This window comes from Limanda limanda, chromosome 5 (assembly GCF_963576545.1).
Source record: "Limanda limanda chromosome 5, fLimLim1.1, whole genome shotgun sequence".
NCBI classification, from domain to species: domain Eukaryota; kingdom Metazoa; phylum Chordata; class Actinopteri; order Pleuronectiformes; family Pleuronectidae; genus Limanda; species Limanda limanda.
In genome coordinates, this window is record NC_083640.1 from 17798594 (window position 1) to 17869526 (window position 70933).

The window sequence follows — 70933 nt, forward strand, 5'->3', positions numbered from 1 at the left end:
GCATCTTTACTCAAAGCTTCACTGGGAATGTGATACACAAACACATGAAACCGGAGACGTTTTTGAAAGCATTCCTATGATCCTGGCCAGAAACTACTGAGAATCATATGCTGCAGGTTCTTGAAATGAATTCTGATTGACTGACTGTGTAGCGTGCTAGATGTGCCTAAAACACAATTTTTACCTGCTCTGAGTGTATGTTCTTACTTTGTCTATGAGACTAGTATTTACAGAGAAGGCTGAACAACAACAATTTAGCCGTTTTATTAATATGCACTTCACATGTTACGTATAAGATTCCAAAGTGTAGAAACGTGAAAGAACGTGGTTTTAAGAAGTTCAGCGAGAATTGGAGAACACCATCAACCGTTTGGTACTGAACATATAGACTGAAACAAAGTTCGCATAACTGAAGTATTGTGAACAAAGCCTTGTCATATACATTTAGATAACTGTACTGTATGCTGGTTAGGACACTGAGAAGCCTGATGAAATATTCAGACGTGTTTTATGGTAATGATTCTTTCACAATAGGTGGTGCTCAGAGAATTGCACCTGACAGTGTTGCATCCTTGTCATTCCAGACAGTGATTTTAAAACATACTAGTTACCATCCCAATGATTTTCATTCTATTCAAAACTATTTTGGCACTTGTGGTTGCGTCGCAATTTCAGCCAAGTATCTGGAAAATTAACTCCTGTCTTCGTTAGTTTAATGTGTTGAGTTTCATCTTTCAAGCCCGGTTCTTTTCCTGTTCGAGACATGTCAAATGAATTAAGAGAATGTTTTACGTTAAGTATGGTGCTTGAATCAGTTTCTTTGAGTTTGAGCCAAGCAACAAAGAAGATGATTTGAGGAATCAGCTGCTGCATTCATGTACTGTACAAGTGGCTAATGTGTTGTAAGTGTACAAGTGTTACTGTAAATGCTTTTACTAAGTCGTTTGTATGATTTCTAGATACCTGTTTAAACTTAATAATAAATATTGGAATAAATATGTGTGTGGTTATGCGTATTGGGATTCAGCAAGAGGACCAATAGTTACCTGGATGAATTATAATGTAAGAAGTGCAGATCCAGTGTGCAGGATTTAACAAATCCTTTTTACCGCTGACACGCGCTCGACCAATCACGCACGAGTCAGTCTCAGCTGTCAATAATGAGGTTTCACCCTGTTTTTAAAGCAAAGACTAATTAAATCCAAACTAACCCGAAAATTAACAATTAAAAAATACATCAATGTGATATGAACTACCTACGGTGACAGAACAAAATTAACATTGAGGAGTTGGGCTGTTGCCAGCCACCAGGGGGATATGGAGACACTTTGCCTCACTTTCTAGAGCCATCATGTTCTCAAGCCTTATAAACGTTTATAGGATGTATTAGCACCTAGTGGTGAAGTTGCACATTGCATCAAACTGAATACATCCTCCTCTCCCAGGCATGTACGAGAACCTATGGTAGCCTTTTAATGCGAAAGGCCTTCTCTGAAGCCAGTGTGTGGTTTGTCTGTTCTAAGCTACTGTAGAATCCATGAAACAGGACCAATTGTCGATGTTGACAAAGTGCTCATTCTAGGTTGACAAAAACTTGTGTTTGAGCGTGTCAGTGCAGCAAAAGACAAGTAAAGGTAACAGGCAAAGTATGTAGCCGTGTCTTGAATCGACATGTCTTTATTTGGTTATGTACGATGGATGTAGAAGGACATTGACTTTGGTTGATTAATACAGAAACATTACAAGACATTGTTTACATAGAAGACACCTGGTTTCTGGTTTAATTCATGTTTACTACAAGATTATAATATGACATTTTTATGTTTATAGTTTACATGCAATTATAAAATGCCAAATATATTACACTTAAACATCATCTATCTATATGTATATCTACATCCATGTTGAAACATTGTCACCTAACAACCTGCTCCCCCTAGCATCGGGGGAGTAGCTTCCACACCTGAAGCCTGTCAAGTGAGCATCTCATCTGACGGTGAACTCATAGTAGAGAGCTCCTTCACTGAGCTCTCTGATCACTTCCCAAGATCCCTTCTCAAGATACACATAACCTCTCCCAATCAGGTCATCATAGCGCACATCCGCGTCCCAGACTTCCACAATCAACAAATCATCGCAGTCAACGTAATCAAAATAAAATACCTCATTCCACACTGGGTAATTTCTTTCATTTATCGTGGAAGTTCTCCGGTACTTGCCATTGTATTTGATTTTAACGTAGGCGTCTGTTTTTGAGAAGGGGTCCGAATTCAGGCCTGCAGCATGTTTGATCTTCACTCTGAGGGTTCCTATCACAGCCCTTTTTGGACGACCGTTGCGAACCAGGTTAGGAGTCAGGGATCTGCTCTTAGAATCAGGATGTCCCTCCTGCAGCTGGTTCTCTTTAATGTAGTCAGTGACAATGCTTTTCAGATTGGCACTGATCTGCGAGTCCTCCACCAAACGGTGCAGAGGGAGGATGGCGTAGGAAACCACATCAGGGTTGTCGTGGAGGCTGTTCATCCATCTGCGGTACGCTTCAGATGGTTCTTGCTGGTGGAGGATGTTCCCCCCTCCCCCCCCGATAACCTCGGTCTGGTGAGTCATGAAGGCTTGGTAGGAGCCCATGCTCATATTGCCCTTCAGGATGTTTTTACACTTGTTGGAGAAGGAAGCATTAACAGGGAGGAAACCTAGAGCCATTCGGAGTTCGTAGTTCAGGCAGTTATCGATCTCAGACTCTGAGTAACCCTTCATTGTGGCCGCACAGGTCCTGAAGGCAGTGATTCGCTTCACCTTTCCGCCAAGTTGGACCTAGGAAACAAAAATACTTACTTTTGGCTTTTCAGTAACTATTGTCATCCACCTCTGTGTCATTATCTCAGTAAATCACTATGAAAAAATGCATTTATTAAAAGGCGCAGAGAGAAGAGTGTTTGTGTTTTTTCTGACCTGGCGTATATAGTGTGTTCCATAGATGTCTATCAGACGTCTGTACTTGACCATGTCCTGGCTTGTGTTTAAACTTGGTGGGAGTCGGTTTAGATGCTTTGTGAATTCTGTACTCAGCTGGGGATGATCAGCCAGCCTGTAGCTGAAGAAACAAAGGACATGCGGAGTGCCATGAGGCAATTAAAAAATAATCTTGACCTTTTTGTAACAAACACAATAAACATTCAAGTTCACTGTGCGGCCTTAAACCGTAGCAACCATGCAGATATATTTTTCTTTTGTGTGTACCATTAGTTCCCCTTTACCTGTAGAAGGTGCAACTGATTTCATGGATGGCAAAAGTGGCCTTTTCCCCGCAGTGCTGTTGACCAGCAAACACTGCCAGTTCTGATCTGCTTCCTCCCAGCACTCCTGTGCCAACATTGTCGAGGCCCAATTCCACCTTCCAGTTGTTGTTAACAAGGGAGTTGGAGCTGCGCAGCAGGGAGTCCACCGAGTGGTGCATGGCACTAGAAAGCTGCTGATTGCAGCCGCTGAGGGGATGCCAGTCCACCACCGCCGCTGGAAGCCTCTGAATCTGAGGAGGATTAAGAATGACCGGATGTACATGGGGATGCAGGTGTATAGGAAGAAAGCAGTTAAAGGAAGTGGACTACAACAGAGCAGGAGGTGCTCTGAGAGGCCTGAGCACTCTGGTAGTTTGACTCTACCTGTCTGCTTTGGAACCGGTTGGGACACAGTGTGCAGGTGCGGTTTTCAGCCAGGTGAGCTGTGACGTTGATGACATACGCGCCCGTTCGACGCATCCGCACCACATCGAAGCCCTCTCCTGCCAGGTTGTGGCCTGGGACAAAAGGAGCTTCTTCACACTCTGATCCAGAGCCAGTCCGACAGCCATGGACCCTGCAGACCTCCAACATGACTGACAAAACCATTATCAACAGAATGAAGTTGCTCCGTTGATGTTTTCCTTCTGGCATGGTGACCTAAATGTAGCAGAGGACACAAAGGTTGAGGATGTTGCCGGTAAAGTCTGGATTTTAATGATGAGCTTGTGTCGTGTTCTTTTATCCCAAATATGAGAAGAGCCAGTCTTGTTTTGGTTCAACAAGTATTTATTTAGAAGCAATAAAAAGGTATGAAAAGTACAGCAAAGCAATGGTCACCAAACGCACTGCCCTGATCCTCTAGCAGCACCGGGGCAGTCAAGAGTCGCACCGAATCAGTGTTGCCAACTCCTCAGTAAGGAAAGTGCTATTGGCTGTTGTTAAAGTCGCTAAATGACGTCATCGACTTATTTTCATAATTGTAATGGTCGCTGTGGGACATAAAAAAAAAGTGAGAAGAAAACACTCTAAATATGTTTAGCTTGAGCTTTATTCTACGGGAGCATATTGCAATCACTTGAGCAACAAATTTTGTTTTTTTGAGATAATTGTCTCCGAAATTCCGAGATAAGTTCTCAATGAAATAAAAAAAAAAAAAAATGTATTCTTCTGTTGATTCTTGTTTTTTTTATTTTTTTTATTTTTTATTTTGCAATTGAAATAGGCCATCACTACTCAAATTAACTTCATGACTATACTGCTGTGCCTATACCCACACACATTAATCAATTTTGTCCTGTATTGTTAAATGTTAGAATATCAAATTGAATCAAAAGGCTGTTAAGTGGGGTGGAACTGCTAGCTCTACGTCCAACCCTCCTCCTTTATCCGGGCTTGGGACCGGCAAAGTGATCCAAAAGAGACAAGGCAGAGCAAGTTTTTAATTTTTTTCTTAAGTTTGGTTCAGTTTTCAGGGCCCTGAAAGGATTCAGTTTCACCACGTTCCACACTACAGGTGTGGACACGTCTTGATTCTTAGATGCATCACGATGTGGACTCTGCATCGATGAAGAGACTGAACTCAATGATTCATGTTTTCCAGTGACAATGAAGATACATTGACACTGACATCCCGCTCTGTAAACCAGGGCAGGATCAGCGGCGGCTTTGCGCATGCGCGATTCATTTTTACTCTGGAGGACGCGGAGCGTGGCTCTCCTCCCTGCTCTGCCTGCAGCTGGGTCTGCTGCGCAAGGCTACTGGGAGACTGAGGCTACTGGGAGACTGAGGCTACTGGGAGACTGAAGCTACTGGGAGACTCAGGCTACTGGGAGACTGAGGCTACTGGGAGACTGAGGCTACTGGGAGACTGAAGCTACCTGGAGACTGAGGCTACTGGGAGACTGAAGCTACTGGGAGACTGAGGCTACTGGGAGACTGAGGCTACTGGGAGACTGACAGCCTGTGAGTGCTCTGTGACGGCGGAGGGGCTCACGGCAGCACCCGCTGCTCGTTGAGGACAGGAACTGCAGAACGATACGTGCTTCCACGTCAGTCTCCAAAACACCAGAAAAAGTCGCTAGATTTGTCGCTAGTAGCTTTTGACAAAAAAAAGTCGCCATGAGGATTTGGAAAGTTGCCAGATTTAGCAACAAAGTCGTCAACACTTCACCCAATGGACGGCGGTGGTAATATTTATAACAGTTGGTAGAAAAAGGATTTGTCAATAACGAGGCGGGGTTGCCGTGGTCCAGACTTGGTTCTATCTTGATGGTGCGCAGGCGTACTAGGCTACCAGCCTCTTGGCACTGGAATCAGTAAATGACAGGAGCCGCTCCCAGTTTAGCCCCTCCTTCGACTGCTGCTGGGTAAATATTGATATCATGACAGTGCGATTTTGTGTTTCATAAACAAGCCTTGAATCGGCTCACGCCTTTTGAGTCTTCAGTAAGCATGCGCAGTCTCCAGACAAAACTACGCCACTCTTATGTACCCTTCAGAAGCTGGGGGCTGCTTGAATTCTTTCTAAGGTGTATGTCACAGTTTTCTTCTAAGCACAGTGCATTCATGTATCTGATGTTGATTAAAGCTAAGGAGTTATGCTTTAATATGAAAAGTTAGGTATGAGAACAAGTTAAAGTATGTATCTTATGCCACAGATTCACAGTCTCCACAACAGGCATTATCAGACAGGTGCGAGACTGAACTATGATGTGACGCACACACACACACACATTCTATTAACTTCAAGATTAACACCAGCCAGCAACGGCTATTAAAAATCATTGTGTGAAGGCCACATATTCTCCACATATTCAGCCCAAACTGCTCCTGCCCCCACCCCCGTCTAACGTCCTGCATTTGTTTAGAGTTCTGTTTCATTGCCATCTTCACACACACACACACACACACACACAGATAAACAGATTTAAAATCTTAACAAACATAGATTTAAAATCTCAACACTTGTGAGAGAACATTTTGCCACTTAATGTTCCCAACATGTCTCACAGGAATCTCAATGCAAGTAGCAAGTATTTTCCAAAGTTCCTTCAAATTAAAACACATTTTGCCAGGTTTTCTTTGGGCAGATGCACTAATTCTGTTAATGCAGATGAGCTCTTAATCCTCTCTGCTTTACAGAAAGCAGTATTCCTGCAGCAGATGTTGTGTCAACAATAAAAACGTGACATGCACTAAAAACGGCAAACTATGCAGAAAGACTAAATGTGACTCTATCAACATCTATTGCACTTCTGTCCGTCCTGGGAGAGGGATCCCTCACATGTGGCTCTCTCTGAGGTTTGTAAGTATTTTTACCCTGTTAAAAGGGTTTTTAGTAGTTTTTCCTTACTCTTGTTGAGGGTTAAAGGATGTCACACTATGTTAAAGCCCTATGAGACAAATTTTGATTTGTGAATATGAGCTATACAAAAAATTTTTTATTGATTGATGATTGATCTTACCTTGGACTGTATTTGTTTTAATGTCCTTCAGTCTGCCTCGTCATCTACTTTTAGGAGGAGTAACGGCTGTAACGTTTCTGCTGGAATTGAAATAACGGCCGAGGGAGCTTTTGCTGTGCTGAAATACCTATGAGAGAGTTCCCCTGCTTCACAGCTATTTATCTGTCTCCCTCTCCCTCCCTTTAATTTTTTCTCTCCACCAAAACCATACCAATTTCCTCATTGGTACAAAACTCATGACTGGTTTTGTTTTCAAGTTGAGACCCGTATGAATACCTCACAGCTGTGTGGTTGGTGTGCGCGTGCACATGTACAGCCGTGGCCAAAAGTTTTGAGAATTGCACAACATTTCGATGTTTTGTTCCCCGAGCCACTTGGTTATCACCTTTGCCTTATGGCAAGGTGCTCCATCATGCTGGAAAAGGCATTGTTCGTCACCAAACTGTTCTTGGGTGGTTGGGAGAAGTTGCTCTCAGAGGATGTTTTGGTACCATTCTTTATTCATCGCTGTGTTTTTAGGCAAAATTGTTAGTGAGCCCACTCCCTTGGCTGAGAAGCAACCCCACAGATGAATGGTCTCAGGATGCTTTAGTGTTGGCATGACACAGGACTGATGGTAACGCTCACCTTTTCTTCTCCGGGTAAGCTTTTTTCCAGATGTCCTAAACAATCGGTAAGGAGATTCATCAGAGAAAATGACTTTACCCCAGTCCTCAGCAGTCCAATCCCTGTACCTTTGGCAGAATATCAGGCTGTCCCTGATGTTTTTCCTGGAGAGAAGTGGCATCTTTGTTACCCTTCTTGACACCAGGCCATCCTCCAATAGTCTTTGTGTCGCTGTGCGTGCAGATGCACTCACACCTGACTGCTGCCATTCCTGAGCAAGCTCTGCACTAGTGGTGCCTAGATCCCGCATCTGAATCAACTTTATGAGACGGTCCTGTCACTTGCAGGACTTTCTTGGGCGCCATGAAGCCTTCTAACAATTGCACCTCTCTCCTTGAAGTTCTTGATGATCAGATAAATGGTAAATTTAGGTGCAATTTTACTAGCAGCAATATCCTGGCCTTTGAAGCCCTTTTTGTGCAAAACTATGATGACAGCACGTGTTTCCTTGCAGGTAACCATGGTTAACAGAGGAAGAACAATGATTTCAAGCACCCCCCTCCTTGTAAAGCTTCCAGTCTGCTATTTTGTCTCAATCAGGATGACAGAGTGATCTCCAGCCTTGTCCTTGACGACACTCTCACCATTGTTAACAAGAGAAGCACTGACATGATGTCAGCTGGTCCTTCTTTGGCAGGCCTGAAATGCAGTGGAAATGGTTTTTGGGGATTAAGTTCATTTTCGTGGCAAAGAGGGACTTTGCAATTAATTGCAATTTATCTGATCACCCTTCTTAACATTCTGGAGTATATGCAAATTGCCATCATAAAAAATGAGGCAGCAGACTTTGTGTAAATGAATATTTGTGCCGTAATTGTTCTCAAAACTTTTGGCCACGGCTGTACATGTGTGGGGGGAGGGTGTTTTTTATATCGTCACGAGAGAGGAGATGCACATTGGTCTGAGCACTCACATACAGACATAGATGTCTGTATGTGTGTATGCACATGCGTGCGAGTGTGCACAGTACATGTCTGTTGTGAGTGAATGTGCGATCATGTCTATTTATGTCTGGTCCTGCCTGTAGTGTGCTGATAACCTTACTAAAACCATGAGGTCAGCTTTGCCATTGTCTAAGGGTGTGGGTGGAATGCTGTGGTTTTCTCAGTAAGGTAAAGGAACATTAAAGTGTCACTCTTTCATACAAAGAGAAACTGAGAAAAATAAAATAAAAGGTTTTCAAGGCTTGGTTTGCGTTTATATTTAGAGAACCAATATATAATTTGGTGCCATATGTACAGACTAGTGAGAGGTCCATTACACTGTTTCTGCGTTTTGAACTAAAGTTTACATGATCTATTAAAAACATACAGTGCCTTGCATAAGTATTCACCCCCCTTGGACTTTTTCCCATTTTGTACTGTTACAAGCTGGATTTCAAATAGACTGAAACTGACTTTTTCCCATTTGATCAACACAATATGAATAGTACTTTGAAGCTGCAAAATACCTTTTATTGTGAAACAAACAATAATAAGAACAAAAAAGTTGACGTCTGTTGAGTGCATAAGTATTCACCCCCCTGAGTCAATACTTGGTAGAACCTCTTTTCACTGCAATTACAGCTGTAAGTCTTTTGGGGTAGGTCTCTACAAGCTTTACACATCTAGAGATGGAAATGTTTGTCCATTCTTCTTGGCAAAAAAGCTGAAGCTCAGACAGATTGGATGGACACCGTCTGTGAACAGCAATTTTCAAGTCTTGCCATAGTTTCTCAATTGGATTTATGTCTGGGCTTTGACTGGGCCATTTCAAGACATTAACATGCTTTGATATAAACCATTCCATTGTAGCTCTGGCTGTATTTTTATGTTCATTGTCCTGCTGGAAGATGAATCTCCACCCCAGTCTCAAGTCTTTTGCAGACTGCATCAGATTTTCCTCACGGATTGCCCTGTATTTAGCTCCATGCATCTTTCCCTCAGTTCTGACCAGTTTCCCTGTACCTGCTGAAGAGAAGCATCCCCACAGCATGACCTGTTTGGTGAGCTCCCTGGTCTTCATGATGCTGTTTGTTCAGTAATGGTCTATAACAAACTCTGAGGCCTTCACAGAACAGGTGTATTTATACTGAGATTAAATTACAGACATGTGGACCGTATTTACTAATTTTGTGACTTGCAAATGTGACTTGTGAAGGCAATTGGTCGCACCAGATCTTTGTTAGGGGTTTCACAGTAAAGGAGGTGAATACATATGCACTCAACACTTTTCAGGTTTTTATTTGTAAATCATTTTGAAATCCATGTTATATTTCCCCCCACTTCCAAATGATGGACTATTTTACGGTGCTCCATTATATAAAATCACAATGAGATACATTTTTATCTGCGGTTATACCATGAAAAAATGTAGAAAAGTCCAAGGGGGGTGAATACTTATGCAAGGCACTGTATACACAGCATGCAGACATGTTAGAAGGCCATTAATTATGTCCTTGACCAACTACCAAGACATTATTTGGACATTTATGAAATTTTCCTTGACCAGAGAGATAGAAAACATAAAGACATAGAGCCATGAGATTTTTTAAATACCTTTAATAGTTAATCCATTGCTGTGTATTGCAGAAAAGCTGAGTAGTAACATACACAATTTATACAAGTATAGTTCTTAATTGCAAGTACAGTTCCAAACTGATTCATATACAAATTACAAAGGGTCCACTAGTTATCTGTGAAAAACATTTGTACACGCATTTCTTTTTGATTGTACTTTTCAGTGCTGAGGTTCTTAAATGTGGGGTAAAAATGTAATGACATTGTGCATCTAGTCCTCATGGGGGCAGTATTTGTTCACTACAGCCTTTGGAAATCACGTCTGCTTCCAGTGAATCATTTCGTAATTTTAAAAGCAGATTTAGCTGAAATCGAGTATCTTGGATGTTATTAAATGTAAAAAGTGCAAAAGTCAAGGTATTTTCTTTAATAAATAGCCGAATTGATTCAAACCAGGAATTCTTAAAGAACTGCAACAATATCTCCCTCTCCAGAAAAACTCATTTTCATGACTCAAAGATTTCTGAGGTGACAATCAGCTTCAAATCTATATTATCATGTGAAATGTTTATGTTTATCATTCAAATGCAATTATAAAATGCCAAATATATTACACTTAAACATCATCTATCTATGTATCGAAATCCATGCAGAAACATTGTCACCTAACAACCTACTCAGCAATGGGGGAGTAGCTTCCACACCTAAAGCCTGTCAAGTGAGCATCACATGTGACGGTGAAGGTCTAGTAGAGAACTCCTTCACTGAGCTGACAGTCCCGGTAGTGAGTTCCTTTCTCAGGATACAGAAAACATGTCCCAACCTTGTCATCATAGTACACATCCTTGTCCCAGACTTCTAACGTCATCGCCGTACCCCAATCAACGTAACCCAAATCATATGGTGCATACCACACTGGGTTATTGTTGTCTAATACCATCCATTTTCACGTAGGCGTCTGTTTCTGAGATGGGGTCCGAATTCAGGCCTGTAGCTCTTTGGATCACCAGTCTGAGAATTCCTCTGCCAGCCCTTAATGGACAACAGTGGCTATTCAGGTTAGGAGTCGGGGAACATCTCTTGGAACCGAGATGCAGCTGGTTCTCTTTAATGTAGTCAGTGACGATGCTTTTCCGATTGTCACTGATCTGCGAGTCCTCCACCAAACGGTGCAGAGGGAGGATGGCGTAGGAAACCACATCAGGTTTGTCGTGGAGGCTGTTCATCCAGCTGCGCCACGCTTCAGATGGGTCTTGCTGGTGGAAGATGTCGGAGGTGTTTGACCACCCCCTGATAACCTCAGTCTTTTGGGTCATGAAGGCTTGGTAGGAGCCCATGCTCATACTCGCACTGCCCTTCAGGATGTTTTCACTTTTGTTGGACAAGGATGCTTTAGCACGGTTGAAACCTAGAGCCATTTTGAGTTTGAAGTTCAGGCATTTATTGATCTTGGACCCTGAGTAACCTTTCAGTGTGGCCAGACAGGTCCTGAAGGCAGTGATTCGCTTCACCTTTCCGCCAAGTTGGACCTAGGAAACAAAAATAATTACTTTTGGCTTTTCAGTAACTATTGTCATCCACCTCTGTGTCATTATCTCAGTAAATCACTATGAAAAGATGCATTTATTAAAAGGCGCAGAGAGAAGAGTGTGTGTGTTTCTCTTACCTGGCGTATATAGTGTGTTCCATAGATGTCTATCAGATGTCTGTACTCGACTGTCCTGGCTTGTGTTTAATCTCGATGGGAGTCGGTTCAGATGCTTTTGAAATTCTGTACTCAGCTGGGGATGATCAGCCAGCTTGTAGCTGAAGAAACAAAGGACATGCGGAGTGCCATGAGGCAATTAGAATAATCTTGACTTTTTGTAACAAACACAATAAACATTCAAGTTCACTGTGTGGCCTTAAACCATAGTAACCATGCCAATATATTGTTTTTCTTTTGTGTACCATTATTTCCCCTTTACCTGTAGAAGGTGCAACTGATTTCAGAGGTGGCAAAAGTGGCCTTCTCCCCGCTGTGCTGTGAACGAGCAAAATCTGCCAGTTCTGACTTGCTTCCTCCCAGGACTGCTGGGCCAATGTTGACGAAGCCCAATTTCACCTTCCTGTTGTTGTTAACCAAGGAGTTGGAGCTGCGCAGCAGGGAGTCCACCGAGTGGTGCAGGGCACTACAAAGCTGCTTACTGCAGCTGCTGAAGGGACGTCAGTCGAGCACCGCCGCTGGACGCTTCTGAATCTGAGGAGGGTTAAGAATGACCGGATGTACATGGGGATGCAGGTGTATAGGAAGAAAGCAGTTAAAGGAAGTGGAATACAACAGAGCAGGACGTGCTCTGAGAAGCCTGAGCAGTCTGGTAGTTTGACTCTACCTGTCTGTTTTGGAACCGGTTGGGACACAGTGTGCAGGTGCGGTTTTCAGCCAGGTGAGCTGTGACGTTGATGACATACGCGCCCGTTCGAAGCATCCGCACCACATCGAAGCCCTCTCCTGCCAGGTTGTGGCCTGGGACAAAAGGAGCTTCTTCACACTCTGAACCAGAGCCAGTCCAAGAGCCATGGACACTGCAGACCTCCAACATGACTGACAAAGCCATTTTTAACAGAATGAAGTTGCTCCGTTAATTTTTTCCTGCTGGCATGGTGACCTAAATGTAGCAGAGGACACAAAGGTTGAGGATGTTGCCGGTAAAGTCTGGATTTTAATGATGAGCTTGTGTCGTGTTCTTTTATCCCAAATATGAGAAGAGCCGGTCTCGTTTTGATTCAACAAGTATTTATTTAGAAGCAATAAAAAGGTATGAAAAGTACAGCAAAGCAATGGTCACCAAACGCACAGCCCTTGCCCTCCAGCAGCACCGGGGCAGTCAAGAGTCGCACCGAATCAGTGTTGCCAACTCCTCAGTAAGGAAAGTAGCTATTGGCTGTCCTAAAAGTCGCTAAATGACATCATTGACTAATTTTCATAATTGTGATGGTCGCTGTAGGACAAAAAAGTGAGAAAAAAACACCCTAAATATGTTTAGAACTACAAATGAGCTTTATTCTACGGAAGCGTATTGCAATCACTTGAAAAACAAATTCTGTTTTTTAAGATAATTATCTAAGAAATTCCGAGATAAGTTCTCAATGAAATAAAAAACTTTTTTTTTTAATCTCCTGTTGATTCTTGTTTTTTTATTTTTTATCTTGCCATTGAAATAGGCCATCACTACTCAAATTGACTTCATGACTTTAATGCTGTGCCGAGACCCACACACATAAATCCATTTTTTCCTGTATTGTTAAATGTTAGAATATCAAATTCCAGTGACAGTGAAGATTCATTGACACTGACATCCCGCTCTGTAAGCCAGGGCACGATCAGCGGCGGCTTTGCGCATGCGCGATTCATTCTTACTCTGGAGGACGCGGAGCGTGGCTCTCCTCTCTGCTCTGCCTGCAGCTGGGACCTGCGCAAGGCTACTGGGAGACTGAGACTACTGGGAGACTGAGGCTACTAGGAGACTGACAGCCTGTTAGTGCTCTGGGACGACGGAGGGGCTCACGGCAGCACCCACTGCTCGTTGAGGACCGGAACTGCAGAACGATACGTGCTTCCACGTCAGTCTCCAAAACACCAGAAAAAGTCGCTAGATTTGTCGCTAGTTGCTTTTGACAAAAAAAAGTCGCCATGAGGATTTGGAAAGTTGCCAGATTTAGCAACAAAGTCGTCAACACTTCACCCAATGGACGGCGGTGGTAATATTTATAACAGTTGGTAGAAAAAGGATTGGTCAATAACGAGGCGGGGTTGCCGTGGTCCAGACTTGGTTCTATCTTGATGGTGCGCAGGCGTACTAGGCTACCAGCCTCTTGGCACTGGAATCAGTAAATGACAGGAGCCGCTCCCAGTTTAGCCCCTCATTCGACTGCTGCTGGGTAAATATTGATATCATGACAGTGCGATTTTGTGTTTCATAAAGACGCCTTGAATTGGCTAACGCCTTTTGAGTCTTCAATAAGCATGCGCAGTCTCCAGACAAAACTACGCCACTCTTATGTACCCTTCAGAAGCTGGTTGCTTGAATTCTTTATAAGGTGTATGTCACAGTTTTCTTCTAAGCACACTGCATTCATGTATGTGATGTTGATTAAAGCTAAGGAGTTATGCTTTAATATGAAAAGTTAGGTATGAGAACAAGTTAAAGTATGTATCTTATGCCACAGATTCACAGTCTCCACAACAGGCATTATCAGACAGGTGCGAGACTGAACTATGATGTGACGGACACACACACATACATTCTATTAACTTCAAGATTAACACCAGCCAGCAACGGCTATTAAAAATCATTGTGTGAAGGCCACATATTCTCCACATATTCAGCCCAAACGGCTCCTGCCCCCACCCCGGTCTAACGTCCTGCATTTGTTTAGAGTTCAGTTTCATTGCCATCATCACACACACACACAGACACAGATAAACAGATTTAAAATCTTAACAAACATAGATTTAAAATCTCAACACTTGTGAGAGAACATTTTACCACTTAATGTTCCCAACATGTCTCACGGGAATCTCAATGCAAGTAGCAAGTATTTTCAAAAGTTCCTTCAAATTAAAACACATTTTGCCAGGTTTTCTTTGGGCAGATTTTTAATAGCAGATGCACTTATTCTGTTACACAGTAAATGCAGATGAGCTTTTAATCCTCTCTGCTTTACATAAAGCAGTATTCCTGCAGCAGATGTTGTGTCAACAATAAAAACGTGACATGCACTAAAAACGGCAAACTATGCAGAAAGAATAAATGTGACTCTATCAACATCTATTGCACTTCTGTCCGTCCTGGGAGAGGGATCCCTCACGTGTGCTCTCTCTGAGGTTTCTACATATTTTTACCCTGTTAAAAGGGTTTTTAGTAGTTTTTCCTTACTCTTGTTGAGGGTTAAAGGATGTCACACTATGTTAAAGCCCTATGAGACAAATTTTGATTTGTGAATATGAGCTATACAAATAGAATTTGATTTATTGATGATTGATCTTACCTTGGACTGTATTTGTTTTAATGTCCTTCAGTCCGTCTCGTCATCTCCTTTTAGGAGTTGTCAGGCTGTAACGTTTCTGCTGGAATTGAAATAACGGCCGAGGGAGCTTTTGCTGTGCTGAAATACCTATGAGAGAGTTCCCCTGCTTCACATCTATGTATCTGTCTCTCTCTCCCTCCCTTTAATTTTTTCTCTCCACCAAAACCATACCAATTTCCTCATTGGTACAAAACTCATGACTGGTTTTGTTTTCAAGTTGAGACCCGTATGAATACCTCACAGCTGTGTGGTTGGTGTGCGCGTGCACATGTACAGCCGTGGCCTTTGCCTTATGGCAAGGTGCTCCATCATGCTGGAAAAGGCATTGTTCGTCACCAAACTGTTCTTGGGTGGCTGGGAGAAGTTGCTCTCAGAGGATGTTTTGGTACCATTCTTTATTCATGGCTGTGTTCTTAGGCAAAATTGTTAGTGAGCCCTATCCCTTGGCTGAGAAGCAACCCCACAGACGAATGGTCTCAGGATGCTTTAGTGTTGGCATGACACAGGACTGATGGTAACGCTCACCTTTTCTTCTCCGGGTAAGCTTTTTTCCAGATGTCCTAAACAATCGGTAAGGAGATTCATCAGAGAAAATTATTTTCCCCAGTCCTCAGCAGTCCAATCCCTGTACCTTTGGCAGAATATCAGGCTGTCCCTGATGTTTTTCCTGGAGAGAAGTGGCGTCTTTCCTGCCCTTCTTGACACCAGGCCATCCTCCAATAGTCTTTGTGTCGCTGTGCGTGCAGATGCACTCACACCTGCCTGCTGCCGTTCCTGAGCAAGCTCTGCACTAGTGGTGCCTAGATCCCGCATCTGAATCAACTTTATGAGACGGTCCTGTCGCTTGCCAGACTTTCTTGGGCGCCCTGAAGCCTTCTTCTAACAATTGCACCTCTCTCCTTGAAGTTCTTGATCAGATAAATGGTAAATTTAGGTGCAATTTTACTAGCAGCAATATCCTGGCCTCTGAAGCCCTTTTTGTGCAAAACAATGATGACAGCACGTGTTTCCTTGCAGGTAACCATGGTTAACAGAGGAAGAACAATGATTTCAAGCACCCCCCTTCTTGTAAAGCTTCCAGTCTGCTATTTTGTCTCAATCAGGATGACAGAGTGATCTCCAGCCTTGTCCTCTTCGACACTCTCACCCGTGTTAACAAGAGATGCACTGACATGATGTCAGCTGGTCCTTCTTTGGCAGGCCGGAAATGCAGTGGAAATGTTTTTTGGACATTAAGTTCATTTTCGTGGCAAAGAGGGACTTTGCAATTAATTGCAATTGATCTGATCACTCTTCATAACATTCTGGAGTATATGCAAATTGCCATCATAAAAACTGAGGCAGCAGACTTTGTGAAAATTAGTATTTGTGCCATTCTCAAAACTTTTGGCCACGGCTGTACATGTGTGGGGGGAGGGTGATTTTTATATTGTCACGAGAGAGGAGATGCACATTGGTCTGAGCACTCTTTACGGGAAATAAATGTGTGTATGCACATGCATGTGAGTGTGCACAGTACATGTCTGTTGTGAGTGAATGTGCGATCATGTCTATTTAATGTCTGGGCCTGCCTGTCTGTGTGCTGATAACCTTACCAAAACCACAAGGTCAGCTTTGCCATTGTCTATTTAAGGGTGTGGGTGGAATGCTGTGGTTTTCTCAGTAAGATCCAGGAACATAAAGTGTCGCTATTTCATTCAAAGAGAAACTGAGAAATATAAAATAAAAGGTTTTCCTACCCTGGTTTGCTGTTATGTTTAGAGAACCAACATATAAATTGATGCCATATGTACAGACTAGTGAGAGGTCCAGTGATCTGTTTCTGCTTTTTGAACTAAACTTTACATGATCTATTAAAAACATATACACAGCATGCAGACATGTTAGAAGGCCATTAATTATGTCCTTGACCAACTACCAAGACATTATTTCGAAATTTAAGACATTGTCCTTGACCAGAAAGATAGCAAACATAAAGACATACAGCCATGAGATTAAAAAAATACCACTAATAGTTAATTCATAGTTGTGTATTGCAGAACAGTTTAGTAATAACAAACACAATTTATACACATATAGCTTTTAATTGCAAGTACAGTACCAAAATGATTAATGTAGAAATTACAAAGGGTCCACTAGTTATCTGTGAAAAACATTTGTAAATGCATTTCTTTTTGATTGTACTTTTCAGTGCTGAGGTTCTTAAATGTGGGGGTAAAAATGAAATAACATTGTGCATCTCACCCTCATGGGGGCAGCATTGGTTCACTACAGCCTTTGGAAATCACGTCTGCTTCCAGTGAATAATTTCGTAATTTTAAAAGCAGCGGCCTGGGCATCAACCTCACGTCAGCTAATGTCGTGATTCTACATGACATCGACTGCAACCCCTACAATGACAAACAGGCAGAGGACAGGTGTCACCGTGTGGGACAGACCAGGTAAGATGTAATCTGTTACTAATACTCCTGTCAAAGAATTTACTTATTTTTACTTCTAACTACTTATCAGCAGTTGGTTTGAAAGAAAACACTGATGTTATATTCTCAGATTCTAATGTGATCCAAATCTCAGAATAAGACCATGCAATATTAATTGCTATTCTCAGATCTCATTAGAACTGTGCTTCATGTATTAATTGACTGTACAGACTAAACACACTTTCTTGTGTGTCAGGATTGTGAAGGTGATTAGGCTGATCAGTAAGGGCAGCATAGAGGACTGCATGCTGCAGCTGGGACAGAGGAAATTAAAGCTGGAGCAGGACATGACTGCTGCTGAACAGGGTGAGGACTCGCACGCACCCACACACGCATACTTTATCTCAAATGCATGACCACTCTCTGTTTTTACGTTAAGTATGGTGCTTCCGTTTCTTTGAGTTTTCAAGCCAAGCAACAAAGAAGATGAATTGAGGAATCAGCTGCATCATTCATGTACTGTACAAGTGGCTAATGTGTTGTAAGTGTACAAGTGCTACTGTAAACGCTTTTACTAGGTTGTTTGTATGATTTCTAGATACCTGTTTAAACTTAATAATAAATATTGGAATAAATATGTGTGTGGTTATGCGCATAGGAGATTCAGCAAGAGGACCAATAGGGACCGGGATGAATTATAATGAAGGAAGTGAAGGATTTAACAAATCCTTTTTACCGCTGACACGCGCTCGACCAATCACGAGTCAGTCTCAGCTGTCAATAATGAGGTTTCACCCTGTTTTTATACATCAATGTGATATGAACTACCTACAATGACAGAACAAAATTAACATTGAGGAGATGGGCTGTAGCCAGCCACCAGGGGGATGTGGAGACACTTTGCCTCACTTTCTGGAGTCATCATGTTCTCAGTCCTTATAAACGTTTATAGGATGTATTAGCACCTAGTGGTGAAGTTGCACATTGCAACCAACTGAATACCTCCTCCTCTCCCAAGCATGTAAGAGAACCTATGGTTGCGTTTTAATGCGAAAGGCCTTCTCTGAAGCCAGTGTTTGGTTTGTCTGTTCTAAGCTACTGTAGAAACGAGGCAGAATCCATGAAACAGGACCAGTTCTCGATGTTGACATAAAGTTCTCATTCTAAGTTGATAAAAACTTGTGTTTGAGCGTGTCAGTGCAGCATAAGACAAGTAAAAGTAACAGGCAAAGTATGTAGCCATGTCTTGAATCAGCATTTCTTTTATTTGGTTATGTACGATGGATGTAGAATGACATTGACTTTGGTTAATAAATACAGATACATTACAAGACATTATTTACATAGAAGACAACTGGTTTCTGGTTACATTAATGTTTCCTACAAGATTCTAAAATGAAATGTTTATGTTTATAGTTCAAATGCAATTATAAAATGCCAAATATATTACACTTAAACATCTATCTATATATCTAAATATGTTGAAACATTGTCACCTAACAACCTACTCAGCATTGGGGGAGTAGCGTCCACACCTAAAGCCTGTCAAGTGAGCATCACATCTGACGGTGTAGGTGAAGTAGAGAACTCCTTTACTGAGCTGACAGCTCAGGGAGTGAGTTCCCCTCTCAGGAAACAGCAGACATATCCCAACCCTGTCATTATAGAGCACATCCCTGTCCCAGACTTCAAACCTCATCTCCTGACCCAGTTCAACAGAACCAAAATCATACGTTGCATTCCACACTGGGTTATTGTCGTCCATTACTGTCGCAGTTTCCTCGTACTTGCCGTTGTAGAAGATTTTCAGGTAAGCATCTGTTTTTGTGAATGTGTCCGCCTTCAGGCCTGCAGCTCTGTGGATCTCCAGTCTGAGGACTCCTCTGCCAGCCCTTAATGGACAACAGTTGTGATCCAGGTTAGGAGTCGGGGAACAGCTCTTAGAAGCAGGATGCCCCTCCTGCAGCTGGTTCTCTTTAATGTAGTCAGTGACAATGCTTTTCAGATTGTCACTGATCTGCGAGTCCTCCACCAAATGGTGCAGAGGGAAGATGGCGTAGGAAACCACATCAGGGTTGTCGTGGAGGCTGTTCATCCAGCTGCGGTACGCTTCAGATGGGTCTTGCTCGTAGAGGATGTCGGGGAAGTACCTCTCCCCCCCGATAACCTCGGTCTTGTGGGTCATGAAGCCTTGGTAGAAGCCCATGCTCATATTGCCCTTCAGGAAGTTTTCACACTTGTTGGAGAAGGAAGCATTAGCAGGGACGAAACCTAGAGCCATTCGGAGTTCGGAGTTCAGGCAGTTATTGATCTCGGACTCTGAGTAACCCTTCAGTGTGGCCAGACAGGTCCTGAAGGCAGTGATTCGCTTCACCTTTCCGCCAAGTTGGACCTAGGAAACAAAAATATTTTTGCTTTTCAGTAACTATTGTCATCCACCTCTGTGTCATTATCTCAGTAAAACATTATGAAAAGATGCATTTATTAAAAGGCGCAGAGAGAAGAGTGTGTGTGTTCCTCTGACCTGGTATATATAGTGAGTTCCATAGGTGTCTATCAGACGTCTGTACTTGGCTCTGTCCTGGCTTGTGTTTAAACTCGGTGGGAGTCGGGTCAGATGCTTTGTGAATTCTGTACTCAGCTGGGGATGATCAGCCAGCCTGTAGCTGAAGAAACAAAGGAAGATAATCTTGACCTTTTTGTAACAAACACAATAAACATTCAAGTTCACTGTGCCGCCTTAAACTATAGTAACCATGCCGATCTATTGTTTTTCTTTTGTGTACCATTAGTTCCCCCTTTACCTGTAGTAGGTGCAACTGATTTCATGGATGGCAAAAGTGGCCTTGTCCACGCTGTGCTGTGAACGAGCAAACTTTGCCAGGTCTGATCTGCTTCCTCCGAGCACTGCCTTGCCAACTTTGTCAAGGCTCAAATCCAGGTACCAGTTGTTGTTAACCAGGGAGTTGGAGCTGCGCAGCAGGGAGTCCACCGAGTGGTGCAGGGCACTAGAAAGCTGCTTACTGCAGCGGCTGAAGGGACGCCAGTCCACCACCGCCGCTGGAAGCCTCTGAATCTGAGGAGGATTAAGAATGACCGGATGTACATGGGGATGCAGGTGTATAGGAAGAAAGCAGTTAAAGGAAGCGGAATACAACAGAGCTGGACAGAGAGGCCTGAGCAGTCTGGTAGTTTTACTCTACCTGTCCGTTTTGGAACCGGTTGGGACACAGTGTGCAGGTGCGGTTTTCAGACAGGTGAGCTTTGACGTTGATGACATACGCGCCCGTTCGACGCATCCGCACCACATCGAAGCCCTCTCCTGCCAGGTTGTGGCCTGGGACAAAAGGAGCTTTTTCACACTCTGATCCAGAGCCAGTCCGACAGCCATGGACCCTGCAGACCTCTAACATGACTGACAAAGCCATTATCAACAGAATGAAGCTGCTACATTGATGTTTTCCTGCTGGCATGGTGACCTAAATGTAGCAGAGGACACAAAGGTTGAGGATGTTGCCGGTTAAGTCTGGATTTTAATGATAAGCTTGTGAGAGAACATTTTGCCACTTAATGTTCCCAACATGTCTCACAGGAATCTCAATGCAAGTATCAAGTATTTTCCAAAGAACCTTCAAATTAAAACACATTTTGATAGGTTTGCTTTGGGCATATTTTTAATAGCAGATGAACTATGTCTGTTAGACAGTAAATGCAGATGAGCTCTTAATCCTCTCTGCTTCATAAAAAGCAGTAATCCTGCAGCAGATTTTGTATCAACATTCAAAATGTGATATGCAATAAAAATGGTTCTAAAAACTATAAAGAAAGACAATGTATCTTACCTTAGACTGTATTTGTTTTAATGTCCTTTAGGAGTTGTCAGGCTGTAACTTTTCTTCGCCTGCCAAAACCCCCTCTCTATTTAAACGCTACTCTTCACTAAGCCCATTGATGGCACAGTTCACTGTAAACGGTGAACTGCAAACTGACTAAAGTCTTGATCGTGCTGGAATTGAAATAACGGCCGAGGGAGCTTTTGCTGTGCTGAGAGCCTGCTGGGCGCTCTCTTTTGTCCGTCCTCTGCCTCATGAAAAAGACCTAGGAGGGACTTCCCCTGCTTCACAGCTATGTATCTGTCTCTCTCTCTCTCCCTTCTTTTCATTTTCTCTCTCCCCCAAGGCCATACCAATTTCCTCAGCATGACTGGTTTTGTTTTCACGTTCAAGACCCAGCTGTATGAATACCTCACAGCTGTGTGTTTGTGTGTGCACTTGCACATGTACATATGTCGGGGGAGGGTGTTTTTTATATTGTCACGAGAGAGGAGATGCACATTGGTCTGAGCACTCTTTAGGGGAAATAGATGTGTGTATGTCTGTATGCACGTGCATGTGAGTGTGCACAGTACATGTCTGTTGTGAGTGATTGTGCGATCATGTCTATTTAATGTCTGGGCCTGCCTGTCTGTGTGCTGATAACCTTACCAAAACCATGAGGTCAGCTTTGCCATTGTCTATTTAAGGGTGTGGGTGGAATGTTGTGGTTTTCTCAGTAAGGTTCAGGAACATTAATGTGTCGCTATTTCATTCAAAGAGAAACTGAGAAAAATAAAATAAAAGGTTTTTATCGTCTATTTCGGGCAGCCGAGAGGTGTCGATGATGGTGAAGTTGATGTTGAAGGAAGAATTCTCCGCGGACCCAAAACTTGCTTGTATAGTTTAAAGTTTATTACACAAAAGTCTTACAGGTCAGGACGGACTCTCGAGATCCGGAGACATCCACACGCCAATAGTGGAAGCCCGCCTTTGCAGGAGTCGAGCACACATTATATAGAGAGGTTGAGACCCAAAGCAAAACAACATCCCAAATCTCGTGTTTCAGCCGGACACAACTGCATGTGTCCAAGCATATAATGTGAATGAAATGGTGTATCCATTAAAACATGCCTCGTAAAGAAAGACAAAGACCCATGTTCTATGCTTATCCATTAACAGGTCAGAGATCATTCCCTAGGGGAGAGAACTACTAAAAAATACAACAGGTCAGAGATCATTCCCTAGGGGAGAGAACTAACTAAAAATATAATGAGGAATTACTGAGAAGCTAAAGATGAGGGCTGTATGCTTAAACATGTGATTCTGGTTCATACCCAGGTTACAGGGATCTATATAGCTGAATATACCACATTTTCAAGCCCTGTTTTTCTGTTATATTTAGAGAACCAATATATAATTTGGTGACATATGTACAGACTAGTGAGAGGTCCATTGAACTGTTTCTGTGTTTTGAACTAAAGTTTACATGATCTATTAAAAACATATACACAGCATGCAGACATGTTAGAAGGCCAAAAATTATGTCCTTGACCAACTACCAAGACATTATTTGGACATTTATGAAATTTTCCTTGACCAGAGAGATAGCAAACATAAAGACATAGAGCCATGAAATTTTTTTTAAATAACTTTAATAGTTAATTCATAGTTGTGTATTGCAGAAAAGCTGAGTAGTAACATACACAATTTATACAAGTATAGTTTTTAATTGCAAGTACAGTACCAAACTGATTCATATACAAATTACAAAGGATCCACTAGTTATCTGTGAAAAAACATTTGTACACGCATTTCTATGTGATTGTACTTATCAATGCTGAGGTTCTTAAATGTGGGGTAAAAATGAAATGACGTTGTGCATCTGGCCCTCATGGGGGCAGTATTTGTTCACTACAGCCTTTGGAAATCACGTCTACTTCCACTGAATCCTTTCGTAATTTTAAAAGCAGATTTAGCTGAAATCGAGTATCTTGGATGTAATTAAATGTTAGAAAGTGCAAAAGTCAAGGTAATTTCTTTATTAAATAGCCACATTTATTCAAATCAGGAACTCTAAAAGAACTTCAACAAAATCTCCCTCTCCAGAAAAACTCATTTTTAAAGATTCAAAGATTTCTGAGGTGACAATCAGCTTCAAAACTGTATTATAATACGAAATGTTTATGTTTATCGTTCAAATGCAATTATAAAATGCCAAATATATTACACTTAAACATCATCCATCTATATATCGAAATCCATGCTGAAACATTGTCACCTAACAACCTACTCAGCATTGGGGGAGTAGCGTCCACACCTAAAGCCTGTCAAGTGAGCATCTCACCTGACGGTGTAGGTGAAGTAGAGAACTCCTTTACTGAGCTCACAGCTCCCGGAGTGAGTTCCCCTCTCAGGAAACAGCAGACATATCCCAACCCTGTTATCAAAATAAACATCCTTGTCCCAGACTTCCAACCTCATCTCCTGACCCAGGTCAACGGAACCAAAATCATACATTGCATTCCACACTGGGTTATTGTCGTTCATTAGCGTCGCAGTTTCCTCGTACTTGCCGTTGTAGAAGATTTTCACGTAGGCGTCTGTTTTTGAGAACGGGTCCGCATTCAGGCCTGCAGCTCTTTGGATCTCCAGTCTGAGGATTCCTCTGACAGCCCTTAATGGACAACAGTTGCGATCCAGGTTCGGAGTTGGGGAACAGCTCTTGGAAGCAGGATGCAGCTGGTTCTCTTTAATGTAGTCAGTGACGATGCTTCTCAGATTGTCACTGATCTGCGAGTCCTCCACCAAACGGTGCAGAGGGAGGATGGCATAGGAAACCACATCAGGGTTGTCGTGGAGGCTGTTCATCCAGCTGCGGTACGCTTCAGATGGGTCTTGCAGGTGGAGGATGTCGGGGAAGTACCTCTCCCCCCCGATAACCTCGGTCTTGTGGGTCATGAAGGCTTGGTAGGATCCCATGCTCATACTCGTACTGCCCTTCAGGATGTTTTCACACTTGTTGGAGAAGGAAGCATTAGCAGTGACGAAACCTAGAGCCATTCGGAGTTCGGCGTTCAGGCAGTTATTGATCTCGTACTCTGAGTAACCCGTCAGTGTGGCCAGACAGGTCCTGAAGGCAGTGATTCGCTTCACCTTTCCGCCAAGTTGGACCTAGGAAACAAAAATATTTACTTTTGGCTTTTCAGTAACTATTGTCATCCACCTCTGTGTCATTATCTCAGTTAATCACTATGAAAAGATGCATTTATTTAAAGGCATAGAGAGAAGAGTGTTTGTGTTTCTCTGACCTGGCGTATAAAGTGTGTTCCATAGGTGTCTATCAGACGTCTGTACTTGGCTCTGTCCTGGCTTGTGTTTAAACTCGGTGGGAGTTGGTTCAGATGCTTTGTGAATTCTGTACTCAGCTGGGGATGATCAGCCAGCCTGTAGCTGAAGAAACAAAGGACATGTGGAGTGCCATGAGGAAATTAGAAAATAATCTTGACATTTTTGTTTCAAACACAATAAACATTCAAGTTCACTGTGTGGCCTTAAACCATAGTAACCATGCCGATCTATTGTTTTTCTTTCGTGAACTATTAGTTCCCCTTTACCTGTAGAAGGTGCAACTGATTTCCTGGGTGGCAAAAGTGGCCTTCTCCCCGCTGTGCTGTTGACCAGCAAACACTGCCAGTTCTGACTTGCTTCCTCCCAGCACTCCCGTGCCAATGTTGTCGAGGCCCAATTCCACCTTCCAGTTGTTGTTAACCAGGGAGTTGGAGCTGCGCAGCAGGGAGTCCACCGAGTGGTGCAGGGCACTAGAAAGCTGCTTACTGCAGCGGCTGAAGGGACGCCAGTCGACCACCGCCACTGGAAGCCTCTGAATCTGAGGAGGATTAAAAATGACCGGATGTACATGGGGATGCAGGTGTATAGGAAGAAAGCAGTTAAAGGAAGTGGACTACAACAGAGCAGGAGGTGCTCTGAGAGGCCTGAACAGTCTGGTAGTTTGACTCTACCTGTCCGTTTTGGAACCGGTTGGGACACAGTGTGCAGGTGCGGTTTTCAGCCAGGTGAGCTTCGACGTTGATGACATACGCGCCCGTTCGACGCATCTGCACCACATCGAAGCCCTCTCCTGCCAGGTTGTAGCCTGGGACAAAAGGAGCTTCTTCACACTCTGAACCAGAGCCAGGCCTACAGCCATGGACCCTGCAGACCTCCAACATGACTGACAAAGCCATTATCAACAGAATGAAGTTGCTCTGTTGATGTTTTCCTGCTGGCATGGTGACCTAAATGTAGCAGAGGACACAAAGGTTGAGGATGTTGCCGGTTAAGTCTGGATTTTAATGATAAGCTTGTGTCGTGTTCTTTTATCCCAAATATGAGAAGGGCCGGTCTCGTTTTGGTTCAACAAGTATTTATGAAAGGTACAGCAAAGCAAGGGTCATTAAGCGCACAGCCCCGGCCCTCTAGCATCACCAAGGCAGTCAAGAGGCACCGAAAAGTGTTGCCTAAAGGCCGGCGCATGCTTCTGCTTCGTCAGGGGCCCCCAGGCACGCAGCTGTAACGCAGGACTCGTTGTCATTCATGGTTCTCCAACCGTTGCGCGTGTTGCCATGCAATTCCCCGCCAGAACACTAGGCGCAGTAATGTTTTTTGTCGAAGTCGGCTCTTCTTCGTGTGTTGCACGAAGAAGAGCGATTTATTTACATCGCCACGGCGGCTCCGCAGAGCCTTTTTCTGGCGGAAAAATCCGCCGGTTAGTGACGAGTTATACTAGTGGACATAGTGTCGGATATCTTCTGCCAAGTGCTCTTCTATCTGGTCCATATTCGTTCTTCTAAATCTTCCGTGGTTTCCGGGCATGAACCGGAAATGCGTCTCCGGAAATGATGTAGTCAGCAGACCAATCACAGCCCTCGCGGCCGGGTGACGCTTGCGGGGCTTTGCCGTATAGTTAGAAAAATTGGCCGACGCACGTAAGGACGTAGGAAGGGCCGTGAGGGGCCCGGAAGGGCTCTTGCGTCTCCGTTCCCGTGAAAACGCAGAAGCATGCGCCGGCCTTAACTCCTCAGTAAGGAAAGTAGCTATTGGCTGTCCTAAAAGTCGCTAAATTACGTCATCGCCTAATTTGCATAATTGTAATGGTAGCTGTAGGACTTACAAAAAGTGAGAAAAAAACACCCTAAATATTTCTAGAACTACAAATAGCTTTATTCTACGGAAGCATATTGCATTCACTTGAAAAACAAATTCTGTTTTTTTGAGATAATTATCTCGGAAATTCTAAGATAAGTTCTCAATAAAATAAAAAAAAAATTTTGATTCTTCTGTTGATTCTTGTTTTTTTATTTTTTATCTTGCCATTGAAATATGACATCACTTCTCAAAATAACTTCAAGACTTCAATGCTGTGCCTAGACCCACATACATATATCAATTTTGTCCTGTATTGTTAAATGTTAGAATATCAAATTGAATCAAAAGGCTGTTAAGTGGGGTGGAATTGCCAGCTCTACTTGGTTTAGTTTTCAGGGCCTTGAAAGGGTTCAGTTTCACCACGTTCCACACTAGACGTGTGGACATGTCTTGATTCTTAGATGCATCACGATGTGGACTCTGCATCGATGAAGAGACTGAACTCAATGAATCATGTTTTCCAGTAACACTGAAGATTCATTGACACTGACATCCCGCTCTGTAAACAAGGGCAGGATCAGCGGCGGCTTTGCGCATGCGCGATTCATTTTTACTCTGGAGGACGCGGAACGTGGCTCTCCTCTCTGCTCTGCCTGCAGCTGGGTCTGCTGCGCAAGGCTACTGGGAGACTCAGGCTACTGGGAGACTCAGGCTACTGGGAGACTGAAGCTACTGGGTTGTGAGTCCTCTGGGACGGCGGTGGGGCTCACGGCAGCACCCGCTGCTCGTTGAGGACAGGAACTGCAGAACGATACGTGCTTCCACGTCAGTCTCCAATAACACCAGAAAAAGTCGCTAGATTTGTCGCTAGTAGCTTTCGACAAAAGAAGTCGCCATGAGGATTTGGAAAGTCGCCAGATTTAGCGACAGAGTCGTCAAGTTGGCAACACTGCACCGAATGGACGGCTGTGGTAATATGTATAACAGTTGGTAGAAAAAGGATTGGTCAATAATGAGGGGGGGGGCGCTCCCAGTTTAGCCCCTCCTTCGACCGCTGCTGGGCAAATATTCATATCATGACAGTGCGATTTTGTGTTTCACAAACACGCCTTGAATCGGCTAACGCCTTTTGAGTCTTCAATAAGCATGCGCAGTCTCCAGACAAAACTAAGCCATTCTTATGTAACCTTCAGAAGCTGGGGGCGGCTTGAATTCTTTCTAAGGCGTATGTCATAGTTTTCTTCTAAGCGCAGTGCATTCATGTATGTGATGTTGATTAAAGCGAAGGAGTTATGCTGTAATATGAAAAGTTAGGTATGAGAACAAGTTGAAGTATGTATCTTATGCCACAGTTTCATTGCCATCTTCACAGACACACACACACAGATACAAACATAGATTTAAAATCTGAACAAAGATAGATTTAAAATCTCACTTGTGAGAGTACATTTTTCCACTTTATGTTCCCAACATGTCTCACAGGAATCTCAATGCAAGTAGCAAGTATTTTCCAAAGTTCCTTCAAATTAAAACACATTTTGACATGTTTTCTTTGGGCAGATTTTTAATAGCAGATGCACTATGTCTGTTAATGCAGATGAGCTCTTAATCCTCTCTGCTTTACAGAAGCAGCAGCAGATGTTGTGTCAACAATAAAAACGTTACATGCACTAAAAATGGCAAACTATGCAGAAAGACTAAATGTGACTATCAACATCTATTGCACTTCTGTCCGTCCTGGGAGAGGGATCCCTCACATGTGGCTCTCTCTGAGGTTTCTATGTATTTTTACCCTGTTAAAAGGGTTTTTAGTAGTTTTTCCTTACTCTTGTTGAGGGTTAAAGGATGTCACACTATGTTAAATTCCTATGAGACACATTGTGATTTGTGAATATGAGCTATACAAATAAAATTTGATTGATCGATGATTGATCTTACCTTGGACTGTATTTGTTTTAATGTCCTTCAGTCCGTCTCGTCATCTTCTTTTAGGAGTTGTCAGGCTGTAACTTTTCTTCCCCTGCCAAAACCCCTTCCTCTATTTAAACTCTACTCTTCACTAAGCCCATTGATGGCACAGTTCACTGTTAAACGGTGAACTGCAAACTGACTTAAGTCTTGATCCTGCTGGAATTTAAATAATGGCCGAGGGATGTATCTGGCTCTCTCTCTCTCTCCCTCCCTTAAAATTTTTCTCTCCCCAAGACCATACCAATTTTCTCATTGGTACAAAACTCATGACTGGTTTTGTTTTCAAGTTCAAGACCCGTATGAATACCTCACAGCTGTGTGTTTGTGTGCACATTTACATGTGTGGGGGGAGGGTGATTTTTATATTGTCACAAGAGCACTCTTTATGGAATAGATGTGTGTATGCACGTGCATGTGAGTGTGCACAGTACATGTCGTTGTGAGTGAATGTGAATGGCGATAGCAAACATAAAGACATAGAGCCATGAGATTTAAAAATTACTTTAATAGTTAATTCATAGTTATGTTTTGCAGAAAAGCTGAGTAGTAACATACACAATTTATACACGTATAGTTTTTAATTGCAAGTACAGTACCAAAATGATTCATAGACAAATTACAAAGGATTCACTAGTTATCTGTGAAAAACATTTGTACACACATTTTTTATTGTACTTTTCAGTGCTGAGGTACTTAAATGTGGGGTAAAAATGAAATGACATTGTGCATCTGGTCCTCATGGGGGCAGTATTAGTTCACTAAAGCCTTTGGAAATCACGTCTGCTTCCAGTGAATCATTTCGTATTTTTTTAGCAGATTTAGCTGAAATCAAGTATCTTGGTTGTAATTAAATGTTGGAAAGTGCAAAATTCAATAATGTTTTTGTTATTAAATAGCCACATTGAAGCAAACCAGGAACTCTTAAAGAACTTCAACAAAATCTCCCTCTCCAGAAAAACTCATTATAAAAGATTCAAAGATTTCTGAGGTGACAATCAACTTCAAAACTAAATCTCACTCATTAGAAGAACTTGTATCATGGGGAAAAGGCGCCAAGCTGTTATTTTCCCCTCAGGCCTCCTCCGTGTCTCCCTCTCTGCTTCATCACAACCAACCTCTCCACATATTTCCTCATTGCCTGTCACCATCCCCAACCGAGGGAGCCCTCTCCTTCTCCTCTTCAAGAGTACTGCCCCTATGACCACCAGCACCATCAAACCCATCAGCCCAAAGGCTATCCCGGCCTTTTCTCCCCCCGACATCTGATTCAATTCTGGATCCATTTGATGCACAATTTGACCCACTCTGACCCAGCTCTTGTCTCCGTCACTCATCACCATTACTGTTTTGGTGGCTTGCATGGTGACAGGCGGAGGTTCAGTGAAAGGAGGAAGGTGGATTGGGAGCAGTTGCCCGCCTGTGTAGAGTCCTGACTGGACACAGTAAAGAATTTCACAGCCATCACTCACTGTGGCCAGGTGCTGACTGAACAATGAGTTTTCTTGGTGTATTGGGGATGTTTTTGCTCTAGGTATAAAACTGTTACCGAACCCGGACAGTAAATGGCGTCACGAAGCCACACACAGCTCATGCACTCGCTATTCTCTCTCCCCGTTGCAAACTCACTCAAGCCAGCAGCCCCAGCTTTCCTTCATATCGGAGTTCACCACAGATATACAACATGTGGCAGGCAAGCACAACCCGGTGGCTGACCACCATCTCATTCCCATAGGATGGAGACGACAGATTTTCGACGCTGTCCATGGCCTGTCACACCCAGGAAAAGGGCCTTCGCAGAAGTTGGTAGCAGCAAAGTTTGTCTGGCATGGTCTTAAAAAGGATTTGCAGATATGTACTGAAACATGTGTGGTGTGTTTAGGTGTAGGTGTTTACATCCTATTGGATAGTTAAGCCTAAGGTATGCCTTCCTAAATCACATTGTGCCCTTACATCTTTCCACCGGTGTAAGATGCAAAAGAGTTGGAGTTTGTTGCCTCTCTGTCTGGGACCTCTGAATATGAAAGTCCATGAGCGTAGAAACTACCGCTATCTGGGCCTTTTATCTATAACCTGACCTTTGGTACAGACTACGTTGTACTTGGAGAGAGAAGGGTGTGTATGTATCTGTGAAATGAGGAATTAACTATGGATCACCAAACTGTTTTAAATTTGTCATGCTTTGTATCTTTTTAAATTCAAACCATAGCAAAACAAAGGCTCACCTGCACTCTGGCTGTAGTTGATGAGTCTTTGACCTGATGGGTTTTCATCCTCTGGTTCTCAATAGAGAATTTGCCATTTATCACTGTGAGAAAGGAGATGTCTGCATTTATGGAGGAGGATATAAAGCTTTTCTGCTTATGCAGTGTTGTGATGGAGAGGTTGTTGGAAGCTCGACATTTACCGAGCCAGTTGTCGGGGCGTCTGACCGGAACAGGAAAGCAGACTTGAAGGAGAGAGAGAGCCAGGAGGGCCACTTCTGTCTTCATGACGACTGTGTGGGAAATGAAGGCCCAGATGCCTGATCACTATATATACTGTATATCTACCAGGGTCCTCTTTCTCTTAGGCAGTCTCTCACATGACAAACAGGAACATCTTGTTTGAGAGAGGAGATGTTTTTTGCTTTCACTTGCATTTTTGTGGCTACTTATTAACAGAAAGTTATTAACTTTCTGTTTTCAGTTTTTCACTCTGAAAAATAAATGAACAGAATACTTAACGGCAACACCATAGAACCTACAGCACTATATGTTTTTTAAAGGCAGATACTGTGTTTAGTTACAGTGATTTATGATGTGTAATCATTGAATAGTTGAAACGTGATTTATTTAGGTTTGATCTGTGTTCTGATATTAGGACGTGCCTCAGTGAACAGTTGTAAAACAATCCATTTCTTTATTTACTCTCGAAACTCACTCGCTACTTGTTCAAAGAAAAATGAACTTGCAAAACAGAGTGGCCACAAAAGAGAGGGTAGATGAGAATTTAAGTTAAATCTGAACCCCAAAGGAAAATCTTACTTTTACTTTGCATATAATAATGTGACATAACGATACATTTAATTTGTATAGCATACAAGAAATGCAGCTTAAAGTGCTTTACATACAATATAGATACAAAATAATAACTTATTCAAATTAATTCAAATAAGGACAGCAGATATTAAGAAACATAACAATAAGGAAATAAAAAATAAATAACATTTATATTAATAAATGCATGAAAAGCTGAAAAGAAAGAAAGTGATTCAAGATATGTATGTATATAAAATATGACACGTGTGCTGCCATGAGGATAGATACTCCGTGTCACAGACTTTTAGGTGAGGTTAAAAGCAAACATAAAGACATAGAGCCATGAGATTTAAAAATAACTTTAATAGTTAATTCATAGTTATGTATTGCAGAAAAGCTGAGTAGTAACATACACAATTTATACACGTATAGTTTTTAATTGCAAGTACAGTACCAAAATGATTCATACACAAATTACAAATGATCCACTAGTTATCTGTGAAAAACATTTGTACACACATTTCTTTTTCTATTGTACTTTTCAGTGCTGAGGTTCTTAAATGTAGGGTAAAAATGAAATTACATTGTGCATCTGGTCCTCATGGGGGCAGTATTGGTTCATTAAAGCCTTTGGAAATCACGTCTGCTTCCAGTTAATAATTTTCTGATTTTAAAAGCAGATTTAGCTGAAATCAAGTTTCTTGGATGTAATTAAATGTTAGAAAGTGCAAAATTCAAGAATGTTTTTGTTATGAAATAGCCACATTGAAGCAAACCAGGAATTCTTAAAGAACTTCAACAAAATCTCCCTCTCCAGAAAAACTTATTATAAAAGATTCAAAGATTTCTGAGGTGACAATCAACTTCAAAACTAAATCTCACTCATTAGAAGAACTTGTGTCATGGGGAAAAGGCGCCAAGCTGTTATTTCCCCCTCAGGCCTCCTCTAGCTGTGTCTCCCTCTCTGCTTCATCACAACCAACCTCTCCACGTATTTCCTCATAGCCTGTCACCATCCCCAACCGAGGGAGCCCTCTCCTTCTCTTCACGAGTACTGCCCCTATGACCACAAGCACCATCAAACCCATCACCCCAAAGGCTATCCCGGCCTTTTCTCCCCCCGACATCTGACTCAAATCTGGATCCATTTGATGCACAATTTCCTTGATTTCCTCTGGGTTGGCCAGTTTCCACATCTTGGTCTGACCCACTCTGACCCAGCTCTTGTCTCCGTCACTCATCACCATTACTGTGTTGGTGGCTTGCACGGTGACGAGCGGAGGTTTAGTGAAAGGAGGAAGGTGGATTGGGAGCAGTTGCCCACCTGTGAAGAGTCCTGACTGGACACAGTAAAGAATTTCACAGCCATCACTCACTGTGGCCAGGTGCTGACTGAACTTGGGAGGGCAGCGACGTTGGCCTCCTGCCAGTGGGTTGGTTGACTGACAGCTGAAGAGGCCTCCGAAGGGTACTGCAAATCTGGATCCGGCTTCATAGTCAACACTCACACAGATCACTTCGCCATCCGAGAGGAAATTTTGTGGGACGAAATTCGGTGGGCAACTTTTGGCCTTGGTGAGGGGGTTCAGGAGAGAAGGGCTGTAGATGCCTCCAAACAGATAACCCGAGTTGTCTGGGGCCTTTCCGTTCACAGAGCACCAGTAGGTGTTAATGCGAGCATGGCGAACATAGTAGTTGTCCCGACACACTGAATTGTGACAAGTTTTCAACCACAAAAATCCACAGTGATAGCTGTGATCGTAGCATTCGTGGATATTGTAACCCTGCTGTCTCACTTCTGATCTCAGTAACGTTGGGGAGTAAGGTGAACGACAGGAGAAGTCTCCCGTTCCAGGGTTTTTCTTGGCATGGGAATCACAAAGGGGACCTGCATCTGTACTGAGTTGATCACAGGTTTGATAGATGCCTCCAAAACTGAGGTTTGTAGCAGGGCCATCGCAGGAACTGTCATCAATGTTGGCTTGGAAGTTAAAGTTCTTGGAGTTGACGTCCACACAGCCAGGGCGGCTGTTGACCATATAGTATCGCTCTATGGCTTGACTCACACTATGAGCCACTTTCCCAACTGTCGGCTGTGGCAGGTCAGGAATGGTGTTGGTGTTTATAATGAAGTGTAGGGGATATCCAGAGCGATCAATAGCAACCAAGTTGTTTCTGGTACTTTCCTGCCACTTCTGCAGAGTGATGCCAGGATAGAAAGGTGTGCCTCCATGGCTTTGAATGAGAGAGTACTGAATGTTGGACTGATACGTTTGGATTGACGAGCTCTTCTGGGAAGTTTCACTGCTTATGTCAAACTTGAGTTTGTCAAAAAAGTTGAAGCCAGCCTGAGCTTTGACGGAGGAACCCTGTGACGAGCTGTCCGACACATATGTAGTAGTGAGGTAATCTTCCTGCACTAAAGCAGCCCCAGTATCGACGCTGGTGATAACATGAGTTCCATAGTCAAGCACCATCTTCTCTGAGAGATACTCTGCGTTCCTCGTTTGGTTGTTTTCAATTGCATCAGCTATCTCTTTGGCTTGCTGAGCAAAGCGTGTGTCCAGAGTGAAGTCTGGATAAGCCTTAACAGTGTAGATGAAGTTACGAACCTTTGAAAGAAAGGAATAAAACATCATTAAATGTTATTTTGGGATTTCTTTTTTTAATCAGCTGTACATTAAATGAATAAAAATGTATTTGCTTTTAAGGGATATTTTTCTCATATAACCAGTTACGACAGATGAAACTAAAATAATAAAATAATGAAGGAACAGAGCAATATGAGCAATTTTCACCCCCATGTCTCAAGATGTCTCACACAGCATCCCAGTATATCTCCCTCTGGTTAGACGCTAAACAGCATTTCGTTGTATATGTACTTATACTGTGCAATGACAATAAAATTGAATCTAATCTAATCTAATCTAATCTAATCTAATCTCTACTTGCGTCACCCATCCCAACAGCACATCCATAAAAGGCTAGATTTTCTGTCACTCTCTATGTTACGTGTACTGTAGGTGTTTACATCCTATTGGATAGTTAAGCCTAAGGTATGCCTTCCTAAATCACATTGTGTCCTTACATCTTTCCACCGGTGTAAGATGCAAAAGAGTTGGAGTTTGTTGCCTCTCTTTCTGGGACCTCTAAATATGAAAGTCCATGAGCGTAGAAACTACCGCTATCTAGGCCCTTTATCTATAACCTGACCTTTGGTACAGACTACGTTGTACTTGGAGAGAGAAGGATGTGTATGTATCTGTGAAATGAGGAATTAACTATGGATCACCAAACTGTTTTAAATTTGTCATGCTTTGTATCTTTTTAAATTCAAACCATAGCAAAACAAAGGCTCACCTGCACTCTGGCTGTAGTTGATGAGTCTTTGACCTGATGGGTTTTCATCCTCTGGTTCTCAATAGAGAATTTGCCATTTATCACTGTGAGAAAGGAGATGTCTGCATTTATGGAGGAGGATGTAGAGCTTTTCTGCTCAAGCCAGGAGCTGATTATCTCTGAGGTGGTCTCCACACCCGTCTCTTTTTGGGGAATGACAAACACCTCGTCTGGGATGAGGTAGTACCCGTCCTCGGTCGTCTGGCACTGGAAGTAGCTGAGGTTCATGACTCGGCCCATATCCATGTTCCGAAGGTTGTCCCAGCCTCCACCTGGCAGCACCTCCAGTGCTGTGATGGAGAGGTTGTTGGAGGCTCGACATTTACCGAGCCAGTTGTCGGGGCGTCTGACCGGAACAGGAGAGCAGACTTGAAGGAGAGAGAGAGCCAGGAGGGCCGCTTCTGTCTTCATGACGACTGTGTGGGAAATGAAGGCTTAGATGCCTAATCACTATATATACTGTATATATATACCAGGGTCCTCCTTCTCTTAGGCAGTCTCTCACATGACAAACAGGAACATCTTGTTTGAGAGAGGAAATGTTTTTTGCTTTCACTTGCATTTTTGTGGCTACTTATTAACAGAAAGTTATTAACTTTCTGTTTTCAGTTTCTCACTGTGAAAAATAAATGAACAGAATATTTAATGGCAACACCATAGAACCTACAGCACTATATGTTTTTTAAAGGCCGATACTGTGTTTAGTTACAGTGGTTTATGATGTGTAATCATTGAATAGTTGAAACGTGATTTATTTAGATTTGATCTGTGTTCTGATATTAGGACGGGCCTCAGTGAACAGTTGTAAAACAATCCATTTCTTCATTTACTCTCGAAACTCACTCGCTACTTGTTCAAAGAAAAATGAACTTGCAAAACAGAGTGGCCACAAAAGAGAGGGTAGATGAGAATTTAAGTTAAATCTGAACCCCAAAGGAAAATCTTACTTTTACTTTGCATATATTGTGATAGTGACAATAACGATACATTTAATTTGTATAGCATACAAGAAATGCAGCTTAAAGTGCTTTACATACAATATAGATACAAAATAATAACTTATTCAAATTAATTCAAATAAGGACAACAGATATTAAGAAACATAACAATAAGGAAATAACTAACATTTATATTAATAAATGCATGAAAAGCTAAAAAGAAAGAAAGTGATTCAAGATATGTATGTATATAAAATAGGGCACGTGTGCTGCCATGAGGATAGATACTACGTGTCACAGACTTTTAGGTAAGGTTAAAATTGTTCAGACTTCCTCCTATAAAACGGAACAGAAAGCAGATATGAGAGATTTGTTGGTTACTTTGCTATGTTTGCATAGTTGTGGGCTGTCACAGGACTGCACATCACTGGGAATGTCCCCAGAGTTACTCACTCTGAGTCACCACACGCCTGAACTCGTATGATAGACTACCAACGACAGAGATGGTGAACTATAAGGAACAATTAGAAATCTTATAGTCTTATGGGGAATTCTCCACTTCTTTTCATCTCTTTGTCTATTTTGGGTTAATATGTATTAGAACCAATGATCTCAAAAGGTCACATTTACCACACTGAGTATCTACTTCCCATCACGATATATCTGAAAAACCGGAACACAGGATCAGACATTAAAAAGATGTTTAGAAAAAAAGAGAAGTACATTTAACTTCTTCTCTTTGTTAGTTATTAAACTAATTCTCCTACTTTGCTCATCATATTAGTGCAAACTGTGTTCATTCTTTTTAAAGTTCAAAGATCTAACTCATATGAGCATTTACATCTTCCAAATTTTTTTTTCCCCTCATACTTTATTCAAGGGAGTGTGTAACATGACATTCAGAGTTTGAAGATCCAGTACTTCCATTTATTTCCCCTTCCACAGCCACAACAGCACAAAAGAATAATTAGACATAAATAAGAAAAAACAAGTACAAAAAACCTGTTCGACTCCCACCCAGGTAGCCTATACAATTAGGTAAAGTTCTGTAGTAAAATGGTTTTGCTGTAAAGCTACAGCGTGATATCAATTAGACAGACAAGGGACCGACGGAGGACCAGCTAAATTAATAAAAGTAGCAGACAGATCATTGTCGCTCAGGAGGCATCGAAAGAGATTGTTAAAAGTGTAAATCGAAAGGTTGACGTTTCTTAATTTTTTTCCCCTTTTAAGCTACATTTTAAAGATCTATTAGAAATGTTACAAATGTATGAGAAACGCCAAATTGAATTTGAGCTGCACAGAACAATACCCAAACCCATCAGTCAGTTATATACCAGCGTTCGATCTCTCTCTCTCTCTCTCTCTCTCCCTCTCTCCCTCTTCCTCCAGGTTCCAAAACAAATGTTCTATTCATCTGTAAGGATCTAATTGGTCTTTTACCCACTTGGGTCCGTGGGTTGAATTTATTCCCACAGGACTTTTTAATTTTGCTCTTGCTTTTGCTGTCTAACTAATTCAAGTGTTTCTTTAATGAGTTTTCTTGGTGTACTGGGGATGTTTTTGCTGTAGGTAAAAAACTGTTACCGAACCCGGACAGTAGATGGCGACACAAAGCCACACACAGCTCATGAACTCGCTATTCTCTCTCCCCGTTGCAAACTCACTCAAGCAACACTTAAGGCAAATTTATGCTTGTCCGTCTTTTCTAAAACGAATAGATAAGACCGCCCTATCCGTCGTGGTACGCCCTCTCCGAGCACCTCAGAGAGCTTTTCGTACACCTCTGATTTTTCTAACTGTCCGTCTTTATTTCGGAGACCCCACGGACAGCTCTTGGCTGTGATTGGTCCGCGAACGACATCATTTCCCTATGACGTCATTTCCGGATTTCACATTTCCGGTCCTCAAACTTCCTGCTTGACAATAAACCCAAACACAACTACGATTCTACGATTAATGTGACGTGTGTGTTAAGCCAGCGGAGTTGTCCGTCTGACGGTGGCTTGTTAGAGTACTGACGGCATGTGTGCACGGTCACACATGGTTATAACGAGCCTTCAAAACGGCGCTAGCGGGCTAGGCTAGCGCGCTAGCCACCATGCTAACTGCGGTGGTAACAGTGCAAAAACCCGCCGTCACGACTTTAATTCCACTTCTATCATGACACTGTTTCTATAATACCGCCAGGTTAGAAGCAAACACTGGGTAGTAGTTAGTTCAGTGTGTGGGAGACCAGCCGACAGAGGTAAACAGACACACGTGGACTTCTTCTTCCCAAATGGGGTAGGCTTCTCTGAGCTCGTCTTCCGTTGCGCCACCTATGGGTTTGGCGGTGAATTGTTTTCAACGTACAGTCGTCGGAGATGTAAAAATCAAAAAGACTCTCCGCTCTCCGTGCAACCCTCTCCGAGAAACGGATACGTAGAAGCATAATGGAGCCTTTACTCCAATTACTTCATCTGATTTCTGAACCTCAGGGGGACCGTGGATGAGGACGATGCATGGCAGGTTTTTATTTCGCTGCTGGAGATAAGGGCAACTTCAACGAACACGCCCGGTTCAGCCTCACTTTTGTCGGTGGTGATAGTGGTGAGAGTCACCGGCTGCTATATGATCAGCCTGGTCCCACCCGCTGTTTCTGCACATGTCAAACTCCACATTTTATCTAGCTACAACATTTTTAATACAGGTTACTTTTCAACAAGGTCTTGCCTAGTTTTTCAAGTCAAAGCAGCAGTTTGTGCCTCTGCTCTTGTTCACACCAAACGGGTTAATAAGTGCTGATAACATTTATGTAACTACACGGTGCCTTGACCCGTGCATAACGGTGCGTAAAAGCGCTGCAAAATATCCAGCGCGCAAAAAGTCGACCAAGAAAATATTGTTCTAAGCTAGAATGACACCATTTGGCCTTTTCGAATTCTTCGGATGCCATTTGGTCTTAAAAATGCAGCAAAGGCTTTCCAGCAACTGATAGATACAGGGACCTACCTTTTTTATTTGTTTATCTGGATGATATACTGGTGGCTAGTACTTCTAAGACAGAACACACATCTCACCTATTGACACTCTTTGAGCGACTCAGTCAGTATGGCCTGATTATAAACCCATCAGTTTGGGCTGATGGCTATTGACTTCTTGGGACACCGCATTACCGCATGACTACCTTCAAAGGTGGACGCTGTAACAAATTTCCCACGCCCACTCTCCGTGAAGTCTCTGCAAGAGTTTTTCTATCTTGGCATCCGACACTTTCGTTTCCTGCTTGAGGGCCAAAGTTTCACAACGTACGTGGACAACAAGCCGTTGACGTTCCCCAATGGTTTAAGTGGCAGAGCCGTGGTCTGCACGCCAGCAGCCCCAGCTTTCCTTCATATTGGAGTTCACCACAGATATACAACATGTGGCAGGCAAGCACAACGTGCGTGGTTGACTGCCTCTCATTCCTATAGAATGGAGACGAAAGATTTTCGACGCTGTCCATGGCCTGTCGAACCCAGTAAAAAGGCCTTCGCAGAAGTTGGTAGCAGCAAAGTTTGTCTGGCATGGTCTTAAAAAGGATTTGCAGATATGGGCTGAAACATGTGTGGTGTGCCAGCGCTCTAAAGTCCACCTCCACACTAAGGCCCCTCTGGCACAAATCTTAGTTCCCAAAAGGTTTGACCATGTTTAAAAAAAATAGGTTTATTGTTTTTCAGCAATTGCAGTTCAGTTCATTGCAGATCACGGCATGCAGATAGTGGAAAGAAATAGTGGTTAAGAACAGCAGGTTCAGTATTTTCTATGGTAGAAAAGCTTTAAAATACTTCAACAAGCTTTTGGAATCAATTCAGAATTTTGGTCCTCACACAGTTAATACAGCTCTGTGCGAGTGTTCAGTGGCAGGGTGTTTAGTTCCTGGCCCTGGCCCTTCTTCTCTTGACCTTCCTGGGACTCTTTGATCTCCTAGCAGCTCGTCTCTTGACTCTCCTTGGACTCTTTGCCTTCCTCCTTTTCTTCGGTGACTTCCTCTTTCGTCTGCGACCTCGAGCTGACCTCTTAAGACTGGCCCTTCTGACCCTCTTCCTTGGCTTCTTCCTACGCACCACTCTCTTCCTTCTACGAGCAGGAGCCCTTTTGTTCACCTTGAAGGAGCCTGAGGCCCCGGAGCCCCTGCTCTGGGTCAAAGATTTGTTGGCCACTAGGCGTCTGATGGTGAGGAGGACCCTGGTGTTGTTCCTGGTAACATTGTATCCTACAGCCTTCAGATACTTCTTCACAGCTGCCAGGGACATGCCTCTGCGCTCTTTGGAAGCGGACACAGCCTTCAGTATCAGGTTTGACACTGTGAAGGCCCTCTTCCTGCGAGGCTTTGCTCTCCTCTTTGGAGACTTTGCTCTCCTCCTTGGAGACTTGCCTCTCCTCCTTGGGGACTTGCGTCTCCTCCTTGGAGACTTGCGTCTCCTCCTTGGAGACTTGGCTCTCCTCCTTGGAGACTTGGCTCTCCTCCTTGGAGACTTGGCTCTCCTCTTTGCCTTGCCTCTCCTTCTTACAGACTTGGCTCTCTTTGGAGATTTGGATCTCCTTGGAGATTTGGATCTCCTTGGCGATTTGGATCGAGACATTGAACGCCGGAGTATAACTGAAGAAGTCATTGTGACAGCAGTGCAGGCAGTGTGTTTTCTGTAAAAAGGCACATCACAAAAAACAGTGTGATATTAACTCTCTATATGTATATTCTTAGTTTGGGATTTTATAGAGTGTTATTAGAAGCTGGCATTGTTCAAGTGTAATTTCAGGCAAGTATTTTTAACATTCTAACAAGGTTAAACCCTCAAAATAACAAGTACGGACTTAAGAGTTATCAGCCAATGAGGTGATGCCGCCAAAGTGTACAGATAAAGATACAATATGGTAAAATTCAGACCCAAAAAATGACACAAGAAATGAAGCAGCATGTACCAGACCAAGACTCTGTTTCAAATGGAGCAGACAATACCTTAAACACTTCCGTTGATTTTTGTTGAACAATACGATGAGGAAATATCTGATGATCGCTTATGTCATAAGCGATCCACACTATACCCCATCCTATTATGAGTCCTTGTGATCAAAGACCATCCAAGGATGTCTTAAGCGATCCAGACTATACCCCATCCAATGATGAGTCCTCTGAAGGTGTGATCAAAGACCATCCAGCAACACAGAAATACCTCTTATGTTAAATAATTGACAGACATTGTTATTAGTATGTTAATATTCATCTCTTATCATAACCTTTTGGAGTGAAACTATGAATAAATATCATACATTCAATATTTGGTTAATGCGAAAAACCGAAAGCCTATCACTGTAGTTATTTAACTCTTTTCTGGCTTTTCAAACAATATTTCATCTACAGTTTTTGTCTAATTTTTTCCACATTATATGATCAAATTAAGAAAGATTTGAATACCGTATTGTGATCTAACAGCTAGAAATTACGGTAACATCAAACAAATTACAAAGGATCCTCTTTACAACAGCTTGTGCACCCCTAGGGGTGCATGCACACCACTTTGGGAATCCCTGATGTAGCTTAATACGAGTGACCATGAGGGAATGAATGTTTTTCAGAATGATCACACATTTGTGTCTGTACACCTCAACGGATGACATGTTTTTCCTTCTTAATAGGAGATGCACTTGACAATTCTGACACCGATCAGGACTCATCCACTGAAATTGACAATGAGGCTTGATGTTTGTTGGAACACTATAAGGAAATATCTGATGATCGCTTATGACATCGGGATCCACACTATACCCCATCCTATGATGAGTCCTTGTGATCAAAGACCATTCATTTTATTTGTTTATCTGGATGATATACTGGTGGCTAGTACTTCTAAGACAGAACACACATCTCACCTATTGACACTCTTTGAGCGACTCAGTCAGTATGGCCTGATTATAAACCCATCCAAGTGTCAGTTTGGGCTGATGGCTATTGACTTCTTGGGACGCGCATTACTAAGGACGGTGCAGTTCCTCTACCTTCAAAGGTGGATGCTGTAACAAATTTCCCACGCCCACTCTCCGTGAAGTCTATGCAGGAGTTTTTCTATCTTGGCATCTGACACTTTTGTTTCCTGCTTGAGGGCCAAAGTTTCATAGCGTACGTGGACAGCAAGCCGTTGACGTTCACCATGGTTAAAGTGGCAGAGCCGTGATCTGCTCGCCAGCAGTTCACCACAGATATACACAGTGGCGATTTTAGCCTGAAATTGCTGGTGGGGCATTTTGTATGACGTCATGTCACCTTCACAAAAATAGAGGTAGCTGATTATTATAAGCATTAGGCCTATATAGACCAGTAAGATATACTTTGGGCTGCATTTTGAGTGCTAGCAGGGAGCAGAAATCCTATTTCAAATACATTTCACATGCTTTAGCGCTCAGCCCGACACAAAGATGTTGCCTATAATACAGCATTAAAGTAAAATTATGGCAACAAAGTAAAAAGATTAGACAGACACATAGCTCAAATAACTTGCATAATTTATTAATTCATTATCATCAACATGAGACGACATGCACCAGCTTCATCTGCACAACACGTTGTGTTTCCCTCCCTAACTAAAGACGGCCTGCAACTGTAGAGATGGCAGTCATTGCTAAGTGTCATGGATAATAGAATTAATTTCTATATTCATTATATATTATATTTTCAAATGAACACTTATTAGAACAATGTTTATCTTTTGCTTTCTGATTTGATACACTTTAGATAAGAACCCAGTGTTTTATTTTCTTCTTTGCCATAAGAGACAGAACACGGTCAGCACAGCTGTGTCCTTCAGGCTCGTCCGTACCTAATAAAATGATAGGAAACATAAAAGTATGGCATTATTGAAGAGGAAGTGTTACTTATGAACAAAGTTTGTATCTTTATTTTTTTGTGGATATTCAACTACTGATTTTGAATAAGGTTTTGGATTGAACTGTGCACTACCCAGACAATGACTGTACTGTATGGAGTTCTTCCACATTATCAGTATTGCATAGCTTATTCTCCAAACACACTCATCCTCATTAACTAACGCTTCTCTCTGCTGGGTGGACTGGATCAAGTAGCATGCCTGCGGGCTAGCCGCCGAGCTAAGCTAACCACCAGGTACACGTCCCTTTGAATCACTACTTACAGATAAATACAATACTAAACTTGACTAACCTCAGAAACGGGAGCTCACACGTCTTTAGCCTCTCTGTCAGGAGAACAAGCAGAACTTCAAAACATATTATTCATCCGATGTGAGTGAACCTGTCCACAGACTCGGGTGTTCAATGACAGGGGTAGTCTGTTAGCCTGTTAGCTCCGGTGACGCCGAACCAGAAACAGCCTGACGCTGGAGTCGAGTAGCTTGGGAGATTTCGTAGGGCCAATCTGAAAAATCCCCACTCTCCCAATGTTAAGTGTGGCCTGTGCGGTTCACGCTGATTGGTGTTCACATGGCACACGTCTGACTAGGGTTGCCAACCGTCCCTTGAAAAACGGAATCGTCCCGTTTACGGGACGGGTGCTTTTGTTTCTAAATACGGGATGATTCCGTTTTTCAAGGGACGGTTGGCAACCCTACGTCTGACGCTTGCCCCGTTGTGCCCAGAGCAGAGACGGACGGCAAGAAGGGGGCATTTCACAAAGCAAACTCACAGACAGAAATACACACGAATCAAATTACTCCAAAACAAGACTATAATGCTTGTGAGTCAAGTTTATTCACACACACATTCACGCTACTTTGCATATAAAATAAAATAAAATATATTTTTGCCACAAAGTTCAGATATGCAGTATTAAGCTGTCTGCACAAAAGCGCCATCTGGTGGGGCTGTGCCCACCTGCCCCTAATGTAGAAACGCCACTGGATATACAACATGTGGCAGGCAAGCACAACCCGGTGGTTGACTGCCTCTCATTCCCATAGAATGGAGACGACAGATTTTCGACGCTGTCCATGGCCTGTCACACCCAGGAAAAAGGCCTTCGCAGAAGTTGGTAGCAGCAAAGTCTGGCATGGCCTTAAAAAGGATTTGCAGATATGGGCTGAAACATGTGTGGTGTGCCAGCGCTCTCAAGTCCACCTCCACACTAAGGCCCCTCTGGCACAATTCTTAGTACCCGAAAGAAGGTTTGACCATGTTTGAAAAAAAAATAGGTTTATTATTTTTCAGCAATTGCACTTCAGTTCATTGCAGATCACGGAATGCAGATAGTGGAAAGAAATAGTGTTTAAGAACAGCAGGTTCAGTATTTTCTACGGTAAAAAAGCTGTAAAATACTTCAACAAGCTTTTGGAATGTATTCAGAATTTTGGTCCTCACACAGTTAATACAGCTCTGTGCGAGTGTTCAGTGGCAGGGTGTTTACTTCCTGGCCCTGGCCCTTCTTCTCTTGACCTTCCTGGGACTCTTTGATCTCCTAGCAGCTCGTCTCTTGACTCTCCTTGGACTCTTTGCCTTCCTCCTTTTCTTCGGTGACTTCCTCTTTCGTCTGCGACCTCGAGCTGACCTCTTAAGACTGGCCCTTCTGACCCTCCTCCTTGGCTTCTTTCTACGCACCACTCTCTTCCTTCTACGAGCAGGAGCCCTTTTGTTCACCTTGAAGGAGCCTGAGGCCCCGGAGCCCCTGCTCTGGGTCAAAGATTTGTTGGCCACTAGGCGTCTGATGGTGAGGAGGACCCTGGCGTTGTTCCTGGTAACATTGTATCCTACAGCCTTCAGATACTTCTTCACAGCTGCCAGGGACATGCCTCTGCGCTCTCTGGAAGCCTTCACAGCCTTCAGTATCAGGTTTGACACTGTGAAGGCCCTCTTCCTGCGAGGCTTTGCTCTCCTCTTTGGAGACTTTGCTCTCCTCCTTGGAGACTTGCCTCTCCTCCTTGGGGACTTGCGTCTCCTCCTTGGAGACTTGCGTCTCCTCCTTGGAGACTTGGCTCTCCTCCTTGCCTTGCCTCTCCTCCTTACAGACTTGGCTCTCTTTGGAGATTTGGATCTCCTTGGAGATTTGGATCTCCTTGGCGATTTGGATCGAGACATTGAACGCCGGAGTATAACTGAAGAAGTCATTGTGACAGCAGTGCGGGCAGTGTGTTTTCTGTAAAAAGCACATCACAAAAAACAGTGTGATATTAACTCTCTATATGTATATTCTTAGTTTGGGATTTTATAGTGTGTAATTAGAAGCTGGCATTGTTCAAGTGTAATTTCAGGCAAGTATTTTTAACATTCTAACAAGGTTACACCCTCAAAATAACAAGTACGGATTTAAGAATTATCAGCCAATGAGGAGGTGATGCCGCCAAAGTGTACAGATAAAGATACAATATGGTAAAATTCAGAGCCTGAAAATGACAATGAGGCAGTCGAAGAAATGAAGCAGCATGTACCAGACCAGTGCGGGCAGTGTGTTTTCTGTAAAAAGCACATCACAAAAAACAGTGTGATATTAACTCTCTATATGTATATTCTTAGTTTGGGATTTTATAGTGTGTAATTAGAAGCTGGCATTGTTCAAGTGTAATTTCAGGCAAGTATTTTTAACATTCTAACAAGGTTACACCCTCAAAATAACAAGTACGGATTTAAGAATTATCAGCCAATGAGGAGGTGATGCCGCCAAAGTGTACAGATAAAGATACAATATGGTAAAATTCAGAGCCTGAAAATGACAATGAGGCAGTCGAAGAAATTAAGCAGCATGTACCAGACCAAGACTCTGTTTCCGATGGAGCAGACAATACCTTAAACACTCCCGTTGATTTTTGTTGAACACTATGATGAGGAAATATCTGATGATCCTATGATGAGTACTTGTGATCTAAGACCATCCAAGGATGTCATAAGCGATCCAGACTATACCCCATCCTATTATGAGTCCTTGTGATCAAAGACCATCCAAGGATGTCTTAAGCGATCCAGACTATACCCCATCCAATGATGAGTCCCCTGAAGGTGTGATCAATGACCATCCAGCAACACAGAAATACCTCTTATGTTAAATAATTGACAGACATTGTAATTAGTATGTTAATATTGATCTCTTATCATAACCTTTTGGAGTGAAACTATGAATAAATATCATACATTCAATATTTGGTTAATGCGTTTGTATTTTCTGAAAAACCGAAAGCCTATCACTGTAGTTATTAGGGATGAGCGAGTACAGCATTATCTGTATCTGTATCTGTTAACAATATGAATTATCTGTATCCGTATCCGTACTTGGAGTGGATGGGGCCTAACCCAGAAGTGGGTGTGATTTAACCCGGAAGTGGGCTGGATTTAACCCGGAAGTAGGTCGGGTTGTCTTGAAACGGGCGGGGCTTTAACCAGTATGTTATTTTAACCATGCAATTGATATGGGTTGATCAGAAATTGTTATATTTATTGCTGATTAGAAAACTATTACAGGACAGAATCAGCATTGAGCTTCAGATCAATGATTTTGATCACAATAGCAAACAAACTATTTACAGAACAAGTTTTGCAACAATGAATACAACACATGCTGTTGCAATTATGAAGTGAAATGTAATAACAAGTGTTTTCATACTCAACATAACTTTCTTTTTTAACTTTGACATTTTTTTATGATTTTTTTATTTTTTTTAAATGTATTTCAACACCAGGTGTGTGTGTGTGTGTGTGTGTGTGTTTGTGTGTGTGTGTGTGAGTGTGTGTATGAGTGAGTAAGAGAGAGACAGAGAGAGAGAGGGGGGCGGGGAGACTGTATTCTACGGATCAAATAGTCCAACGCTATTTGCTATTTCCCGGGGACAAGATTGACAGGAGACGCGGGTCTCTCCTGCTTCGGATGAGGATAATTAAAACAAACACGGTATAATCACATTCATGTGAACAAGAGCGATGCAGCAAAAAAAAAAAAAAAAATCTCCAACAGGCAGAGACGCAACGCGAGTCGCTTTCTACCAGCACCACGTCTGAACGAACCCACGTTTAACAGAACTCTACTGGTTAATAAGTAAGTACAAACTGAAATAAAAACAAACTTCAAGTTGAAGAAACCCTAAACGTTAACGGAAAAGACCCGCGAACCTGAGTGACTGAGAGCTGTTCTGTGAGTGAGTGAGCAGAGCCGTGTGTGACGGGAGGAGCGCTGTGACGCTGTGTGAGGATTTTCATTCAGTCCGAGCACAGATAATGACTCCGATTACTCGTATAATAATCGTACTCGGCAAAAGTGCTTTATCCGTACCGGATACTCGTTTCAGCCGAGTATCCGGCTCATCTCTACTGATTATAAACCCATCCAAGTGTCAGTTTGGGCTGATGGCTATTGACTTCTTGGGACACTGCAGTTCCTCTACCTTCAAAGGTGGATGCTGTAACAAATTTCCCACGCCCACTCTCCGTGAAGTCTCTGCAGTAGTTTTTCCATCTTGGCATCTGACACTTTCGTTTCCTGCTTGAGGGCCAAAGTTTCACAGCGTACGTGGACAGCAAGCCGTTGACGTTCACCATGGTTAAAGTGGCAGAGCCGTGATCTGCTCGCCAGCAGTTCACCACAGATATACACAGTGGCGATTTTAGCCTGAAATTTCTGGTGGGGCAATTTTGTATGACGTCATGTCATCGTCACAAAAATAGAGGTAGCTGATTATTATAAGCAGTAGCCCTATATAGACCAGTAAGATATACTATGGGCTGCATTTTGAGTGCCAGCAGGGAGCAGAAATCCTATTTCAAATACATTTCACATGCTTTAGCGCTCAGCCTGACACAAAGATGTTGCCTATAATACAGCATTAAAGTAAAATGATTGCAACAAAGTTAAAAGATTAGACAGACACATAGCTCAAGTCACTTGCATAATTTATTAATTGATTATTATCAACATGAGGCGACATGCACCAGCTTCATCTGCACAACACGTTGTGTTTCGCTCCATAACTAAAGACGGCGTGCAACTGTTTAGAGTTGGCAGTCATTGCTAAGTGTCATGGATAATAGAGTTAATTTCTATATTCATTATATATTCAAATGAACACTTATTAGAACAATGTTTATGTTTTGCTTTCTGATTTGATACACTTTAGATAAGAACCCAGTGTTTTATTTTTCTTCTTTGTCATAAGAGACAGAACACGGTCAGTACAGCTGTGTCCTTCAGGCTCGTCCGTATCTAATAAAATGATAAGAAACATAAAAGTATGGCATTATTGTAGAGGAAGTGTTACTTATGAACAAAGTTTGTATCTTTATTTTCGTGGATATTCAACTACTGATTTTGAATAGGGTTTTGGATTAAACTGTGCACTACCAATACAATGCATGTACTGTATGGAGTTCTTCCACATTATCAGTATTGCATAGCTTATTCTCCAAACACACTCATCCTCATAAACTAACGCTTCTCTCTGCTGGGTGGACTGGATCATGTAGCATGCCTGCGGGCTAGCCGCTGAGCTAAGCTAACCACCAGGTACACGTCCCTTTGAATCACTACTTACAGATAAATACAATACTAAACTTGACTAACCTCAGAAACGGGAGCTCACACGTTCTTAGGCTCTCTCTCAGGAGAACAAGCAGAACTTCAAAGCGTATTATTCATCCGATGTGAGTGAACCTGTCCACAGACCCGGATGGTGGTCAATGACAGGGGTAGCCTGTTAGCTCCAGTGACGCCGAACCGGAAACAGGCTGACGCTGGAGTCGAGTAGCTTGGGAGATTTCATAGGGCCAATCTGAAAAATCCCCACTCTCCCAATGTTAAGTGTGGTGTTGCGGGTGGAAATCAAAGGCAGGAGGCGTCGCTCTCAAGTTAAAATTAAGCAGGTTTATTCAAAGGTCACAGGTCAGGAAAATGCAGTGTCCAGCAATTGTATCATGCATGGGCCTTCAGTTCTACACAGTTAAGCTGCACAGGAAACGAAAAAAGGCGCAGAGACAAAGTGCGCGTATAACTTATACTGGGCATGACAGAGGTTCTTCTTGGATTGGTCGGATCTCGTTGGGTCGTCCTCCTGGCGCCGCGTGATGATGACGACGTTGTACATGCACGCCACTGTTGTGGCCACCAGAGGTCATAAGCATGTTACCTGAGTGTGTGTGCTCAGTATATGTGAGGTAAAATGAAGTGCAACCAGAGGTCACAGTGTAACAGCCTCAAAGCATTCCAAGACTGATAATTTCACAGGAGAAAGGCCATATCAGAACTTAACACAATGGAAGGATTCACGAATGCACTATGAGAGGAAGCCTCCCTCTTGATACGGAGCATGATAATATTCAGTCTTGCAACCAGCTGGAGATATGTGTGTGCGTATCTGAAGTTGAGAAGCAGAAGAAGAATGTATGTGTTTATGCTCAAAGGACATTATATGTGTATCTGACCACACTTTAAAGTGTGTGTATATGTGTGAACAGTGGTGTATTGTCAATAGTGGCCTGTGTGGTTCACGCTGATTGGTGTTCCCATGGCACACGTCTGACGCTTGCCCCGTTGTGCCCAAGTAGAGACGGACGGCAAGAGGGAAGCGTTTCACAAAGCAAACTCACAGACAGAAATACACACGAATCAAATTACTATAATGCTTGTGAGTCAAGTTTATTCGCAAACACATTCATGCTACTTTGCATATAAAATAAAATAAAATATATTTTTGCCACAAAGTTCAGATATGCAGTATTTAGCTGTCTGCACAAAAGCGCCATCTGGTGGGGCTGTGCCCCAACTTCCCTTAATGTAGAAACGCCACTGGATATACAACATGTGGCAGGCAAGCACAACCCGGTGGTTGACTGCCTCTCATTCCCATAGAATGGAGACGACAGATTTTAGACGCTGTCCATGGCCTGTCATACCCAGGAAAAAGGCCTTCGCAGAAGTTGGTAGCAGCAAAGTCTGGCATGGTCTTAAAAAGGATTTGCAGATATGGGCTGAAACATGTGGGGTGTGCCAGCGCTCTAAAGTCTACCGCCACACTAAGGCCCCTCACGGCACAATTCTTATTACCCGAAAGAAGGTTTGACCATGTTTGAAAAAAATAGGTTTATTATTTTTCAGCAATTGCAGTTCAGTTCATTGCAGATCACGGCATGCAGATAGTGGAAAGAAATAGTGTTTAAGAACAGCAGGTTCAGTATTTTCTATGGTAAAAAGCTGTAAAATACCTCAACAAGCTTTTGAAATGAATTCAGAATTTTGGTCCTCACACAGTTAATACAGCTCTGTGCGAGTGTTCAGTGGCAGGGTGTTTACTTCCTGGCCCTGGCCCTTCTTCTCTTGACCTTCCTGGGACTCTTTGATCTCCTAGCAGCTCGTCTCTTGACTCTCCTTGGACTCTTTGCCTTCCTCCTTTTCTTCGGTGACTTCCTCTTTCGTCTGCGACCTCGAGCTGACCTCTTAAGACTGGCCCTTCTGACCCTCCTCCTTGGCTTCTTTCTACGCACCACTCTCTTCCTTCTACGAGCAGGAGCCCTTTTGTTCACCTTGAAGGAGCCTGAGGCCCCGGAGCCCCTGCTCTGGGTCAAAGATTTGTTGGCCACTAGGCGTCTGATGGTGAGGAGGACCCTGGCGTTGTTCCTGGTAACATTGTATCCTACAGCCTTCAGATACTTCTTCACAGCTGCCAGGGACATGCCTCTGCGCTCTTTGGAAGCCTTCACAGCCTTCAGTATGAGGTTTGACACTGTGAAGGCCCTCTTCCTGCGAGGCTTTGCTCTCCTCTTTGGAGACTTTGCTCTCCTCCTTGGAGACTTGCCTCTCCTCCTTGGGGACTTGCGTCTCCTCCTTGGAGACTTGCGTCTTCTCCTTGGAGACTTGGCTCTCCTCCTTGCCTTGCCTCTCCTCCTTACAGACTTGGCTCTCTTTGGAGATTTGGATCTCCTTGGAGATTTGGATCTCCTTGGCGATTTGGATCGAGACATTGAACGCCGGAGTATAACTGAAGAAGTCATTGTGACAGCAGTGCGGGCAGTGTGTTTTCTGTAAAAAGCACATCACAAAAAACAGTGTGATATTAACTCTCTATATGTATATTCTTAGTTTGGGATTTTATAGTGTGTAATTAGAAGCTGGCATTGTTCAAGTGTAATTTCAGGCAAGTATTTTTAACATTCTAACAAGGTTACACCCTCAAAATAACAAGTACGGATTTAAGAATTATCAGCCAATGAGGAGGTGATGCCGCCAAAGTGTACAGATAAAGATACAATATGGTAAAATTCAGAGCCTGAAAATGACAATGAGGCAGTCGAAGAAATTAAGCAGCATGTACCAGACCAAGACTCTGTTTCCGATGGAGCAGACAATACCTTAAACACTCCCGTTGATTTTTGTTGAACACTATGATGAGGAAATATCTGATGATCGCTTATGACATAAGAGATCCACACTATACCCATCCTATGATGAGTCCTTGCGATCAAAGACCATCCAAGGATGTCATAAGCGATCCAGACTATACCCCATCCTATGATGGGTCCTTGTGATCAAAGACCATCCAAGGATGTCTTAAGCAATCCAGACTATACCCCATCCAATGATGAGTCCTCTGTAGTTGTGATCAAAGATCATCCAGCAACACAGGAATACCTCTTATGTTAAATAATTGACAGACATTGTTATTAGTATGTTAATATTCATCTCTTATCATAACCCTTTTGAGTGAAACAATGAATAAATATCATACATTCAAAATTTGGTTAATGCGTTTGTATTTTCTGAAAAACCGAAAGCCTATCACTGTAGTTATTTAACTCTTTTCCTAAGAAATCCTAGTTGGGGAAATATGTTTAATTCTCATCAATGTGTGCCAATAAGGCCAGGCAACAATACACCCTAAAGGGGCTATTTTTTTCCTTTACTCCTATCAAAATGAAACTTTACACAATGAAAGTAACCATGAAACTAATAAATTGTTTTGTATTACAAGTATCTTTGAAAATGAATTTGAATATGCAAATGAGCTATACACTTATCGAATATGCCCAAAATACACCCAAATAGGCTTAATTTTTTCCTTTACTCCTACCACAATTAAACTTTACATAGTAAAAGTATACATGAAAAGTAACTTTTTTTGTATTACAAGTTTCTTTTGAAAGGAATTTGAATATGCACATGAGCTCCACACTTATTGAATATGTCCTAATTTGCATAGGCAGAAACACCATTCATATGTATGACAAATACAGAGGCCCATTCTTCATCCAATCATCCTACTGCCAATGGGTGATGGCAATGCTGCTTTTAGACTGGCTTCTTACCTTAAAACTGTCTGGTTTGGTAGTACCTGCCAGGGGTATAACCCCCGCCGGTATAGTCTTCAGGGTCACGGAGCACACGAGCCTCCCCACCACGAAAGAATAAAGAATGACACTAGCTTTCTCGAACAAGCTAAGGTGTCCAGCCAGTCACAGGAAAATGTGGGAAAAGACATCATCATTGCAGCAGGTGAAAAAGCTCTAGTATCACTGTATGGGGGCGAAAAAGATGAATCACTGGATATGTTGGGATACAGGCGATTCTGTGATACAGTAACTCTGAAATCATCTCCAGTGGAACCTCAAACTCTCCCTCCAACGTCAACAGCTGCAAAGTTCCATAGTCTTCGGGTCTTTTACCAAATGATTGAGTGGAAAAGGGGAAGTGAGCGTATGGACCCAAAAGACTGGGGGTGGTATGTTTTGGATGGGATATTTAGGCCGATAATAACCGATCAGCCTGCGGCACCACCAGAAATACTAGATGTAGTCCGCTGTAGTTGCAAGAAAGACTGCAGCACAAAGAGATGAAGATTGGGCCGATGTTTTTGTCATACATATGAATGGTGTTTCTGCCTATGCAAATTAAGACATATTTAATACGTGTGGAGCTCATGTACATATTCAAATTCATTTCAAAAGAAACTTGTAATACAAAAAAAGTTACTTTTCATGTATACTTTTACTATGTAAAGTTTTATTGTGGTAGGAGTAAAGGAAAAAATTAAGCCTATTTGGGTGTGTTTTGGGCATATTCGATTAGTGTATAGCTCACTTACATATAAAAATTCATTTTCAAAGATACTTGTAATACAAACAATTTTACGTTTCATTGGTACTTTCATTGTGTAAAGTTTCATTTTGAATGGAGTAAAGGAAAAAATAGCCCCTTTGGGGTGTATTGTTGCCTGGCCTTATTGGCACACATTGATGAGAATTAAACATATTTCCTCAACTAGGATTTCTTAGGACTTTTAGTATGTTGTTCTGGACACCTCATAGAAATAATCTATGATGAAAAAAAATCTTTTACAATTACTTCTATTTTTGACTCCAAAATGGGCTACTTTGACTGGACTAAAAGCCATGGTGTCATTATAACTACATTTACATGTAATGTCCACTTGATGGCGCAGAGGAGCAAATGAAGTCCCATGAAGCCTCGGCCCATGAGCGAACCAATTGGATGGAATGCTTCAAGGCTTCATGAAGCTTCATCTCGCCATCACTACCGTATTGTAATCTAACAGCTAGAAATTACGGTAACATCAAACAAATTACAAAGGATCCTCTTTACAACACTCCTAGGGGAGCATGCACACCACTTTGGGAATCCCTGATGTAGCTTAATACTAGTGACCATGAGGGAATGAATGTTTTTCAGAATGATCACACATTTGTGACTGTACACCTCAACGGATGACATGTTTTTCCTTCTTAATAGGAGATGCACTTGACAATTCTGACACCGATCAGGCCTCATCCACTGAAATTGACAATGAGGCTGTCGGAGAAATTAAGCAGCATGTACCAGGCCAAGATTGTTTCAGATGGAGCAGACAATACCTTAAACACTGCTGTTGATGTTTGTTGAACACCAGTGGTGGAGAAAGTACTGAAGTTTAGTACTTAAGTAAAAGTACAAGTACCCAGGGAAATATATACTTAAGTAAAAGTACTACATCAACAATCCTACCTAAGTAAAAGTAAAAAGTACTTTCCTTTTAAATTTACTTTAAGTAGTAAAAGTAAAAGTACTCACGCAATGGGTTGTCTCTCAATGTCTAGGCTGTGCCATTTTGATAAAGAATGCAGATATAGCTACTGGTAATACTCATGCCTCTACAGGTGTCACTACTAGTAAAGATTATAAGCAACAACATTTGCAGGTATGGCCTGCCCCTTTAAGGAATGGGCCCAGAGAGTGACGTAGTGCACCTGGGTAACTTGCGCAAGAAGTGTGTGAATACGACAAGTGAACGACCACCTAGAGGTGATGAGAGTGTTGCTCCGGTGGACAGTCAATAAATAAAGTGGCGGCGTTAAAACTAAAGAAACGTCTCCTCCTCCTTCTTCACGGAGTGGTCCGGACGGCTGCTTACCGGCCACTGTGTGTGACTGTGTGTGTGTGTGCGTATGTGTGTGTGTGTCACCCAGATGCGTGTGCGTGTGTGTGTGTCACCCAGATGCGGAGCTGACGAGTGGGCACCCTCCGTCGGCCCAGCACTAAACAGAGTAGCTGATGGTTAAATAGTGATCAACTACGAACTTTAACAGGAAGAGTGGAAATGTTTGTTGGCATGTGTGTGGCTGCGTGTGTGACTGTGTGTGGAGCGCTGGCAGTCCGTGACGGAGCTGCTCCGTCACAGCAACATTTTGGCGAAACTGTGTTCATGAAATGTAACGAGTAACGATATTCTAGAAATGTAGCGGGGTAAAAGTATGCACTATTAATTTTACTTAAGTAAAGTACAGATACGTAAAAATTTACTTAAGTAAAGTAACAAAGTAAAAATACTTTGTTACATTCCACCACTGTTGAACACTATGATGAGGAAATATTTGATGATCGCTTATGACATGAGCGATCCACACTATACCCCATCCTATGATGAGTCCTTGTGATCAAAGACCATTCATTTTATTTGTTTATCTGGATGATATACTGGTGGCTAGTACTTCTAAGACAGAAGACACGTCTCACCTCTTTGAGCGACTCAGTCAGCATGGCCTGATACCTGAAACCCATCCAAGTGTCAGTTTGGGCTGATGGCTATTGACACCGCATTACTAAGGATGGTGCAGTTCCTCTACCTTCAAAGGTGGATGCTGTAACAAATTTCCCACGCCCACTCTCCGTGAAGTCTTTGCAGGAGTTTTTCTATCTTGGCATCTGACACTTTCGTTTCCTGCTTGAGGGCCAAAGTTTCACAGCGTACGTGGACAACAAGCCGTTGACGTTCAAGTGGCAGAGCCGTGATCTGCTCTCCAGCAGTTCACCACAGATATACACAGTGGCGATTTTAGCCTGAAATTTCTGGTGGGGCAAATTGTATGACGTCATGTCACCGTCACAAAAATAGAGGTAGCTGATTATTATAAGCAGTAGGCCTATATAGACCAGTAAGATATACTATGGGCTGCATTTTGAGTGCCAGCAAGGAGCAGAAATCCTATTTCAAATACATTTCCCATGCTTTAGCGCTCAGCCCGACACAAAGATGTTGCCTATAATACAGCATTAAAGTAAAATGATTGCAACAAAGTAAAAAGATTAGACAGACACATAGCTCAAATAACTTGCATAATTTATTAATTCAATATTATCAACATGAGGCGACATGCACCAGCTTCATCTGCACAACACGTTGTGTTTTCCTCCCTAACTAAAGACGGCCTGCAACTGTTTAGAGTTGGCAGTCATTGCTTAGTGTCATGGATAATAGAGTTAATTTCTAAATTCATTATATATAGGGCTGTCAGTTTAACGCGTTATTAACGGCGTTAACGCAAACCCATTTTAACGCCGTCAATTTTTTAAACGAGAGATTAACGCAGAGCTGCAGCTTCAGTATCTGTGTTCGGATCCAGTCTGACCTGCTCTCGCTTTTTGTTTAAATATTTCGCCAACTAAAATATATATTTTAAAGCTATTGTAGCGTCCCCGCTTACACAGGACACGGAACTTCTTCGTGGTTTAGTAACTTGTATTTTCCTCTACACGAACATGTGCACCTCTCGCTTTTACTCCGTCACTCGCACATATCAACAGCACTTCACTTCCTCATTGATCCCCGATCCCAAAACAACCCCATCCTATTGGTCCAAACAGTCACATGTCCCACCCAGACCCCTTCACTGACCCTCAGACATCAGAACGCTCCTTCAACACAGTGTTTTACTGAACATACGTCAAAACCAAACATAAACATAAACCCAGTCCGTTACACTATTAGGCTGCAGCTATATGTTTTTATTTATTTCAAAATAGGGTACTTCTTATTTCGTACATTTTCCAAAAATAAGGGGAGGACTCAAATAGCCCTACAAAGTTCTGTGTTTAATTTATTTCAAAGTAGGCCGACACTTGCCTGTGTATTTTGTTTGTTTGTTATTTGTTGCTTGTCTGTTTGAGTAGCTAGCTGAAAGTCAAGAAGTAGTAGGCTTACCTTTTATTGGTAACCTAACTGTTACGGTTCATTGTTTCTGAAATAAGAGGCCTGACTGCTATGTTCACAGCAAACTTGAAAAAAAGAAAATATTAAGCCATGGTTTAACTGCACTATAGGCTGAGTCCTTGTTTACCTGAAATGTGCACTTTATAATTTTATTTTGTACCGCCCTGTTTGGCAATGTTGTTTTTCAATAAAATAAAACATTTGCATAAAGCAAGCCAATCCACTTTGTTGATAAGAGAATTAAAACGAAAGTAAAATTATGGAAAAAAAATAAATGAAGGGACGTTTAGAATAGATACAAATTTGCGATTAATCGCGAGTTAACTATGACATAAATGCGATTAATCGCGATTAAATATTTTAATCGTTTGACAGCTCTAATTATATATTCAAATGAACAATTATTAGAACAATGTTTATCTTTTGCTTTCTGATTTGATACACTTTAGATAAGAACCCAGTGTTTTATTTTTCTTCTTTGCCATAAGAGACAGAACACGGTCAGCACAGCTGTGTCCTTCAGGCTCTTCCGTACCTAATAAAATGATAGGAAACATAAAAGTATGGCATTATTGTAGAGGAAGTGTTATGTTGCGGGTGGAAATCAAAGGCATTAGGCGTCGTTCTCAAGTTAAAATTAAGCAGGTTTATTCAGAGGTCACAGGTCAGGAAACTGCGGTGTCTAGCAAATGATCATGCATGGTCCACTGATCCTGCACAGGAAAAATGGCGCTGGGGCAAAGTGCGCACAAAGCTTATATATTGATATACTGGGCATGACAGAGGTTCTTGTACTCGAGGCAGGGCCTCGTTGGCTGGTTCACAAGGCAGTCCTGCCTTCCTGGGTCGTTGGGTCCTCCTCCTGGCGTAGCGTGATGACGTTGTGATGAAGCCATTGCTATGGTTACCAGAGGTCATAAGCATGTTGCCTGAGTGTGTGTGCTCAGTATATGTGTGAAGTGAAGTGAGGTCATAGTGTACCGGAGAATTTCACAGGAGAGAAGACATCTCAGAATTTAATATAATGAAGTTATTCATGAAAGCACTGTGAGAGAAAGCCTCCCCTACCTCTAATCTCCTGTGTATTAGACTCCCTGTTTGATACGGAGTATGAGAATGTTCAATCAACTAGCTGGAGATGTGTGTGTGTATCTGAAGTTGAGGAGCAGAGAAGCCTGTATCAAAGTTTAAGCATGAATCATCTGAAGTTGAAAAGAAGTATGACGTACTGTTATGTGTGAATGTGTGTGCGTTTACGCTCAAAGGACATGATGTGTATCTGACCACACGTTAAAGTGTGTGTATGTGTGTGAATAGTGGTGTATTATCAATAGTTACTTATGAACAAAGTTTGTATCTTTATTTTCTGTGGATATTCAACTACTGATTTTGAATATGGTTTTGGATTAAACTGTGCACTACCAAGACAATGCATGTACTGTATGGAGTTCTTCAACATTATAAGTATTGCATAGCTTATTCTCCAAACCCACTCATCCTTATTAACTAATGCTTCTCTCTGCTGGGTGGACTGGATCAAGTAGCATGCCTGCGGGCTAGCCGCAGAGCTAAGCTAACCACCAGGTACACGTCCCTTTGAATCACTACTTACAGATAAATACAATACTAAACTTGACTAACCTCAGAAACGGGAGCTCACACGTCTTGAGTCTCTCTGTCAGGAGAACAAGCAGAACTTCAAAACGTATTATTCAACCGATTTGAGTGAACCTGTCCACAGACACGGGTAGTGTTCAATGACGGGGGTAGCCTGTTAGCCTGTTAGCTCAGGGGACGCCGAACCGGAAACAGGCTGACACTGGAGTCGAGTAGCTTGGGAGATTTCGTAGGGCCCATCTGAAAAATCCCCATTCTCCCAATGTTAAGTGTGGCCTGTGTGGTTCACGCTGATTGGTGTTCCAATGGCACACGTCTGACGCTTGCCTCGTTGTGCCCAGAGCAGAGACGCAAGAGGGAAGCGTTTCACAAAGCAAACTCACAGACAGAAATACACACGAATCAAATTTATAGAGATGAGCCGGATACTCGGCTGAAACGAGTATCCAGTACGGATAAAGCACTTTTGCCGATTACGAGTATAATACGAGTAATCGGAGTCATTATCTGTGCTCGGACTGAATGAAAATCCTCACACAGTGTCACAGCGATCCTCCCGTCACACACGGCTCTGCTCTCTCACTCACAGAACAGCTCTCTGTCTCTCAGTCACTCAGGTTCACTGCGCATCGGGACTGTTCCATAGGCTCAGTCAAGGAAGCAGAAATGATTTGTTCATTTCCCGACTGGGTCTTTGGGAACGAGTCTTTGGAACATTTTTCACGAGACCTGCAATGGCTCAGTAGAGGAGCGCTGGAGATGCGAGGGACGTTCACTGTCTCCCGGAGAAATTAACACTCTGTGTTTTTAGTATAGAAAGATGTGAATTATATTTGTTCACAAGTCATAATGACTGGTTTTGTTATTTTCAATTTACATTTACACTTATTTTACATTAAAGTAAACCTCTATTAAATACAGTACAACATGACAGTTTGTATGGTTTGAAATTGTCATCTATTATCACTCTGGCATTTAATTATCACGGCAAACAATTACACTGCACTAAACTTTAAGTGTTAATGTAAAGTTAAAATAACAAAACCAGTCTGTATGACTTGTGAACGAATATAATTCACGTCTTTCTATACTAAAAACACAGAGTGTTCATTTCTCCGGGAGACAGTGAACGTCCCTCGCATCTCACACACACACACGCACACACACACACACACCTGGTGTGGAAATAAATTTTAAAAAAATAAAAATAAAAAAATCATAAAAAAAATTTCAAAGGTAGCCTCTTAACCTTTGTGTCGTGTTCGTTTCTCCCCCCTTACTTTGGTGCTCCCGGTCAAATTTGACCGGCCTGTTTTAACTGCCCTTACATTAACACAAAAAACATTGATCGTCACCAAATTGTATTTAACTCCCTTTTAACCTGTAAACAATGTCTCAGACTACTGGTTACATGAATAACTGCAGTGAATAGACACAGAAATTGAAAGTTGTATTCCAAAATCCCCTCTTGTTCTGCCTCCTCTGTCCTGGGGGGATGAATACCAGAGCAAGTTGCCATCCTTGGACTGGAATGTCACCTCAGGTGTGTCTTCCACAGGGGCCTCTTCCCCAGGTGCCTCTTCCTCAGGGGCCTCTTCCTCGCCATATGTTGACTGTTCGGTCTCATGATGGTCTGGATCAAAATCAGGATCGTTGTCTTCTATTTCTGAAACATCCTCCTCTATTTCTGGTTCAACTCCAATCCCGTCTTCATCAGTTTGAAAAAAAAGGTCAAGAGCCTCTCTGACAGAAAAACGTCTGATCGGGCGCCGACTCATTGTGTTCAGAGTAAAATAAGAGCAATGCACAAGCAAGCTATATATAGGGGATCTGTGAGAAGATATCATACGTTTTGTATCGAAAGTGTGGTTCACGTGGGGGGATGGACACATTAGCCCAGGAAAGAGCCAGGTTCCCATAACAAACACCTAATTGGTAACTTTGAAGTGTTACACGTTTAGTCTGGAAGGTGTGGTTCACGTAGGGGGACAGGCACATAAGCACGGGAAAGAGAGGACACATGGTCAGTCTGAAAGGGGTTCACGTGGGGTGGAGTGTGTGTGTGTGTGCGTGCGTGTATGTGCGTGCGTGCGTGTGTGTGTGTGTGTAGGTGTGTGTGTGTGCGTGTAGGTGTGTTTGTGTGTGTGTGTGTGTGTGCGTGTAGGTGTGTTTGTGTGTGCGTGTGGTGGTGGTGGTGGATTTGTGGTTGTGTACTATCTGATGAATGAACACAATCTAGGGTCACCCATTCATTTCCTATGGCGGTCATTTTTGACCGGGAACACCACAGGTGTTACAAAGTTGACTAAACAACTCAAAATTCAATGAAAGTAGTGATCAGCAATTGTAAATGTTCAAATGCCTAGTGTGGAGGATATCATAAGCCCTTGAGACAATAAAATGTAAAACACAATATTTATGATTGATCGAAATGGAAATCGGTCAGATTTGACCCGAACACGACACAAAGGTTAAGCAGCGGGTGAGATTTGCCTAAAATGCCTGTCTGAGGAGTACCAAAAGTAAATTGAAAGCTGTTCTTGAAACATTTGGAGTACATGCATGAGCTTGGTCTCTTTGAAAGGTAACATTCTGAACTTTCCCCCCCAACAGTCAGAATCAGTCTAAGTGCTACTGACATTGAGTAAAAGCAGTTGGAACACAGTGAAGTAGAAGGTTTTTATTTCCGCCTGAATAATTTTTGTTAAACAGATGCCTGCAGATGACTCTAGCTGGGACTTATGAGCTGGAAAACACACTGGGACCCTAGCATGAAGCCTTGACTAGCCGTGGTTCAAATTTGATAACAATACCACAGAAAATGAATATTTCACAGATTTTTTCCTAAGGGCATGTCTAGGCGTTTTCCACATTTGGAATTATGGTAACCACCTTGGTTAAAAAGGCTACTTTTGCACTCAAAATCATACTTTTATATAAAGGAGGCAAAACCGGTCATATGGTTTAAAATTTATACAAATAAACATCTTTCATGTTGTTTACATCTTGATGCTGGCTGCGCTGAGATTATGCAACAGCTGACTGTGGCTATTCTTTGATGTAATAGTGTGTTTTGGACTGATTATCTTACTGGATTGGATCGTCTGGACCTTTGGCAATGTAACAAGACTGTTTTCGTTGGAATGTTAGCGATCTGTGGATTAATATGATGCTTCTTAGGTGAGTGACGTCGAATTTGTGATTGTTTTTTTTGTGTTAGTGACTTGACTGAGACGTTAATTGTAACGGCTGTGGTGATCAGATCTTGAAATGGTTTACATCAGTTGAATCGGAAGAATCTGAGCTTTCTGATGATATGTTGCATCAGTATCTAGCGGTATGAGGCAGTTCTGAAAATAACAATGTTTGAGGCTTATCGGCAGCACCGGCCCGCCCGTGAGCCGGTGCTGTTGAACCAGCCCACTTCCGGGTTAAATCACACCCACTTCCGGATTAGGCCCCGCCCACTCTGAGTACGGATACGGATAATTCATATGGTTAACAGATACAGATAATGCTGTACTCGCTCATCCCTACAAATTACTCCAAAACAAGACTAGAATGCTTGTGAGTCAAGTTTATTCACACACACATTCACGCTACTTTGCATATAAAATAAAATAAAATATATTTTTGCCACAAAGTTCAGATATGCAGTATTTAGCTGTCTGCACAAAAGCGCCATCTGGTGGGGCTGTGCCCACCTTCCCCTAATGTAGAAACGCCACTGGCTATACAACATGTGGCAGGCAAGCACAACCCGGTGGCTGACTGCCTCTCATTCCCATAGAATGGAGACGACAGATTTTCGACGCTGTCCATGGCCTGTCATACCCTGGAAAAAGGCCTTCGCAGAAGTTGGTAGCAGCAAAGTCTGGCATGGTCTTAAAAAGGATTTGCAGATATGGGCTAAAACATGTGGGGTGTGACAGCGCTCTAAAGTCCACCGCCACACTAAGGCCCCTCTGGTACAATTGTTAGTACCCGAAAGAAGGTTTGACCATGTTTGAAAAAATGTATTTATTATTTTTCAGCAATTGCAGTTCAGTTCATTGCAGATCACGGCATGCAGGTAGTGGAAAGAAATAGTGTTTAAAAAAAGCAGGTTCAGTATTTTCTATGGTAGAAAAGCTTTAAAATACCTCAACAAGCTTTTGGAATGAATTCAGAATTTTGGTCCTTACACAGTTAATACAGCTCTGTGCGAGTGTTCAGTGGCAGGGTGTTTACTTCCTGGCCCTGGCCCTTCTTCTCTTGACCTTCCTGGGACTCTTTGATCTCCTAGCAGCTCGTCTCTTGACTCTCCTTGGACTCTTTGCCTTCCTCCTTTTCTTCGGTGACTTCCTCTTTCGTCTGCGACCTCGAGCTGACCTCTTAAGACTGGCCCTTCTGACCCTCCTCCTTGGCTTCCTTCTACGCACCACTCTCTTCCTTCTACGAGCAGGAGCCCTTTTGTTCACCTTGAAGGAGCCTGAGGCCCCGGAGCCCCTGCTCTGGGTCAAAGATTTGTTGGCCACTAGGCGTCTGATGGTGAGGAGGACCCTGGCGTTGTTCTTCGTAACATTGTATCCTACAGCCTTCAGATACTTCTTCACAGCTGCCAGGGACATGCCTCTGCGCTCTGTGGAAGCGGACACAGCCTGCAGTATCAGGTTGGACACTGTGAAGCCCTTCTTCCTGCGAGGCTTTGCTCTCCTCCTTGGGGACTTTGCTCTCCTTCTTGGAGACTTGCCTCTCCTCCTTGGGGACTTGCGTCTCCTCCTTGGAGACTTGCGTCTCCTCCTTGGAGACTTGGCTCTCCTCCTTGCCTTGCCTCTCCTCCTTACAGACTTGGCTCTCTTTGGAGATTTGGATCTAGATTTGGATCTCCTTGGCGATTTGGATCTCCTTGGCGATTTGGATCGAGACATTGAACGCCGGAGAATTACTGAAGAAGTCATTGTGACAGCAGTAGGGGCAGTGTATTCTCTGTAAAAAAGGCACAGCACAAAAAACAGTGTATTATTAACTCTCTATATGTATATTCTTAGTTTGGGATTTTATAGTGTGTAGTTAGAAGCTGGCATTGTTCAAGTGTAATTTCAGGCAAGTATTTTTAACATTCTAACAAGGTTACACCCTCAAAATAACATGTACGGACTTAAGAGTTATCAGCCAATGAGGTGATGCCGCCAAAGTGTACAGATAAGATACAATATGGTCAAATTCAGAGCCTGAAAATGACAATGAGGCAGTCGAACAAATGAAGCAGCATGTACCAGACCAAGACTCTGTTTCAGATGGCGCAGACAATACTTTAAACACTCCCGTTGATTTTTGTTGAACACTATGATGAGGAAATATCTGATGATCGCTTATGACATCAGCGATCCACACTATACCCCATCCTATGATGAGTCCTTGTGGTTAAAGACCATCCACGGATGTCATAAGCGATCCAGACTATACCCCATCCAATGATGAGTCCTCTGAAGGTGTGATCAAAGACCATTCAGCAACACAGAAAGACCTCTTATGTTACATAATTGACAGACATTGTTATGAGTATGTTAATATTCATCTCTTATCATAACATTTTGGAGAGAAACTATGAATAAATATCATATATTCAAAATTTGGTTAATACGTTTGTGTTTTCTGCAAAACCGAAAGCCTATCACTATAGTTAATTAACTCTTTTCTATCTTTTCAAACAATATTTCGTGTACAGTTTTTGTGTAATTTTTTCCACATTACATGATCAAATTAAGAGAGATTTGAATACCGTATTGTAATCTAACAGCTAGAAATGATGTGTAGATCAAACAAATTACAAAGGATCCTCTTTACAACGCTTGTGCACCCCTAGGGGTGCATGCATACCCCTTTGGGAATCCCTGATGTAGCTTTATATGAGTGACCATGAGGGAATGAATGTTTTTCAGAATGATCACACATTTGTGACTGTACACCTCAATAGGAGATGCACTTGACAATTCTGACGCCGATCAGGCCTCATCTACTGAAATTGACAATGAGGCAGTCGAAGAAATGAAGCAGCATGTAACAGGCCAATATTGGTTCAGATGGAGCAGACAATACCTTAAACACTACCGTTGATGTTTGTTGAACAATATGATGAGGAAATATCTTATGATCACTTGTGACATAAGCGATCCAGACTATACCCCATCCTATGATGAGTCCTTGTGATCAATGACCATCCAAGGATGTCATAAGCGATCCAGACTATATCCCATCCTGTGATGAGTCCTTGTGATCAAAGACCATCCAAGGATCTCATAAGAGATCAAGACTATACCCCATCCTATCATGAGTCCTCTGAAGGTGTGGTCAAAGACCATCCAGCAACTCAAGGAGACCAATGTCAATATTCATCTATTATCATAACCTTTGAGTGAAATAATGAATAAATATCATATTGAATATTTGGTTAATTTGTTTTTTTGAAAAACCTTAAAAAAATTACTTTGGCCATTGCCATGATATACAAGATCTTGTTATCAAACCCTAATGACTAGAAATGTGATATAGGTTTAACCTTCAACTTTAATAAATAGTAAATGGTGTATAATATACATCTTCTCTGTATACAAGTTGTTTTCATATTGGTGCATATAAGCCAACATATCTAAGGAATCATTGCAGTTTACACACATACTGTGCATAAATTAAAATGATTCTGAAGATATGATTATATTTTATAGCATTATATTTGAAACTTGATATTTTGCATTATAACCAGCAATTTTAAAGAAATATCAAGAAAAGAGAAACACAACCAAATACAGGCAGCTTAAAGTTTAAGATTTAAAAAATGTTTTGAGTATGTGTAAAGAAAAATGCAAATCTTTTCTTTGAACTTAAAGTTGTCATGCTGATACATGATCAAATTAAGAAAGAATTGAATACCGTATTGTAATCTAACAGCTAGAAATTATGTGTATAACTACAAAATTACAAAGGATCCTCTTTACCAAAGCTTGTGCACCCCTAAGGGTGCATGCGCACCACATTGAGAATCCCTGATGTAGCCTTATACAAGTGACCACGAGGCAATTAATGTTTTTCAGAATGATCACACATTTGTGACTGTACACCTAAAAGGATAAAATGTTTTTCCTTCTTAATAGGAGACGCACTTGACAATTCTGACACTGATCAGGCCTCATCCACTGAAATTGACAATGAGGCCGTCGAAGAAATTAAGCAGCATGTACCAGGCCAAGATTGTTTCAGATGGAGCAGACAATACCTTAAAAACTCCCGTTGATGTTTGTTAAACACGATGATAAGGAAATATCTGATCATCACTTGTGACATAAGGGATACAGACTATACCCCATCCTATGATGAGTCCTTGTGATCAAGGACCATCCAAGGATGTCATAAGCGATCCAGACTATACCCCATCCTATAATAAGTCCTTGTGATCAGAGACCATCCAAGGATGTCATAAGCGATCCAGACTATACCCCATACTATGATAAGTCCTTGTGATCAAAGACCATCCAAGGATGTCTTAAGCAATCCGTATATTGAATATTTGGTTAATATGTTTGTGTTTCTTGAAAAAACTGAAAATATGATTTCGGCCATTGTGACAATATACAAGATCTTGTTATCAAACCGTTATGACAAAGAAATGTGATATAGGTTTAACCTTCAACTTTAATAAATATTAAAAATGGTGTATAATATACATCTTCTCTGTATTCAAGTTGTTTTCATATTGGTGCATATCATCCAACATATCTAAGGAATCATTGCAGTTTACACACACATGCTGTGCATAAATTACAATGATTCTGAAGTTATGATTATATTTTATAGTATTATATTTGAAACTTGATATTTTACATTTTAACTATCAAGAAAAGAGAAATACCCAAATACAGGCAGCTCAACATTTAAGATTAAAGAAATGTTTTGAGTATGTATGAACTTAAAGTTGTCATGTTGATGATCAAATTAAGTAAGATTTGAATACCGTATTGTAATCTAACAGCTAGAAATTGACGTGTATAACTAAAAAATTACAAAGGATCCTCTTTCCCAAAGCTTGTGCACCCCTAAGGGTGCATGCACGCCACTTTGGGAATCCCTGATGTCACCTAATACAAGTGACCACGAGCCAATCAATGTTTTTCAGAATGATCACACATTTGTGACTGTACACCTCAAAGGATGAAATGTTTTTCCTTCTTAATAGGAGATGCACTTGACAATTCTGACACTGATCAGGCCTCATCCCCTGAAATTGACAATGAGGCAGTCGAAGAAATGAAGCTGCATGTACCAGGCCAAGATTGTTTCAAATGGAGCAGACAATACCTTAAACACTCCCGTTGATGTTTGTTAAACACGATGATGAGGAAATATCTGATCATCACTTGTGACATAAGGGATACAGACTATACCCCATCCTATGATGAGTCCTTGTGATCAAGGACCATCCAAGGATGTCATAAGCGATCCAGACTATACCCCATCCTATAATAAGTCCTTGTGATCAGAGACCATCCAAGGATGTCATAAGCGATCCAGACTATACCCCATACTATGATAAGTCCTTGTGATCAAAGACCATCCAAGGATGTCTTAAGCAATCCGTATATTGTATATTTGGTTAATATGTTTGTGTTTCTTGAAAAAACTGAAAATATGATTTCGGCCATTGTGACAATATACAAGATCTTGTTATCAAACCGTTATGACAAAGAAATGTGATATAGGTTTAACCTTCAACTTTAATAAATAGTAAATGGTGTATGATATACATCTTCTCTGTATTCAAGTTGTTTTCATATTGGTGCATATCATCCAACATATCTAAGGAATCATTGCAGTTTACACACACATGCTGTGCATAAATTACAATGATTCTGAAGTTATGATTATATTTTATAGTATTATATTTGAAACTTGATATTTTACATTTTAACTATCAAGAAAAGAGAAATATCCAAATACAGGCAGTTCAACATTTAAGATTAAAGAAATTTTTTGAGTATGTATGAACTTAAAGTTGTCATGTTGATGATCAAATTAAGTAAGATTTGAATACCGTATTGTAATCTAACAGCTAGAAATTGACGTGTATAACTAAAAAATTACAAAGGATCCTCTTTCGCAAAGCTTGTGCACCCCTAAGGGTGCATGCACGCCACTTTGGGAATCCCTGATGTCACCTAATACAAGTGACCACGAGATGTTTTTCAGAATGATCACACATTTGTGACTGTACACCTCAAAGGATGAAATGTTTTTCCTTCTTAATAGGAGACGCACTTGACAATTCTGACACTGATCAGGCCTCATCCCCTGAAATTGACAATGAGGCAGTCGAAGAAATTAAGCTGCATGTACCAGGCCAAGATTGTTTCAAATGGAGCAGACAATACCTTAAAAACTCCCGTTGATGTTTGTTAAACACGATGATGAGGAAATATCTGATCATCACTTGTGACATAAGGGATACAGACTATACCCCATCCTATGATGAGTCCTTGTGATCAAGGACCATCCAAGGATGTCATAAGCGATCCAGACTATACCCCATCCTATAATAAGTCCTTGTGATCAGAGACCATCCAAGGATGTCATAAGCGATCCAGACTATACCCCATACTATGATAAGTCCTTGTGATCAAAGACCATCCAAGGATGTCTTAAGCAATCCGTATATTGTATATTTGGTTAATATGTTTGTGATTCTTGAAAAAACTGAAAATATGATTTCGGCCATTGTGACAATATACAAGATCTTGTTATCAAACCGTTATGACAAAGAAATGTGATATAGTTTTAACCTTCAACTTTAATAAATAGTAAATGTTGTATGATATACATCTTCTCTGTATTCAAGTTGTTTTCATATTGGTGCATATCATCCAACATATCTAAGGAATCATTGCAGTTTACACACACATGCTGTGCATAAATTACAATGATTCTGAAGTTATGATTATATTTTATAGTATTATATTTGAAACTTGATATTTTACATTTTAACTATCAAGAAAAGAGAAATATCCAAATACAGGCAGTTCAACATTTAAGATTAAAGACATTTTTTGAGTACGTATGAACTTAAAGTTGTCATGTTGATGATCAAATTAAGTAAGATTTGAATACCGTATTGTAATCTAACAGCTAGAAATTGACGTGTATAACTAAAAAATTACAAAGGATCCTCTTTCGCAAAGCTTGTGCACCCCTAAGGGTGCATGCACGCCACTTTGGGAATCCCTGATGTCACCTAATACAAGTGACCACGAGATGTTTTTCAGAATGATCACACATTTGTGACTGTACACCTCAAAGGATGAAATGTTTTTCCTTCTTAATAGGAGATGCACTTGACAATTCTGACACTGATCAGGCCTCATCCCCTGAAATTGACAATGAGGCAGTCGAAGAAATGAAGCTGCATGTACCAGGCCAAGATTGTTTCAAATGGAGCAGACAATACCTTTAAAACTCCCGTTGATGTTTGTTAAACACGATGATGAGGAAATATCTGATCATCACTTGTGACATAAGGGATACAGACTATACCCCATCCTATGATGAGTCCTTGTGATCAAGGACCATCCAAGGATGTCATAGGCGATCCAGACTATACCCCATCCTATGATCAGTCCTTGTCATCAAAGACCATCCAAGGATGTCTTCAGCGATCCGTATATTGAATATTTGGTTAATATGTTTGTGTTTCTTGAAAAAAATGAAAATATGACTTCGGCCATTGTGACAATATACAAGATCTTGTTATCAAACCGTTATGACAAAGAAATGTGATATAGGTTTAACCTTCAACTTTAATAAATAGTAAATGGTGTATAATATACATCTTCTCTGTATTCAAGTTGTTTTCATATTGGTGCATATCATCCAACATATCTAGGAATCATTGCAGTTTACACACACATGCTGTGCATAAATTACAATGATTCTGAAGTTATGATTATATTTGATAGTATTATATTTAAAACTTGATATTTTACACTTTAACTATCAAGAAAAGAGAAATACCCAAATACAGGCAGCTCAACATTTAAGATTAAAGAAATGTTTTGAGTATGTATGAACTTAAAGTTGTCATGTTGATGATGAAATTAAGTAAGATTTGAATACCGTATTGTAATCTAACAGCTAGAAATTGACGTGTATAACTAAAAAATTACAAAGGATCCTCTTTCCCAAAGCTTGTGCATGCATGCACGCCACTTTGGGAATCCCTGATTTCACCTAATACAAGTAACCACAAGCCAATCAATTGTTTTCAGAATGATCACACATTTGTGACTGTACACCTCAAAGGATGAAATGTTTTTCCTTCTTAATAGGAGATGCACTTGACAATTCTGACACTGATCAGGCCTCATCCCCTGAAATTGACAATGAGGCAGTCGAAGAAATGAAGCTGCATGTACCAGGCCAAGATTGTTTCAGATGGAGCAGACAATACCTTAAACACTCCCGTTGATGTTTATTGAACACTTTGATGAGGAAATATCTGATGATCGCTTATGACACATGCGATCCACACTTTACCCCATCCTATGATGAGTCCTTGTGATCAAAGACCATCCAAGGATGTCATAAGCGATCCAGACTATACCCCATCCTATGATGAGTCCTTGTGATCAGCGACCATCCAAGGATTTCAAAAGCGATCCATACATTGAATATTTGGTTAATATGTTTGTGTTTTTCGAAAAACCTGAAAAAATGACTTTGGCCATTGTGACGATATACAAGATCTTGTTATCAAACCGTTACGACAAAGAAATGTGATATAGGTTTAACCTTCAACTTCAATAAATAGTAAATGGTGTTGTTTTCATATTGGTGCTTATCAGCCAACATATCTAAGGAATCATTGCAGTTTACACACACATACTGTGCATAAATTACAATGATTCTGAAGTTATGATTATATTTTATTAGCTTAGCCCCGCCCACAACATTCGAGGTCGGGAAGTTCGGTCTGGCATTGCTCCGTTGGGGAGAAACTATGGCCGAACAGAAACTTATCGGACTAATCAAATTGTCAAGGCGAGCTTTATACGATGATGGACAGATAATCAACAGTAACGTAATCAACCACGTTACCAAAGAGCGCTTGGGTTAGCACCGTGAGCGCCGATGCCAGCTTTTAGCATCGGTGCTGCGCCTCTTCAGGAACTGACCAGGCAGTATACTTGGTTAGAAGGAGAGAGAGAGAGAAAGAGAGCATGTATCTTGCAAGTAGGGATGGGCATAATTAATAGATGATCGATTAATTGATCATTAAGAATTAGTCTTTCATCGATAAAACTATTGCATGTTCGCTATGTGGCAGGAGGTCGTTATATCCGCACAGCGAGGCTGTAAGCATCTGGAGGAAGCAGCCCAGAGCTAGCCCCCGAACCTCGGCTTCATGTCCGCACACGGACCGTCAGTCCACGGTGAAGGGAACCCGAACCCGGAGCGGCTAGCTGCTCTCTCAGCGGGGCTTAGTACAGCAGCGCATATTTTCAAGTGTAGCCAGAACGGATCCCGTTTAACTGCCACAAGAGTTGTTCATCTTGTAATAAAGATCTCAATGAGGAAACACGCTGTGTTGTTTTGTTTTTTTACCATGGTATCGAAATTGGCATCGAGAATCGTGTAATTTTACTGGTATTGGCACAGACTACTGAATTTTTGGTATCGTGACACCCCTACTTACAAATGGTAAGAGAAAGTCTTGACTGTCTGACTTAGTAAATAACTCACAATGTCGCGTGACATACGTCACATACTACGTTGCTCGGATTGGTTGTAGGTCTATCCAATTGAGCGAAGAGGCATTTCTTTTCCTGGTTCGGTTGAAACACGCCCCATAATCACAGCCCAATGGAGCAGTATCAGACTCATATATCAACGTAAGGCTAATATTTTATAGCATTATATTTGAAACTTGATATTTTACATTTTAACGATCAATTTGATAGAAATATCAAGAAAAGAGAAATACCCAAATACAGGCAGCTCAAAATTTAAGATTAAAGAAATGTTTTGAGTATGTGTGAAGAAAAATGCAAGTCTTTTCTATTAACTTAAAGTTGTCATGTTGATGATCAAATTAACTAAGATTTGAATACCGTATTGTAATCTAACAGCTAGAAATGACGTGTATAACTAAAAAATGACAAAGGATCCTCTTTCCCA

General features: G+C 41.9%; 8 protein-coding genes and 1 pseudogene across 8 annotated transcripts; all 9 read right to left on the bottom strand.

The window, feature by feature from the left end:
• Nucleotides 1-1666: 1666 nt before the first annotated feature.
• LOC133001992 (perforin-1-like) lies at nt 1667-6852 on the bottom strand. Its single transcript, XM_061071718.1, has 5 exons — nt 6746-6852; nt 3663-3938; nt 3258-3529; nt 2953-3094; nt 1667-2814 (listed from the first exon to the last, which is right to left on the bottom strand). Exons 2-5 carry the CDS (start codon nt 3930-3932, stop codon nt 1987-1989), a joined length of 1512 nt encoding a protein of 503 aa, XP_060927701.1. The 5' UTR covers nt 3933-3938; nt 6746-6852; the 3' UTR covers nt 1667-1986.
• A 3487-nt stretch (nt 6853-10339) lies between these two features.
• Nucleotides 10340-12551, bottom strand: LOC133001990 (perforin-1-like; annotated as a pseudogene).
• A 6315-nt stretch (nt 12552-18866) lies between these two features.
• Nucleotides 18867-20872, bottom strand: LOC133001987 (perforin-1-like). Its single transcript, XM_061071714.1, has 4 exons — nt 20603-20872; nt 20204-20475; nt 19924-20065; nt 18867-19791 (listed from the first exon to the last, which is right to left on the bottom strand). The coding sequence occupies exons 1-4, from the start codon at nt 20870-20872 to the stop codon at nt 18904-18906; spliced, it is 1572 nt and encodes a 523-aa protein (XP_060927697.1). The 3' UTR covers nt 18867-18903.
• A 2034-nt stretch (nt 20873-22906) lies between these two features.
• LOC133001991 (perforin-1-like) lies at nt 22907-28470 on the bottom strand. Its single transcript, XM_061071717.1, has 5 exons — nt 28298-28470; nt 25234-25509; nt 24829-25100; nt 24523-24664; nt 22907-24385 (listed from the first exon to the last, which is right to left on the bottom strand). Exons 2-5 carry the CDS (start codon nt 25501-25503, stop codon nt 23555-23557), a joined length of 1515 nt encoding a protein of 504 aa, XP_060927700.1. The 5' UTR covers nt 25504-25509; nt 28298-28470; the 3' UTR covers nt 22907-23554.
• A 3268-nt stretch (nt 28471-31738) lies between these two features.
• On the bottom strand, nt 31739-35191 carry mpeg1.1 (macrophage expressed 1, tandem duplicate 1). Its single transcript, XM_061071710.1, has 2 exons — nt 34708-35191; nt 31739-33959 (listed from the first exon to the last, which is right to left on the bottom strand). Exons 1-2 carry the CDS (start codon nt 35155-35157, stop codon nt 32283-32285), a joined length of 2127 nt encoding a protein of 708 aa, XP_060927693.1. The 5' UTR covers nt 35158-35191; the 3' UTR covers nt 31739-32282.
• A 4386-nt stretch (nt 35192-39577) lies between these two features.
• On the bottom strand, nt 39578-40321 carry LOC133002132 (protamine-like protein). Its single transcript, XM_061071892.1, has one exon. The coding sequence runs from the start codon at nt 40319-40321 to the stop codon at nt 39578-39580; it is 744 nt and encodes a 247-aa protein (XP_060927875.1).
• A 3751-nt stretch (nt 40322-44072) lies between these two features.
• On the bottom strand, nt 44073-44744 carry LOC133002133 (protamine-like protein). Its single transcript, XM_061071893.1, has one exon. It carries the CDS (start codon nt 44742-44744, stop codon nt 44073-44075), a length of 672 nt encoding a protein of 223 aa, XP_060927876.1.
• A 5184-nt stretch (nt 44745-49928) lies between these two features.
• Nucleotides 49929-50600, bottom strand: LOC133002134 (protamine-like protein). Its single transcript, XM_061071895.1, has one exon. The coding sequence runs from the start codon at nt 50598-50600 to the stop codon at nt 49929-49931; it is 672 nt and encodes a 223-aa protein (XP_060927878.1).
• Nucleotides 50601-61959: 11359 nt separating this feature from the next.
• On the bottom strand, nt 61960-62673 carry LOC133002135 (protamine-like protein). Its single transcript, XM_061071896.1, has one exon. The coding sequence runs from the start codon at nt 62671-62673 to the stop codon at nt 61960-61962; it is 714 nt and encodes a 237-aa protein (XP_060927879.1).
• Nucleotides 62674-70933: the final 8260 nt, after the last annotated feature.

Coding starts and splice junctions, on each gene's coding strand:
- LOC133002135 (XM_061071896.1), bottom strand. CDS start 62,673: ATGACTTCTTCAGTAATTCTCCGGCGTTCAATGTCTCGATCCAAATCG.
- LOC133002132 (XM_061071892.1), bottom strand. CDS start 40,321: ATGACTTCTTCAGTTATACTCCGGCGTTCAATGTCTCGATCCAAATCG.
- LOC133002133 (XM_061071893.1), bottom strand. CDS start 44,744: ATGTCTCGATCCAAATCGCCAAGGAGATCCAAATCTCCAAGGAGATCC.
- LOC133002134 (XM_061071895.1), bottom strand. CDS start 50,600: ATGTCTCGATCCAAATCGCCAAGGAGATCCAAATCTCCAAGGAGATCC.
- mpeg1.1 (XM_061071710.1), bottom strand. CDS start 35,157: ATGAAGACAGAAGCGGCCCTCCTGGCTCTCTCTCTCCTTCAAGTCTGC. Junction 33,960..34,707: donor CAACTACAGCCAGAGTGCAG/GTGAGCCTTTGT, acceptor TTTCTTTCAAAG/GTTCGTAACTTCATCTACAC.
- LOC133001987 (XM_061071714.1), bottom strand. CDS start 20,872: ATGCCAGCAGGAAAACATCAATGTAGCAGCTTCATTCTGTTGATAATG. Junction 20,476..20,602: donor ACCGGTTCCAAAACGGACAG/GTAGAGTAAAAC, acceptor AATCCTCCTCAG/ATTCAGAGGCTTCCAGCGGC. Junction 20,066..20,203: donor ATCAGTTGCACCTACTACAG/GTAAAGGGGGAA, acceptor TTGTTTCTTCAG/CTACAGGCTGGCTGATCATC.
- LOC133001992 (XM_061071718.1), bottom strand. CDS start 3,932: ATGCCAGAAGGAAAACATCAACGGAGCAACTTCATTCTGTTGATAATG. Junction 3,095..3,257: donor ATCAGTTGCACCTTCTACAG/GTAAAGGGGAAC, acceptor TTGTTTCTTCAG/CTACAGGCTGGCTGATCATC. Junction 2,815..2,952: donor GAACACACTATATACGCCAG/GTCAGAAAAAAC, acceptor TTTGTTTCCTAG/GTCCAACTTGGCGGAAAGGT.
- LOC133001991 (XM_061071717.1), bottom strand. CDS start 25,503: ATGCCAGCAGGAAAACATCAACAGAGCAACTTCATTCTGTTGATAATG. Junction 25,101..25,233: donor ACCGGTTCCAAAACGGACAG/GTAGAGTCAAAC, acceptor AATCCTCCTCAG/ATTCAGAGGCTTCCAGTGGC. Junction 24,665..24,828: donor ATCAGTTGCACCTTCTACAG/GTAAAGGGGAAC, acceptor TTGTTTCTTCAG/CTACAGGCTGGCTGATCATC.